The sequence below is a fragment of the Eumetopias jubatus genome, unplaced genomic scaffold, assembly GCF_037043125.1.
Source record: "Eumetopias jubatus isolate StellerSeaLion01/CBP00866 unplaced genomic scaffold, mEumJub1_p1.0 scaffold_13, whole genome shotgun sequence".
Taxonomy (NCBI): Eukaryota; Metazoa; Chordata; class Mammalia; order Carnivora; family Otariidae; genus Eumetopias; species Eumetopias jubatus.
The window spans coordinates 735,549-795,357 of record NW_028274819.1 but is presented as its reverse complement, the minus strand read 5'-3'; the positions used below and the strand labels follow the sequence as shown (position 1 = coordinate 795,357).

General features: G+C 62.7%; 2 protein-coding genes across 4 annotated transcripts in view; one reads left to right on the top strand and one right to left on the bottom strand.

Moving 5' to 3' along the window:
* Window positions 1-4,822, top strand: part of TOLLIP (toll interacting protein) — an 18,556-nt gene extending 13,734 nt beyond the window's left edge. For all 3 annotated transcript variants that reach the window (XM_088017905.1, XM_028094229.2, XM_088017904.1), the window contains one exon: window positions 2,281-4,822. In XM_088017905.1, coding sequence (XP_087874031.1) covers window positions 2,281-2,495 — 215 coding nt within the window. In that variant the 3' untranslated portion in view covers window positions 2,496-4,822. The remainder of the gene's footprint in view (window positions 1-2,280) is intronic.
* An 11,781-nt stretch (window positions 4,823-16,603) lies between these two features.
* MUC5B (mucin 5B, oligomeric mucus/gel-forming) lies at window positions 16,604-45,084 on the bottom strand. Its single transcript, XM_088017975.1, has 49 exons — window positions 45,015-45,084; window positions 42,846-42,917; window positions 42,403-42,453; window positions 41,826-42,087; window positions 41,595-41,709; window positions 41,373-41,463; window positions 41,009-41,115; window positions 40,007-40,208; window positions 39,404-39,529; window positions 39,176-39,293; window positions 38,938-39,076; window positions 38,495-38,605; window positions 38,162-38,231; window positions 37,659-37,796; window positions 37,135-37,299; window positions 36,703-36,797; window positions 35,658-35,784; window positions 35,193-35,448; window positions 34,825-34,880; window positions 34,637-34,737; window positions 34,403-34,554; window positions 33,948-34,086; window positions 33,751-33,864; window positions 32,868-33,047; window positions 31,909-32,148; window positions 31,527-31,683; window positions 31,164-31,292; window positions 30,919-31,063; window positions 30,783-30,826; window positions 30,476-30,700; window positions 23,209-30,264; window positions 22,912-23,096; window positions 22,477-22,648; window positions 21,484-21,749; window positions 21,089-21,275; window positions 20,767-20,992; window positions 20,508-20,686; window positions 20,370-20,439; window positions 20,045-20,145; window positions 19,699-19,730; window positions 19,227-19,407; window positions 18,958-19,062; window positions 18,829-18,866; window positions 18,210-18,326; window positions 17,981-18,067; window positions 17,748-17,870; window positions 17,518-17,563; window positions 17,202-17,310; window positions 16,604-16,808 (listed from the first exon to the last, which is right to left on the bottom strand). Exons 1-49 carry the CDS (start codon window positions 45,082-45,084, stop codon window positions 16,604-16,606), a joined length of 13,482 nt encoding a protein of 4,493 aa, XP_087874101.1.
* Window positions 45,085-59,809: the final 14,725 nt, after the last annotated feature.

Below are 59,809 nucleotides of genomic sequence, written 5' to 3'. Positions count from 1 at the left end.
GCCCTGTAGGACTGTGATCCCCAAGAGAAGGGAGGCGGAGGAGCCCCGGGTCACCGCGGTCTCTGCCCAAGGCGGCATGGTGGTCCCACCGTACGAAAGGGGCTGGACTGGGACAGGACGCTGCGGGGCAGGGGCCATGCTGCCTCAGGGCTGGGGTGCCCCGGGGTTTCCACCCAGCCAGAGAAGAGAGGCCTCATCATTGTGCAGTTGCTGCTGGCACAGGACCAGGGTGTCGCCTTGGGCTGACCTTCACCCCGGAGCCTAGCCACAGCCCCACAAGGAAGGGGGCAGGGCGGGGAGGCTGCACATGCGTCCAGGGTGCCCACAGAGGTTCAGGAAGCGGGGAGAGCCGTAGACTCCGGTTTCCACAGGGCACCGTCCAGCAGACAAGGCGGAGAAAGGGTGAGCCCTGGTTGGGACAGAACCAGTCAATAGGAAGTGGCCTCAGGGACCCAGGAGCTCCAGAGTAACCAGGACTCATTCACAGAATTAAAGAGTGTCTTAACTAAGTGGGAAGAGGGAACCTCGGCAGAGACCCAGAAACTCAGGAAAACCGAGGGGATGTATTTGGCCTGGGAAGCACACTGAGTGGGGGAACACTCCCTCCTGCTGGAGCAGTCCAATGGCTGGGCACCTCCCTTGCCTCAGGGGGGCTCTCCGTGGGGCCTCTCCCTGCCCCTTCCCTGCAGCGGTTTCAGGGTCTGTGTGAGATCGGGGTTTGACCGCCTGCCTTGGAGGTTTGAGCAGGAACAGGCACCTTATGGGTAAAGGTGTGAGTGCCCTGGGGCCACGTAAACCGGAAGGATCGTCTGCTCTCCACTCTGGAGGCCAAAGTCCAGAATCAGGGTGTGGGCCGGGCCGCGGTCCCTAGAGGCAAAGGCGCAGAGCCGGATGAGCTGTACCGCCACAGCCTCGGCCCCCATGGCCCTCACGGTCACAAAGCCCCTCCTGAGGGTCTGTGCCTGTGGCCCAGGCGCCCCTTTGATCAGGACCCTGCTCCAGATGGCCAGGTGAGGTCTTGCTCATACGTCTTCCTGGGCGCACACCTCAGCCACAGCGTCACTGCACCGGACCTGTTTGAGTAACGAAAAGTCCACTTTGTCAGGAGACATGTTTTTCTGGTTCCTTAGCTCTCTTTGTAAATGCCTTTAAATTTTGTCCTAAAACGTTTATTCTGGGAAAGGCAGACTTCTGTATAAATGGAGACTTTGAACTTCTCTTTGGATGCACGTTTGTAAGCTTTGGGACAGTGACTTACTCGGAGGAGGTGGCCAAGGAAAGGAAGGAGCTTTTGCCTGGACCTTGAGGCTGAGCCGCCCACCGGCTCCAGTACGTTTCCTACAAACAGGGACTTGCGCCCACTGCCCGTGGTCGTGTGAGGCTTGTGCTTCAGAGTCTTCTTTGCTGTGAATAATTTACATCCCTAACCTTGTCGAGGTGTGCATATGTGTGCACATGTGTGATCTGCAGTACTGGTGTGTGTGCATACATGTGATGAGTGGTGTGTGTTGTGTGCGTGCACGTGTGTGGTCTGCAGTATTGGTGTGTGCATGCGTGCATGTGCGTGTGTGTACATGGCACGCATGTGCACGTGTGATGTGGGGAGGTGCGTGTGTGTGCAGACCCTGCTCCCGCGGGAGGGGGGCTGCCTGCAGGTGCTGCCCCCCCCACGACAGGTGGGGGTCCCACGGGGGAGTTAACCCTGGGGTGGGGGTGAGAGCCTTTTCGAAGCGTACGGCAAGGTCTGTATGCGCTGACCAGTGCGTGGGCTGCATGGAGGCCGTGCCCACCAGATGGGGGCAGTGCCGCCCAGTGTGGGAAAGCCTTCGCACTGCTGTTCTGCCCCGTGATTTCATCCACCCTGGAGACGGTCAGCTGGAGAGTTGGGCTCTCAGCATCTCACCACCTTGGCCCATGATAGGAAACGCTCCAGGTGTGCACCTTGCTCTCCGGTTTCGCGTGCTTGTTGGCATCAGAGGGACCCACCTGGTGCATGGGCTGCCCCACAGTCGCCAGTTGATGTGGGACCATCGGCCTCCCGTCCCGTGTGCTGTTCCTTCTCTGACAGAGTTTTTTGTGGCCTTCGGTCCATGAACATTGGAGTTTGAAGGGACCGCAGTGCGAGTAGCCTGTCGGGCTCTGAGCTGGGAGCGTGGACAGTGCACCTGCTGCGGGGGAGGGCTGCAGGCGGGGGGGCGCACGTCCTTGACCCCCGGGCCAGCGCTCAGCGTGGGCACTGGTGCCGTCGCATGTTCCCTAAACGGTGTCTTGTGCTTGCAGGTGTGCCTGCAGTGTGCAGCCCTGGTGTGGTGCCCGTGGCCCTGCCCCCAGCAGCCGTGAGCGCCCAGCCCCGCTGCAGCGAGGAGGACCTGAGAGCCATCCAGGACATGTTCCCCAACATGGACCGGGAGGTGATCCGCTCCGTGCTGGAAGCCCAGAGAGGGGACAGGGACGCAGCCATCAACTCCCTGCTCCAGATGGGCGAGGAGTCCTAGAGCCCCGGCCGCCACGTGGCCTCGGCTCTCCCGGTGTGCTGGCCCGGCCCCTCCCCCCCTTCCTGTGAAGGAGCCCTGTGTAGCCTTTTCTCGGGCGTCTGTAGTTCCAGTCCTCACCCTCGTGTGGGATGCATGTGGGTGGTTGGTCCCCGGCCGCTGAGCCCTCCATCGCTCAGGCGTGGGTGTGCGTGGCTCTTCTCCTGGCTTCGTTGGGAGCAGAGTAGGCACGTGGGCCGTGTCCTGTGTACGCACACTCGCCCTCCCGCCACTTGGGGATATGTGTCTTCATGTGCCGTGGGCTCCTTCTCCGCACGCTGTCCCAAGATCACTCTCTGCAAGCACCTGCCAACGCTTTAGAAAGTGTCGCTGTTCTCCAGGTTTGATTAATGGCATGCAGTTTACTTAACCGGAGTAGACCTATTATTTCAGGCACATAGAACATTAACAGCCGATTTGGGTTATTTTTACAACTTTCAACCTTAAAATTCACATCCTTCTGTGGATGTTCCTTGTGTGTGGTTCTGGGCTGCTCACCAGTGTCTTGGGCAGACCGACTTCCATGTTGCCCGCCCAGCGGCAGGGTCTGCACAGATGCAGATCGCACTGGATCCGGGGGGCGCTGAGCCCAGCAGCCCGCCTGTCCCCACCCATGGGCTCTGGAGCAGGGCCGTCCTGGGCCCGGGGACCCTGTGATGCCTTTTCCTGCTGTCTCCTGCCAACTCTGTGGGGTGTGACTCCGAGGGGTTGCCGCTCCATTCTCTGACCAACTCTCGGAACAGAACCTTGAAACTGGGAATAAGAAGTGATAGGTCCAGTACTTTGTATTTGTTTATTAAAGGGTATTTAGGAACCGTTGGCTTACTACTGACGTTAATTTGAGTAAACACTGTGAATTTACTTTGGGTGAGAGAAGCAGCAATCTGGTGAATGTTTTAAGTCTTCCCGGGAGGCCTGAGGTGCGTGTGCCGCGCTGTGGGCTGCGTGGCAGCCGTGGCCACGGGACTGGGACAGGTCGGGGGGCGGGGACACCTCATGAAAATCAGCCGCCTGAGAGGTTTGTCAGGTGCTGCTTGCAGCCTGTGCATGAGACGCTTGCCTTTGGAGAGGGAGTCTTTCTGCCATGGGCACGATGGGCCCCAGCAGCGTGGCCCAGCGAGGGGTCAGCATGAGGGTGGACTCCTGTGTGCCGCCTTCCCCCTGCCTGGGGGAGTTTCCTGTCGGCTGGAGGACGCTGCTTCTGCTGCCACCAGGCGCAGGTCGGTCGGAGACGTGTGCACAGAAGGCTGAAGGAGCGCGAGCTGGCGGCACGGTGACCGCACCAGCCAGGCCCCTCAGTGAAGACGCCGCCAGCCGGTGGACGCCGACCGCTGGCTTGGACGTGTGAGCTCTGCTTTCTCGCGGAGCGCGAGCTCCCTGTTCAGTCAGTTTGGGGCCATGCAGCACGTTTCTCCCCAAACAGAAAAAAGTGTCGGGCAGGCCCGCAGCTCTCCTGTGGGGACAACCTGCACAGACGCGCAGCGCAGGCCCCGGGCTCCCAGAGGCCCCGGTGCCGCTTCCCGCCTCCCCATTGCTGGGATGTCTGGGCGCGTCGGGGACATGCTCCCTGTGGGGACAGGCACGGAACCCGGCAAGCAGCCCAGCGGGCTCACTCGCGGGACCTCAGTTGGCGGGAGAGGGACTCTAAACCCGTCCCTTGTGCTCCCTTCCTCGTGAACACTGTGACATCGGAGAGAGCCCTCACTCTGCAGGGCCTTCCTGGTTGTGTTAGGCTCTCCTTTCCTTGTTCGTGCCCCGCCGTCCTGTCTGTGGGCTCGTGGCCTGTGGCGGCCTGCTGCTCCTGCGGAAGGGGTGGGTCACATTGCAGTTCCCCTGAAGCAGGCCTGGGACGGGCCGATGACATGGCCACAGCGTGGCCACCATGGACTCCCGCGAGCCAGGGCGGCTGCTGGTGTCTGGGGCCCCGTCCCTCGTGGCCCCGCGCACGGCCAGGTGGCAGACCCCGGGGGCCTCTGTGAGCTGGTCGATGGCCTTTCCTCCAGATGCAGCCCCCCCTCCCCCAACGCTGAGGACGGAGCGATGGTGTGTGCCGGGGGTTCCTCCCGCCTGCCCTGCAGCGTTCCTGGAGGCGCCCCTCCCCTTACCGACTCCTCTGGCCGCAGCTCTGTGCGCTGGTGGGAACGATTCTCAGAGCTGTTTCCTGTGCTTCTGTCGGGGTCCAGTGTCCGGAGTTATCTTTGATTGTAAAGTATATTTTTGCTTTTCGGCCTTCTAATTTAATATGTGATATCTATAAAAGTAGAGAATTAAACTTCTCCAATGAAACTTTACCATTTTTGTTCCCGAGTAGTTTTTAATTTAGCTCAGAATACATTCACTCGCTAACAAGCTACACGGATGGTTGTATGAGTACAGGTGAAATTTAATGGCTGAATTCAGAACATTAACCTGAAATATTTATACCCAGCATGAAGTTTTGTTTTTCAATTAAAATATGATGGGGAGAGAGGCGCCTGGCTGGCTCAGTCGGTTAACCCTCTGCGTTCGGCCCAGGTCACGATCCCGGGGTCCGGGGATCGAGCCCCACGTCAGGTCCCTGCTCAGAGGGGAGCCTGCTTCTCCCTCTGCCCTGCCCTGTGCTCTCTGTCGCTATCTCTGTCTCTTTCAAACAAATAAAATCTTTAAAAAAAAATGACAGGGAGAGGTTCAGGGCCGGCAGGGGAGGCAGCTATGTGCCCCCACCCTGTCCCCAAGGTCAGGTGCCGCACAGTGTTTCTTCCATGTAGCTGGCTGCCACTTGCTGTGTGTCGCCATGAATGTCTGGTTTGGTTTTTTTTTTTTTTTTTTTTTAAGATTTTATTTATCTGAGAGGGAGCACGAGCAGGGGGAGGGACAGAGGGAGAAGCAGGCTTCCTGCCAAGCAGAGAACCCGATGTGGGGCTCAATCCCAGGACCCCAGGATCATGACCTGAGCCCAGGGCGGACGCTTAACGACTGAGCCACCCGAGCGCCCTCGCCATGAATCTTTTGCCCAAAGCAGTGGAGGAAAGCGCGTGTGCTCGAGCCCGACATGATGTGAGGAAGCAAGGAGCGCTTCTGTTCTGAAGCTTGGGACAGAGTGCCCAGGATGCCATGGGCAGAGCCAAGCTCTAAGGAGTTCCCCAGGCGGGTGCGGGGGCTGCACGGAGGGTCAGCGCAGTGGGGTGGGGGTCTGTCTGCTTAGCATGTTCCCAAGCATGCACGCGACAGGCGCCCAGGCGTGTTTGGAGGTGCTGAGGTCCTGGGTGTCCGGGCACGAGCCAGCTTGGTTCTGTTCTGAAGCCTCAGGCATGGCTCCTGACAAGGGGCCAGCATCCAGCTTGCTGTGAAGGTGAGCTCGAAGGAAAGTGCCCGCCGCAGAAGGAGGTGACAGGCGATTGCCAGAAGCCCACTGTGGCCCAGGAAGCCCCGGGGGAGAAAGCTGTCTTAGGTTGGTGGAAGCAGAAGCACGTTCTTTCTGGAGGAACGCAGTATTGGTTTGGCCTCTGAGGACTTGAGCGCACACGCGGCCTCGTGTGTGCTTGGGCAGACGGTCCGCACCAGCAGGGAGTAGCCATGAGTGAGGCTCAGCAGAAGAATCCACACAGCCAGACCTCAAGGGCCACAGTGTCAGACTCCACTGAGCGCCACACGGGGACCTAAAATGTGAAAACAGGACAAAACGAAGTGCGAGCAGAGATCGGGAGGCTGCGCACAGGATGGGACAGAGCCCGACAGCTACTGGCAGTGAAGACGCGGCCACTGGAGTGGGCATCTGAACGGACAGATCGGTGGCAGGTTGGGCACTTCCCAGGGGACCGCCGCCCCCGGGGAGCGAAGGACCGGGGTGGGAGGGGGGACGCTTGACTCAGTTCAGGAGTCACAGTGAGCCCCACGGGGCATGGGGCTAAGTGCCCGCCACCTCTGTGACACGCATCTGTACCGACTGGGAAACACTAGTGTGTGACGTGGGGCACACGGGTTCTAGTCCGGGGACGGTGGTGATGTGGAGGGTACAAGACGCAGGCTCGCTCCGTGTGAGTCACGCTGCCTGTTACCATGAACCCACTGGCCCCGTGATCCTGGCAAGCAAGTGCAGGACGTGGCCTGGGGTCAGGGCAGGGGCTACATGGGGCTGTCCTTGCAGGCAGCCCTGCGCTCTGCCAGCCCCCTCCCCCATACCGCGGTTCAGACAGGCGGTTTGGTCTGGGGTTCAGGGCTCCCCCCTAGCTGCACGACCGGTTACTGAACAGTGAAGGGATCGCTGGTGGGTTCTGCTGGCGGTAAGCCTGTCCACCCCAATCACTCATTACAGGCTTGGGGACATGACATCGGGTAGGTCCATGGCCCCATAACCCCCGATTTTATTTTTTATTTATTTTTATTTTGTTAAAGACTTACTTATTTGAGAGAGCGCACACGTGTGTGAGAGAGAGGGAGGGGCAGAGGGAAGGAGCGAGGGAGAGAATCCCCAAGCTGATGCCCCGCTGAGTGCAGAGCCCAACGCGGGGCTCCATCCCAGGGCCCTGAGATCCCAGGACCCAGACGCCCAACTGACTGAGGCACCCAGGTGCCCCCATAAGCCCCCATTTTAGTGGGGCCCTGGTGTCCCATCTGATCCTGGAGCACCTCTGGGAAGGGCCAGGGTCGTCACCCTGTGTTGCTGGTGCAGCGCTGCAGGACCGTCCTCCAGCCGGCAGCTCAGGTCCGGCTGCCGGCCTCCATCGAGGAGACTGTTCTGTGTGCTGTTCCGTGTGAGCGTGCGGCCCCTCCAGCTTGCCCCGGAGCCCTAGGGCCCAAAGCCTGTCCCTGCAGGTTCTCACCACCCTTGCCTCTGCTCTCTGGGGAGCTGGTTTTGTCACGGTGTCTGCGACTCCGAGGTTCCCGGTCCAGGTGCCCTCCTCACATGTGCCACCCTGGAACACGGGCTAAGCCTTCCGGTCCCTTCCTCAGCACCCACAGGGTCGTTAGGGCGGGCCCCCAACTTCCCAGAGCCAAGCCAGCTGCATGCAGTCAAGCTCCAGCCCCGGCCTGGCCGCTCCAGAGCTGTGCCGCAGCCCAGAACACGTCCCCAGGGCTGTTTGGACGCGTGGCGTTCGCTGCTGTCGCTGCTGCTGGCTCGCTGTCTGCCACCTCTCAGCTCTCTGCTCTGGCTTTTGCATCAGCTCTTCTGGGTCTTCTGTGTGCGTGAGGATATCCTCGAAGGTCCGTCCCTGCCACTGTGACGGCGCCCAGGCCCTGGGCACAGAGCACGGACGCTTCCGCTTCCCAGCTCTGGGGGCTGACGTCCCCTCCGTGTCCTCACGTGGCAGAAGGGGCAAGGCGGCTCCCTGGGCCTCTCTACAAGGCACCATCCCATCGTGGGGACTGCACCTGCCCACAGCCCCATGACCAGACACCATCACACCTATGATTTGGTGGACTCGCTCAGTCCCAGGAGATGGCTTTTCGTCTTCCCCGTGCCACACCCCTCCTGCCTTCACACAAGCACAAGATGAGGACTGAGAACAAACCGGTCCCCCTGCCTAGAGGGCCAGAACGAGGCCCGGCCCCTGCGGGTCCACGCCCTGGGGTGGGGGCAGAGATGCCAGAGGAGAGGGTGAGGCAGGGTGGGTGGGAGGGCTCTCCTGCTCGCATTCCGGGGGCCGGGACAGCTCTGACGCAGAATGCGAGCAGTCCCCACAGGTGAGGAGCTGGGGTGGGGACACAGAGCCCGTGATCACAGCCCCCCAGAAGCATTGCCATGTTGGGCACAGCCCGGAGGGCTCAGGGTTCCGGTGGGAGCAGGTGCAGCTGGAGGGACAAGCCAGGAGAGGATGTTTGGGACAGGGGTGGGGACCGAGGATGCAGGGGACTTCGGAGTCCTGCTCCCACCTCTGCACACTCCTGCATCTGCCCTCACATCTGCTCAGGCTGGGTCACATCCTTCATGTGCACAGAGTGCCCAGCAGTCCCGTCCTGCTTGGGTCAAGGCTGGAGCCCTTGCAAGTGCCTCCAGACTTCTCTCCTCCACCCACTTCCCCACCCAGCTGCTGGTGAGCCCTACCCGAGGGCCTTTGCACAGATGCTGGCCTCCCTTTAGCCTCTCCTAAATGTCCCCTCCTTGGGCCGCTTTCCTGGCCACCCTGGCAACTCCCTGCTCCTTCCCACACCTCCTAGACCCTCTGGACTTACACATATTGTCATTTATCTTCTCACTGTCCTTGTGCAGATGCTGGCTTGCTTGGGAACTCGGGGGAGCGGGGTCTGCTGCTCATTTCCCCTGTGCCCACAGAGCAGGTGCCCGGTCCACACGCGGACAAAGGGAGGAAGGGCTCAGGTCCCAGCCCCGTGCGCGCTGCGGCCCTGGAGTAACCAGGTAGGCCATCCAGTCGCCTCCGGGGCGCGAGTGCATGGGGCGTCCTGCGTTTGGGTGTGCAGAGACCCCAGGCCTTCCGGGCTTCTTCCCTGGTGCTGAGGGAGCTGAGTTGTTGTCATGACCTCTTTGATCCAAACACCTTTTGAACTGTTCATTTCTGAAGAGCAGTCTTTGTGGAAGAAAAGCCACAGCCAGGTTTTATGTGAGGCTTGAAGCTCTCAGGTCGTGAGATGTACAAGGACCGCGTCAAGGGCTGTGCTGCTTCCCACTGGGCAAAGCCCCCAGGAGAAAATGCTGGCCCCACCCTGCCATGGGGGTGGGGCGGTGGAGGACGTGTGCTGACGGTCGGTGGACATGGAACAGACCCGTCAGGCGAGGAAGTGCGTGAGCGGGGCTGGGTGTGTGCGTCCGTGGTGACCGGAGCGCAGCCGGTTCCTCAGAGCGTCCGCTCCTGGCTGCTGGCATGCTTGTGGAAACATTAGCCCTGACGGAATGCAAAATACTCTGTGTACTCACTTGTAACGCCCATCGCCGTAAGGTATCCTCCAAATGAAAGCAATGAACCTCGCTTATGACGGTGGAAATGTGAAAGCTAACGGACGTTACGATGCAGGACTCGCTGACTCAGCATGGAATGCCTCCCATTTGTCTCCCCCCTGACGTGTGACCCTGATTTGCCGTCATCCTGTAGGCCTTCGCGTCAGTGTGGGGGAGTAAACGCCACAACGAGGGAAGAACAGAGCGTGTGGCATTCACGCCTAGGCCGGCGGGATGTGTGTAGCCGGACTGAGGGGTGTTGAGGAGGAGGGTCCGGCCTGGGCCCTGGGCTGGGTGGGGCTCTGCCCGCGGAAGATGGACCACCCCTCGGCAGCTGGGCGGCACCCTTGAGATTGTGGGGTGGGAGCTCTGCCCTCAAAGCTGACCCACCATGAAGCTCCATGCCCCCTGCTCCCAGTCCCCCACCTCAGGCCCCAGACAGCTGGGCCGTCGTGGACCTGCGTGGTTTCCATCCGTGGAAGGAGCAGCTTGCAGGGGAGAATGAGGACGCGACCCCCAGGTCACTCAGACTGCGGGGAAGGTCACCATGACATGGGGGTCACACAGCTGTCATGGGTGCCTGCCAGCACCCCTTGTAGGATGAGGCTTGGGATGAGTTGTCAAGTGAAACACACACCAGCAGAGTTCTAGAAACGGCTGCGACCTGCCCCCTGTGCCCTTGGTGCGTCCCATGGGAAGCCCTCGGGGTTTCTCTTGGCCTTGGGCCCCTACCTCCGGCAAGCCTGGCAGTAGAACTGGGTCCACTCAGCAGGGACATGCAGGCCTCAGCCGGCACCCAGGCGGACTGCACTGCCAGGCAAAGCGGTGACGGCGGCAGGGGATGTCTGATGGGTCAGGGGCTCCCCAGGCCCAGGAGGGAGGCACAGCAGCCCCTGCATCCAGGGCTGGCCCGGGGCACTGGCAGTGGGACTAGGAGCGAGCTGAGGGCACAGTGTCTGGGGGCTGGGGCAGCACCCAGGGGTCACAGGGTCTCAGTGGGCACAGTGGGCAGGACCAGCAGCGGATGCCCCACCTCTCAGCCCTCAGTGACTCTGGTTATGGAGACGTTCTTGTCCTTGACCGCAGGGAGAAGTGGGGCAAGGTGGAGTGCCACTTGCCCAGGCAGAGAGTGAGGCCACGTGGAGCACACCCAGACGCTCGGTCCAGAGTGGCCATGAGGAGGAAGTGTCCTCCTTCTGTCTGGCACAGCACTCACTCCTTTCCGAAGGGGCACAGTGGCAGAGTCTCTCTCAGGAGAGCCCGCTGGGGAGTCCCCAGCAAGCCAGGGATGGCCTGTCTGAGCAGACCTGGACCTCCAGGGGGCGGCCCTCGGTGGCTCGCGTGCTGGCTCATAGATGAGGCGCAATATGGCAGCCCCTTTGGGAAGAGGACCGACTAGCCCTTCCTGAGAGGGAACAGGGATACAGCAAGTTAGGTTTGTTGGGAACATCCCCATTGAAAACAGCTCCCAAAATGCTAATCGCTTATGTTTAAAACTTCTTTTTGAAATGTTTGGAAATGTGACAAAGAAAAGGGGGAAACTCAGAGAGATGCTTCCAGCAAGTCTGAGCAGTTCAGACAGCGCCATGGGGCGGAGGGTGGGGGCCACAATAGGTGGAGGGGTGACCAGTGTTCATGGATTAAAGTAGTATGTGCAGATGTTGGTTTCTGTCATATGGTAATTCACTCGACATGACCTCCTTCCCCACAAGTCCTGCTTTTTGTTGTTTGTAAGACTTGGGAAGTTGATGCTAAGCATGTGGAAGTCCAAAAGGCTAAGAAGAGTCAAGGCATTCTTGCAAAAGAAGCACGAAGTGGGAAGTCTTGCTCAGGTAGAAACCGAGACTGTAAGGACTGTTGTCTGCATTAAGATGACAGATGGAGAGTCCAGTGGAACCGGGCAGAGACCAGAGTGCAGGGTGACAGTGGTGCAGTGAGGGACAGTTAGCCAGACCCAAGATAAGTGCAGTCAGGCCCCTGCTTTGTGCCACTTCCAAACATCAGTTCCAGGCAGACTCAAAATGTAAAGGCAGGAAGATTCTGGGAAGGTGGCAGAGGAGGAAGGGCCGTGAGGAGAGAACCGGTCTCCCCACCCGGACAGCTGCATGGGCACGTCCGATGGAACTGTTTTGAAACCTGCAGTCTGTTGAAGGCTTGCAGCTTTCAGGAGGAATGCTTGGGGAGTAAGTTGTCCATTTCGGTCAGCGTTGGCTCTCAGCACAGCAGCTACCCGCCTGACCCCTGGCCCCAGGCAGGCAGTCGCACATGTATCCCTGGAGCTGCCTGCACACAGCTTGTGGGAGCCGGTGGGCCAAAAGGACCCTGCCCTCCAAATGCTAGGGAACTGTGCTCTGATCACAGCGGTGCAAACAGCTAGGTAACCATGTTGCACCCCACCCCTGTTGTCACATGCCCCTCCCCCTTAAGCTGAAGTGACTTCCAGAGGATTGAAAGGGCTAGTGCTCTTCTCTCCCTTCATTTTTCTCTTTTTCCCTTTTTGGGAGCCAGGCGTTAAAGACTAGGACGTTCAAAAACAACTGCAAATAAGGGGAAAGTTAGAACATGATCTTGGGTGCTTGGGAAAAGGCTCAGAAAAGACCTGAGCAGACAGTGTATTTACAGGTCAAGCTGATCCTTGCTGATCCACAGAGATAGTGTACAGCAATAATAAAAATAAAAACAAAAAGCAGCCAGCCCAGGGGAAGGGGGAGAATCAGAATTCCAAAGTTACCACATTATTCAATTCAAATGTCCTGTGTTCAGTAAGAAAATCACAAGGCAGGGGCGCCTGGGAGGCTCAGTCGGTTAAATGTCTGCCTTCAGCTCAGGTCATGATCCCAGGGTCCTGGGATGGAGCCCTGCATCAGGCTCCCCGCTCAGTGGGAAGCCTGCTTCTTCCTCTCACTCTCTCTCTGTGCTTGCTCTTTCTCTACATCTCCCTCAAATAAATGAATTTAAAAAAAAAATCACAAAGCATACAAAGAAACCAGAAAGTATAGTTTATAAAAAGGAAAAAAAAAATTAATGAAATTCTCTCTGAAAAAGACCTGATCGCAGATACACTAGACAAAGACTTTAAAACAACTAAAAGAAGTTGTGGAGAAAGAAAACCATGTATGAACCAAATAAAAATACCAATAAACAGATGGGAAACTTAAAAAGAAATCTGGAGCTCAAAAGTACAATAACTGAAATGAAAAATTCACTAGAGGAGTTCTGAGACAGAATTGCGCAGACAAAAAAAAAAAAAAAGGTGAACTTGAAGAGAGGACAGGGGAAATTATCAAGTCCAAGGAAGACAAAGGAAAAAGTTGGAGGAAAATGGAACAGAGCTTAAGGGGACCTGAGGGACACCAGTAGGCAGACCAATATATGCATTGTGGGAGTCCCAGAAGGGGAAGAGAAAGGGGCAAAGAGAATCCTTGAATAATGCCTGGAGACTTCCCAAATTTGAGGAAAGACATGAATATAAACATCCAGGAAGCTCAACAAACACAAGGAAGATGAACTTAAAGCGACCCAAGCTAAGAAACATTGTAATCAAACTTCCAGACCCAAAGACAAAGAATTTGAAAGCAGCAAGAGAAGGGAATTCTCACGTGCAGGGGTCCTCAATAAATTATCAACAGATTTTTCATGAGAAAACTTTGGAAACCAGAAGGCAGTGGGTTGATACATTCAAATGCTAAAAGAAAAAACCCTGTCAACCAAGAACCCTATGTCCAGCAGTACTCTCCTTCAAGAGTGAGGGATAAATTGAGACGTCCCCAGATAAACAAAAGAGGGAGTTCGTGACCACCAGACCTGCCCTGCAAGAAATACTCAAGTGGGTTCTGTATACTGAAATAAAAGAACGTTAGTAACTTTATATGGAGAAATAAAGATCTCAATAAGGGTAAATACATGGCCTCCTGGGTACAGAGTCTCTGTTTTGTAAAGTTAAAGGGATTGTAGGGATGGATGGGTGGATGGGTGGACGGACAATAGTGTGAGTGCATTTTATACCACTAAGCTGTACACTTAAAAATGGTTAAGATGGTAAATTTTATGTTATGTATGTTTTATACCAGGATAAAAAAAAAAGCTAAGTGGAAGACGAAATTGTCAGGCTTTTAGAAAATAATCCAGAAGACCAAATTTCTTTAGTTTGGTTGGGAAGGTTTTGTGAAATAGGACCAGGAAGCGCTACCTGTGAAGAAAAATACTGATGACTCCAACTCATTAAAGTTATGAACTTCTGTGTGCCATGTGTTGGTTTCTGAGAGGTGACGCCATGTTGCTGATTTCTCTCGCACAGGGTCTTGTGAGATGTCTGTTCTGAGTCCTTGTATGTTGAAAATACCTTTTTTTCATTATCACCCTTTTTTTAAAAAAATATTTTATTTATTTATTTGACAGAGATGGATACAGAGAGAGAGAGGGAACACAAACAGGAGAAGCAGGGAGCCCGATGCGGGGCTCGATCCCAGGACCCTAGGATCATAACCTGAGCCAAAGGCAGACGCTTAACGACTGAGCTACCCAGGCGCCCCTCATTATCACTCTTAAATGATAGTTTACTTGGCTGTGGGATTCAGCGTTCAAGTTCTGTGCCCTCGGCACTGCAGAGGGGCTCTGCCGGAGTCTCCGGGCTCCAGTGCCCGTTCACCCCGGTGCAGGCACATGGTCATGTCTCCCTGGCAGCTCCGAGTTTTTCTCTATCTCGATGCCCTCAGATCTCACCCCCAAGTATTTCTGAATGGATGTACCTCTTTACCTTCCTTGGCACTCGCCGAGTACTTCCGGTCAAGAGCTCATGCCTTCAGTTCTGAGAGGTCATTGTTCTTACATGTGGATCCAAATATTGCCCTGAGGCCACGGCCCCCCCCACTCACCACGGGCGCATCCCCCAAAACCTCCCTTCGTTCAGGATGTCTGTTGGGTTTACAGATCATTCACTTTCTTGTTTTCTGCTCTTCTATTTTAAAATTTCTTTCTATCTTTGTCATGGTGAATTTTGTTCCTGTGGGGGAAGACACTTTTCCATCTGGAAACCAGAAATCCCTTTTTAAAAATACTTGAAGTTTAGTAACTGTTTTGTTTTTATGCACCGTGTTGGTTTTTATAGTTACCTTCTCCAGGGCAACGGGGGAACCTCTGGCTGATAGTGTGGACTCTAGAGCCAGATGGCTGCACTGAGCCTGGCTTTACATCATGGTGTGCCTCAGTTTCCCCATCTGTAAAGTGAGAGGAAATAATGGCACACATTGCATAGAGTGTTGTCAGGATTGAATGAGAGCATCCCCTGGCACACAGCACGTGGTATATGTGAGCCCTAGTGCACGGCACGTGACACCCATATTCCTGGTGCCTTAGGAACATGTTTAAATTTGGCGAGAGGTACATGCGTTTAAGGAAAGAATTGTGCCAGGGAATGACAGGGAGGGGCTTAGGAAAGGCAGTTGTTTTGCACCTGGGTTCACAAAGACTCAGCTGGGGACATGGCCACAGCCCCCAGGAAATCAGACTGTGAGGCTCTGGGTCAGCTTTCCGAAGGCGGCCCCGGGAGGGCCAGCCTCATTTGCAGGCATACCTTGCCAGCCCGGCAGTCATCGCCGTCCAGCCCGGCCGGGTCCCAGAGTGGCCTACCCTGCCCAGACCTTGTGACGTGCGTAGGAAAGGACAGCAGTGGCCTGAAGACAGCCCAGGCCCTCCTCACTGAGTCCCTGCAGCGGCCCACCCTGGGAACCACACTGAGGGCAGAGGCAGGTCATGCGACTCGGGAGGGGAGAAGACCCTCCAACACACACCCCCACCAGCAGCTTCCTTCAGGCATTGTCTTTGCCTCCCCAGGTGGCAGCCCCACCAGAAGCCACCCCTGCCCCTTGGGCCATGTCTCCTCCTTCCTGCCCAGTTAAGCCAGGGTGCCATCTGCGTCTGGGGGCTGTGCATATGGTTCTGGTTGGCACGTCTCCTGTCTGCCACACCCCACACCTGCTCCCCAGCTCTTCCACGTCCCACCACGTGCTCTAGAGCTCTCTGGCGAGAAATCCCCGCCCTTGGGGGAGATGAGAAAAGAAGGCCAGTCCTAGAGCAAGCTGAGGTGGGACAAACACCCTGGAGAAAATTCAGTGAGCTGTGGCAGGCAGGGAGCAGGGACTGCAGCGGCTGGCAGCCCCCCTGGGGCCCGAGCAGCACTGGGCACCCCTCCTTCTGTGCGCCCCCAGCCCACGAGGCCACTGCTTCCTGCACTGACACACCTGGGCCACAGCCATGCCTCCCGCGGGGTTCCCAAACATTCCACATCAGTGAACCAGCTTCCTCATAAATCCCCTGGGTTGGAAATAATGGAGAGGGTCATTTCTGAGCCCCTGGCTCATCCCTGGCCCCAGCCAGTGCCCCACAGCCTGAGACTGACCCTGAGGGCCTCCAGACTCCTCCTCCCACCTGTCCCTCCCAGGGGGCAGGGGCAGCATCAGCCCTGGGGGTGCTATGCAACCTGGCGGAGGAGAAGCCCAGCGGACTCAGTGGGCAGAAAAGACACCAGGACCAAGAAGTGTACACGATGCTCAGTGTTTATTTGCAAGATGGGGGCAGGGTGGGCAGAGGGAGTGCTGGGGAGCACTGACCCCTCCCTGGCCCACCTCCCAGCGGCCGTGGTCACCCCAGGCCTAGGTTCACACGTGGGCGGGCAGCCACCCTGCCTGACACCACTCCCCGGAGGTAGCTGGTGGCCACTGGACAGGCCCCAGCCCACGTCCCACTGCAGGAGGTGGTCAGCAGGAACCTGCTCCATGGGGCTTGGGGAGCAGTGAGGGGCACGCAGGCCCACAGTGGGGGACAGCACGGCAGCTCCAGGGCAGTTTGCTATGGGGCATCCCTCTGACACGAAGAAGGGGGTGAGTCCGGGCAGCACAGGCACTTGTCTCAGATGAGGACCAGGCCCGACGGCCAGGCAAGTGGCCAAGATGTGCTGGAGGGGCTCTGAGGGCAAGGCCCCCTCCCGGAGCCCTCCTCAAGCAGGTCCTCACTGCGCCGTCGCCCTCCAGGGCGACCCCCGAGGCACAGGTCCCACGAGGGCCCAGGCAGCAGGTGTGCCTGGGCTCCTGCAGCAGGCTGGCTGAGCTTTCTGTGGTTGGGTGGTGTGTGTCCTGGCTCCAGATTGGGGTGGGGGGCCTGGCGGGAGGGGGTCAGAATGGCAACAGACAGTGGTGGGGCCCTAGGTCAGGAAGATGGGGGTGCTGTCCTCAGGAGCCTCGGGCGAGCGGGCGCAGGATGAGGTACACCTGCACTTGTCCACGTGGGTGTAGGTGCGCTGGATGGCAGTCCCGTCGGGACACTGCATGGTCACCACCTCCTCATGAACACCTGCGTCCTGGCAGCAGGTGCACTGGTGCTCCATAGCCTGGGCCTCCATGGAGTACCTGCAGACGCAGGGCCGCCCTCAGGACCCACCTTGTCCAGCCCCAGCCCCCGAGCTCCTGGTGTCTCTGGGGTCTGGAGCCAATGGCCCCCACCCACTCCCGGCAGCCCGGGGCTCATCCTCCGAGCACTAGGGGCTTCTCTGACCTGGCCTGGGACAGTGCTCAGGGTCACTGAACTCTGACCTTCCCGTGCCAGGCCCCCTCTTGTCTTGGAACCAGCTCACAGAACTTGCTGACCCGGCCGGACCCTCCCCCCCGGGGGAACCTTCCCTGGGTCTTGAGCCAGCCCTGCACCGGTCCTTCTGCTCTTTAAGCGCACTGCTCACACCTGGCGAAGCCAGGGCAGTGTGGGGTGGGGAGGGGCCTCTCGGGAGGGGCGCAGGCCTCGCTCACTTGGACACTCCGGGGCATGAGCCCCTGCAGAACGTGAGGTTGACCGGGGCCCGGGTGGCACAGTCCTGGTGTGTCAGGATGGTTCTGTTGACGCGGACTTGGCACTTGTCTGGGCAGACGGAGGAAAGACGGTGGAGGTGTGGGAAGGGACCTCTGAGGACCCCGACCTGGGGCCGCTCCCCACACGCCACCCTCCCAAGCCCTGCGCTCAGGGTGGCGCCCTGGGGCCAAGGGCAGCTTGGGGCAGAAATCAACGGATGGAGACTGGTTGGAGACTGGGCGGAGGTGGAGGGCGGGTAGGCGGGCCTTGACTTACCCACTTCCTCACAGGAGTAACAGCAGCCGGTTTTCCTGAGGATGCCCTGAAGGGGGAGGGGGAGAGAGAGGGCCGGCTCGGGGCGGGGCGGGGCCTCCGGGGCGGTGGGGGGCAGGGCCTCCCGGTGGAGACGTGGGCAGGGCCTCCGGGGCGGTGGGGGTCCCGGCCGAGAAGCTGGGCTGGGTCGGGTCAGGCCTCTGCTGTGGGGCAGCCCGAGCCCCAGGACACACCTGGCAGCTGGACACGTCCGGGCAGGGCGTGGGCCTCGCAGTGAGCACGTGGAGCCCGTTCTTGACCTCGCAGCGGTACTCCGTGCAGTTGTCCACGAGGCTGTTGACCCAGGTCTCGTTGGGCTGAAATGCAACGGGGAAGGTGGAGGCTCGCAGGGAATTATCTGGTGAGCTGAGAGGGGCCGAAAGGAAGGGTCTCCCGGCTGGGGGGCTGAGACCAAACCCCCTCGTACCTGCACCAGCCAGCCATGCTCCGTGGGACAAGCTGTCTGCACGCACTCCCCACAGCATTGTCCGGCCACCTTCCAGTACTCGTAGCCCTGAGGGACAGGGGTGGTTCCATGGCTACCCCCAGCCCTCCTGCCCTCCCATCCACACCCTAAGGGCCCAGCGACCTCCTTGGCAACCCGGCCCCCGTGAAGCCATCCCTGCCCAGGGCTGGGTGTGCCCAGGAGGGCTTACCTGGCGACAGGTAGTGTTACAGGTGTCCTCCTCACACTGCACGATTGGGCCCTGGGTGTCCCCGGACAGGCAGGTGCACGTGTGGCAGGGAGTGCCGGATGGGAAGGTTGCACCGATCTGCAGTGGACGGGGTAAGTGGAGGTGACATTGAGGACAGTGGCGGAGGCCCCAGGGCCAGGACCCCTCCCTGCAGCTGGGTGGGCTGGGAGAAGGGGAGACCTACAGAGAGCAGGTTCTTCCTTCTTCAGATGGAATTATGCTTGTGCCCCTGGCTAAGCACAGACCAGGGCAGAGGCAGGACCCCAGGCCGGCTGGAGGGGCTGGGAGGGCACGGTCCCACCCCAAAACTCTTGCCATGAGGAAGCTCCTGGGACGCCCCAAGCCAGCAACGCCCCCAGGCGCTCGACAGACAGGGCTGCCCCCTTGTCCCCCTCGCCCGTGTCCCCACATGGCTCTAAAGGGACCGGAGCCCCCACACTTATCCCCTGTCCTGCAGGAGGGTGCAGGCGGGGCCGGGCATGTGCAGATGAGGGGTGGAGGTCCCATGTGGATGAGCTGAGCCTGGGGCCCCACCCACTGCGACTCATCCCACTCAGCCGCCCAGCGGCTGAGCCCTTACCCCATAGGCGGTGTGATTGTGGTAACACAGCTGAGGTTCTGGAAGGAAAGAGGAGCTGAGCACCTGCCCGACTGGTGGGGAGGAAGGGCTCCGACACTCCCCCGCCGCCGAGCCCCCAGCCCCACTCACGGCAGATGAAGGTGGGGCAGCAATCACCCTCCTCCTGGGTGCGGATCAGCTCCTCTCCCGGCCCACATTTGGGTGGGCTCTGGGGGCAGGTGGTCGTGTCGCAGACTGTGGGAGGGTCGGGGTGCCGTCAGGGGGCCCCTCACTGTACCAGGGCACACCAGAGGTCGGCGGCCTCATTTTCCCACCACACTGGTCCAGCCTCAGCCACTCCTCGGCCCCGCAGCTCCCCCCACCCTGTCACCCTCCGGCCGGTGGGGCACAGGGCTCACCGCACAGCGTCTGCAGACAGCATGAGTTGTTGGCCAGAGGCCTGGTCTCAGCCACAAAGCCCACCCGGCTGCACTGCGGGGGCCGCTCCAGGACCTCGCACTGCACGGGGGTGCACTGCACTGACATGGAGCCCTCGTGGCACTTGCAGTCCTGGCAGTTGCTGACCCACCGCTCCCCAGGCTGGAACAGAGCAGTTAGGGTCCCTGGAGACTCCTGGACAGGGCCCTGGCCTCTTGGGCTGCCTCCAGCAGCAGGGAAGGCCCCACCCTCAGTGTGGCCAGCTCAGCCCTCAGCCTCCCACTCAAGCTGCCATCTCTGGAGCACCCATGGGACAGGGGTGTGTCTCACACCGGGGTGCCCCATGCCAGCACTCCGCAGGGGCTGCCCCGGCAGAGCAGGCTGCCCTGAGACGGGGCCCTCCCTCCCTCTGCTCAAGCCAGGGGGCAGGTAGCTGGGGGGCAGAACACTCACGGATTTGGGAAACCCATCTGGTCCCACACAGGCTGGAAGGGAAGAAGAAAGGGGATTCAGTTGGCGTGCGGGGTCCCGGACCCAGTGGGCAGAGACCACAGGCCCTAGGACATGTCCTTGCAGGCCTGGCCACCCCACCCCCAGCCGGGGCTCTTCTTCCTGCTGGGGACAGAAGCCCCCGGAGGACTCGGTGTCATGGCCACACTGCACCTTCAGGGTGGGCACTGGGCTAGGAGAGCGAGCACCCGGGAGGGATGGTCTCCCGCTAGAGGGTCTTCCCACCCCAGGCCCTCGGCCTCTGGCTCTGCAGCAGCTCCGGGATCAGGGCCACTGGGGCCATGCTCACCGCACTCGCGCACGCAGACATTCGTGTGTGTGTTGAAGAGGGTGTGTCCGTCGGGGCAGAAGCAGCCTTCTACCAGCCCGCTGCCCACTCTGCTCTGGCTCCTGCAAGCAAGGAGGGCATCCCTGGGACCCTCGAGCCATGGAAGTGGCAGTCCGGGGGCGGGAAGGGCAGAAGGCATGGCAGAGAGCTGTGTTGACCAGCCGCCCAGGGCCTGGAGTCGGGGGTCAGAGGTCGGCGTACAGGGAAGGAAGCCCCAGGGACCTGAGGCTTGGGGGGGAGTCGCAGACCCTCCCGGCACGCCACATACCCTTCAGGCAGGCTTTACCTGGAGTCGCAGGACGTGGGCTGTGCAGGGCCACAGGGCTGGTACACCTTGTCGGGCGGGCAGGTGAAGTCTGGGGTCACAGAGACAGGAGTCAGGTGGGCCGAGGGGGCCGGAGCGCCCGGGGCCGCCCTGACTCACCGCACAGCCCGCTGGTGGCGTTCCGCCAGTTGGGGCAGGCGCCCCGGGTGCGGCAGAGCGCTGCGTAGGCCTCCAGGCTCCCGCAGGGCGCCCCGGGGCGGTCGGCCTGGCAGCCGTCCCTGACGCAGGAGCTGACGAACGGGTCCGGTGGGATGAGGGCGTGGCACTCTGCGAAGAGCCTGCGGGAAGGGGCGGTCAGAGGCCGGGGCGGGGAGCAGCCCGCCGCCCCACAACCACCAGACCCACAGGAGCGACTCACGGGCTCCGTAGCAGTTCGCAGAGGGGCGCGGGGGGGCACGGGGAGGAGGCGGGCGTGCTGGGTGCTGAGGGCGCGGGGCCAGCCGTCGGGGGCGGGCGGGTAGGTGCCCAGCAGGCCTCCCGGCCTCTCTCCGGGACCAGCCAGCGGTGGGCCATGTCTTGGCAGGTGGGGGCCATGGTGCCGTCGGGCTGGCGGCAGTCGTCCGTCTGGCTGTTGGTGCAGGTGCCTGGGGCGGTGGGGCAGCAAGGTCAAGCTCTCCCCCCTCCCCTCTCCCCACCCGTGCTGAGTGGCTGTGGCCGGGGCGCCCCTGGCCCCCACGCACCGCACTGGCCCTCGGTGTTGTGGCTGAAGCGGTTGTAGGACAGCTGGATGTGGAAGATGTGCCCGTTGAAGGTGATGTTCACACCAATGGCAGGGATGTCGATGCCCATCATGGTCGTCCCCATCACCGACACACTCACGCCATTCTTGCTGAAGCCCAAGCTCACTGGGATTTGGTCGAACAGGATCTGGGGATGTGTCGGGGGGATCCATGACTGGGTGTTGGGGCAGCAGGGCCTGCCTTCAGGGCTCGGCCTCACACCCCGAAGTGCAGATGCTCCCCTTGGGACCTGGGGTCCCCGTCGGCCATGCTCGGGTCCCTGCCCCAGGCGCCTCTGGGAGCTGACCTCCGGGCCCGCGGGCCTTCCCTGGTGATGCCGGGGCACGGCCACTCACCAGGCTCTGCTCCTGCCCGCGTGTGCCGGTGCTGGTGGTGAGGATGACCTCCATGGACTTGTAGTGGATGCTGAGGGCACGGGGACAGTGGGCGGAGGCCGTGGTGGCCCTGGTGGGCCCGCAGTAGTAGTTGTTCATGTAGATGCTGAGGTTCCCATAGCGTGGGGTGATTTCCTTCATGAGCACGTGGGTGCAGTTGTCCCGAAAGGAGTAGGAAGTGCCATCGAAGGTGGTGTAGTACGAGTCCCCCCAGCCACTGCAGGAGCCTGTGGGGCATGGACGGTCCCCTCACCCAGCGCCACTCCAAAATGGCCACCTTAGGGGAGCCCCCTGGGCCCCAGCTGCCCTTTTTTATAAAAGGGGGTGGAGTGGGTTGCATGGTGGCCCCAAAGGCGCATCCCCATGTCCAACCAGACCCTGAGAATGTGCCCTCAACTGGGAAAAGATCTTTGTGTCTGTGATTAAGGACCCCGAGATGACACCAGCCAGGATCACCCAGATGGCCCTAACCCAGTGACAAGTGTCCTTGCAGGAGAGAGAGGAGCGGCCACGGGAAGAGGCCGTGGCTGGAGGCTCACAGCCACAAGTCCCGGACGCCTGGAGCCCCCAAAGCTGAGAAGGCAGGAAGGGCCCTCCCTGCAGCCTCCAGAGAGAGTTGGTCATTGCTGATGTTTTGACCCCCGTGTGTGGCTCTCACTTCCTCCTGGAACCTGACACCCATACCATCCAGGGGCCAGGCTAGAAGCTCTCCCCGCAGGAAGCTCCAGGAGGGACGCTCAGGAATCCCTGGGATAACAGCCCCCCGAGCCCGGGCCCCCTTCCAGCCACAGAGGCTGCCGTGCGGGTGGGCTCAGCAAACCTGGGCCTTCCCCCTGCTGTGGAGGCGTGTCACCCTCTCTGGCCGGCACCATGTGCCGCGGCCCTGGCTCCCGCGTGCCCCCCCACCGATGCCCTCTGCCCAGAGCGGCCGCCCCTCACCCCGCCACCACTTACACTCGCACTCAAAGTGGAAGTCACATGGCTCGCTCTCCTGCGACACTTTGACCGGAGGGTGTCCGTTCACGCAGTGGATGCTGGCCACTGGCTTCCGCCCCAGCAGGACCATACGGTTGTGGCCCTCACACCGAGCCACCGTGCAGTCCGACAGGGTCCAGGACTCGTTCACCTGGGGGAGAGTGGGCGAGATGCTCACCAACTAGGACCACGAGACCTGCCCCCACCGCCCTGCCACAGCCTCAGGTCCCGCCTTCCTGGGGCAGAGCTGCCCTGTGTCCTGGCCACTCCCGGTGCCATCCCATCCTGAACCCCGAGTGCCTTCCTCCAGCCAGAGCTGCCGTGGAGGGCTCAAGGGGGCCACAGCGACCCCGGGCCGGGCTGGGCCCACCATCGGTGCCCCAACCAGGCACACAGCACAGGCAGGAGGTGCACCTTTCGGGGAGGGACGATGAGGTTGCAGCCCTGAGACTGGGAGGGTGAGGTCATGGGGGCCGAAGAGGACTCTGGGGGCGAAGAGGTGGGGCAGGTGTCCTGGAAGCGGTCAATGTCGCAGTGCTGGTTGCAGATGGCATAGAAGGAGCAGCCCGCACCGTCTGTCTTATTGTAGACCACGTCCCCTGTGAAGAGAGAATCACCAAGTCAGACATGGCAGCGTCAGCTCCGGAGAGGTCGGGAGGCACAGTGCGCAAGGTGGACACTGGGCAGGGAATGATGGGCTCCTCCACTCACCAGGTGAGAAGAGCTGCCCGAACGCCCGGCAGAGGCAGCGGGTGGTGAAGTTCCAGCTGGGGGACACGGGGGTCCCCGTGGTGCTGAAGACAGATGTGGACACCGTGGTCACTGTCACTGGTGGCAAGGTGTGGGTGGCCGTGGCCCTGGAGATGGCCGTGGAGAGGCCCAAGGTGGTGCCGGGCGGAGAGCTGGTGGCCGCGGGCGTGGGGGGTGATAGGGAGGCTCTAGGGCTGGGCCCTGTGCTGGAGGTGGCCAGGACTGTGCTGGGCACGGCACTGGGGGGTCCAGGCGAGGTCTTGGGGTGCCAGGATGTGGACGCACTGCTGTGGGGGCTGAGTGTGGAGGCCGTGGAGACCTGGATGATGGGCATGGAGTGGAATGGCGTGGTGGCCCCCGTGGTGGGTGTTGCTGGGGATGGCGTGGTGGCCCCCATGGTGGGCGTTCCAGGGGACGGCGTGGTGGCCCCCGTGGTGGGCGTCTCTGGGGACGGCGTGGTGACCCCCGTGGTGGGCGTCGCTGGGGACGGCGTGGTGGCCCCCGTGGTGGGCGTGCCTGGGGATGGCGTGGTGGTCCCCGTGGTGGACGTCGCTGGGGATGGTGTAGTAGCTCCCGTGGCCGTGGTGCTGGTGCAGTGGCCAGCGTCCTCACAGCAGAGCACGCGCACGTGGTAGTTGTGGCAGTAGGGCAGGGGCCCCGGCTGCTCACGGTTGCGGCACACCAGCCCGAAGCTCACGTTGCACTGGACCACCTGGCCCAAGTCCTCCAGACGCGCGTCCGGCGCCTTTTCCGATCGGCACTGGATGTCCCGGGGGCGCTGGCAGAAGTCGTGCCCCGCTGAGCGGAAAACCGAGAAGGTCTCGAAGTCCCCGCCATCCAGGCCCGGTATGGGGTAGTCCTCGTCGAACCAGTCTGTCCACGTGCACCGTGGGCTGCAGCCCGTGGAGGACGAGGTGGCCAGGGAGTGCGTGGTGGAGCTGGGCGGCGGGACCGTGGAGACCAGCGTGGTCCCGAGGGTGGCCGTGCTGGGCGTGGACCCTGGGGGGATCCACGTGCTAGAGGTCACCACAGGGACTGTGGTGGGTGCACTGGGTGAGGAGGGCTTGGTGGTGGCCATCGGGGTCCTCATGGAGGCAGAGGGACTGGGGCTGGAGACCCTCTCTGTGGTCCTGGCAGGGGAAGCAAGCGTCTGGGTGGTGGAGACAGGGACCCCCTGGGTGGTCCCAGGGGAGGGGGGTCCTGTCTGGGAGGTGGGGCTAGTGATCCTCAGCGTGGTCCCAGGGGAGGAGGGGCCTGTCTGGGAGGTGGGGCTAGTGACCCTCAGGGTGGTCCCAGGGGAGGAGGGGCCTGTCTGGGAGGTGGGGCTAGTGACCCTCAGGGTGGTCCCAGGGGAGGAGGGTCCTGGCTGGGAGGTGGGGCTAGTGACCCTCAGGGTGGTCCCGGGGGAGGAGGGGCCTGTCTGGGAGGTGGGGCTCGTGACCCTCAGGGTGGTCCCGGGGGAGGAGGGTCCTGTCTGGGAGGTGGGGCTAGTGACCCTCAGGGTGGTCCTCGGGGAGGAGGGTCCTGGCTGGGAGGTGGGGCTAGTGACCCCCAGGGTGGTCCCGGGGGAGGAGCGTCCTGTCTGGGAGGTGGGGCTCGTGACCCTCAGGGTGGTCCCGGGGGAGGAGGGTCCTGTCTGGGAGGTGGGGCTGGTGACCCCCAGGGTGGTCCCCGGGGAAGAGGGTCCTGTCTGGGAGGTGGGGCTCGTGACCCTCAGGGTGGTCCCGGGGGAGGAGCGTCCTGTCTGGGAGGTGGGGCTCGTGACCCTCAGGGTGGTCCCGGGGGAGGAGGGTCCTGGCTGGGGGGTGGGGCTAGTGACCCCCAGGGTGGTCCCGGGGGAGGAGGGGCCTGTCTGGGAGGTGGGGCTGGTGACGCTCAGGGTGGTCCCCGGGGAAGAGGGTCCTGTCTGGGAGGTGGGGCTCATGACCCTCAGGGTGGTTCTGGGGGAAGAGGGTCCTGGCTGGGAGGTGGGGCTGGTGACCCTCAGGGTGGTCCCGGGGGAGGAGGGTCCTGTCTGGGAGGTGAGGCTGGTGACCCTCAGGGTGGTCCCGGGGGAGGAGGGTCCTGTCTGGGAGGTGAGGCTGGTGACCCCCAGGGTGGTCCCGGGGGAGGAGGGGCCTGTCTGGGAGGTGGGGCTGGTGACCCTCAGGGTGGTCCCGGGGGAGGAGGGGCCTGTCTGGGAGGTGGGGCTGGTGACCCTCAGGGTGGTCCCAGAGGAGGAGGGTCCTGTCTGGGAGGTGGGGCTAGTGACCCCCAGGGTGGTCCCGGGGGAGGAGGGGCCTGTCTGGGAGGTGAGGCTAGTGACCCCCAGGGTGGTCCCAGGGGAGGAGGGTCCTGTCTGGGAGGTGAGGCTGGTGACGCTCAGGGTGGTCCCAGGGGAGGAGGGGCCTGTCTGGGAGGTGGGGCTAGTGTCCCCCAGGGTGGTCCCGGGGGAGGAGGGGTGGGTGGTCGTGGCCTGCAGCCCAGTGACCCCCGATGACCTTTGTCGAGTGCTGGTGCTGGTGGGCTCCGTGGCCGGGGAACTGGTACAGGGGCTCTTGTCCTCACAGCAGAGCACGCGGATGTGGTAGTTGAGGCAGGTGCGGCCCCCCTTCTGCCAGTTGTTCCTACAGATGAGCCCGTAGTTCACGTCACACCTCACGTCCTGGCCCAGCCGCCCCACGGGCACGTTCGGGTAGAGCACAGCCTGGCACTCGATGGCCTCGGGCTCCGCACAGAGCTGGCTGCCAGCATCCTGGATGTGGTAGTAGGTCTCGATGTCACCCCCGTAGCGGCCGGGCAGGGGCTGGTCACTGTCCAGCCAGGTGGTCCAGTGGCAGGTGGGCTGGCACGTGGAGGTGGCCGCAGTCTGGCCAGTGCTGGGGGCCGTAGAACTGGAGGCCATTGTGCTGGTGGCCGGCATGAGGGTCAGACCCGGGCTGGTGCCCTGCGAGCTGACCACCGTGGTGGCCAGGGTGCTGGGGCAGTGGCTGTAGTCCTCACAGCAGAGCACGCGGATGTGGTAGTTGAGGCACATCTTGAACAGGCCAGCCTGGTCCTGATTGCGGCACACCAGGCCATCCTCTAGGCTGCAGCGCACCACCTGGCCCAGCTCCTGCAGAGGCGTCTCTGGCCGCCCCTCTGCCCGGCACTGCAGCTCCAGCGGCTGCTTGCAGATGGCTTTGCCCATGGCCCGGAGGTTGGCGTAGGTCTCGAAGTCCCCACCAGAGGCCCCCGGCACCGGGTAGCTCTCGTCTAGCCAGTCTGTCCAGGCACAGCGGGGCTCACAGGCCGTGGACCCGGCCACGGGGGACGTGGGGGCCTGTGTCTGGCTGGAGGTCACAGGCAGGGAGGTCTTGATCTTGCCTGTGGGTTCCATGGCCCTGGAGGTGGTCGTAAAGAGACCCAAGGTGGTGCCGGGCGGAGAGCTGGTGGCCGCGGGCGTGGGGGGTGATAGGGAGGCTCTGGGGCTGGGCCCTGTGCTGGAGGTGGCCAGGACTGTGCTGGGCACGGCACTGGGGGGTCCAGGCGAGGTCTTGGGGTGCCAGGATGTGGACGCACTGCTGTGGGGGCTGAGTGTGGAGGCCGTGGAGACCTGGATGATGGGCACGGAGTGGAATGGTGTGGTGGCCCTAGTGGTGGGCGTGCCTGGGGACGGCGTGTTGGCCTGCTTGGTGGACGTCGCTGGGGACGGCGTGGTGGCCCCCGTGGTGGGTGTCGCTGGGGACGGCATGGTGGCCCCCGTGGTGGGTGTCGCTGGGGACGGCATGGTGGCCCCCGTGGTGGGCGTAGCTGGGGACAGTGTGGTGGCCCCCATGGTGGGCATCACTGGGGACGGCGTGGTGGCCCCCGTGGTGGGCGTGCCTGGGGATGGCGTGTTGGCCCGCTTGGTGGGTGTCACTGGGGATGGCATGGTGGCCCCTGTGGTGGGCGTGCCTGGGGACAGCATGGTGGCCCCCGTGGTGGACGTCGCTGAGGACGGCGTGGTGGCCCCCGTGGTGGGCGTGCCTGGGGACGGAGTGGTGGCCCCCGTGGTGGGCGTCGCTGGGGACGGCGTGGTGGCCCCCGTGGTGGGCGTGCCTGGGGATGGCGTGTTGGCCCGCTTGGTGGGTGTCACTGGGGATGGCATGGTGGCCCCTGTGGTGGGCGTGCCTGGGGACAGCATGGTGGCCCCCGTGGTGGACGTCGCTGAGGACGGCGTGGTGGCCCCCGTGGTGGGCGTGCCTGGGGACGGAGTGGTGGCCCCCGTGGTGGGCGTCACTGGGGACGGCGTGGTGGCCCCCGTGGTGGGCGTCGCTGGGGACGGCGTGGTGGCCCCCGTGGTGGGCGTCGCTGGGGACGGCGTGGTGGCCCCCGTGGTGGGTGTCGCTGGGGACGGCGTGGTGGCCCCCGTGGTGGGCGTGCCTGGGGACGGCATGGTGGCCCCCGTGGTGGGTGTCACTGGGGACGGCGTAGTGGCCCCCGTGGTGGGTGTGCCTGGGGATGGCGTGTTGGCCCGCTCGGTGGGTGTCACTGGGGATGGCATGGTGGCCCCCGTGGTGGGCGTGACTGGGGACGGCATGGTGGCCCCCGTGGTGGGCGTCGCTGGGGACGGCGTGGTGGCCCCCGTGGTGGGCGTGCCTGGGGACGGCGTGGTGGCCCCCGTGGTGGGCGTCACTGGGGACGGCGTGGTGGCCCCCCTGGTGGGTGTCACTGGGGACGGCGTGGTGGCCCCCATGGTGGGCGTGCCTGGGGACGGCATGGTGGCCCCCGTGGTGGGCGTCGCTGGGGACGACGTGGTGGCCCCCGTGGTGGGCGTGCCTGGGGACAGCGTGGTGGCCCCCGTGGTGGGCGTGCCTTGGGACGGCGTGGTGGCCCCCGTGGTGGGTGTCGCTGGGGATGGCGTGGTGGCCCCCGTGGTGGGCGTCCCTGGGGATGGCATGGTGGCCCCCGTGGTGGGCGTCTCTGGGGACAGCGTGGTGACCCCCGTGGTGGGCGTCGCTGGGGATGGCGTGGTGGCCCCCGTGGTGGGCATGCCTGGGGACGGCGTGGTGGCCCCCGTGGTGGACGTCGCTGGGGATGGCGTGGTGGCCCCCGTGGCCGTGGTGCTGGTGCAGTGGCCAGCGTCCTCACAGCAGAGCACGCGCACGTGGTAGTTGTGGCAGTAGGGCAGGGGCCCCGGCTGCTCACGGTTGCGGCACACCAGCCCGAAGCTCACGTTGCACTGGACCACCTGGCCCAAGTCCTCCAGACGCGCGTCCGGTGCCTTTTCCGATCGGCACTGGATGTCCCGGGGGCGCTGGCAGAAGTCGTGCCCCGCTGAGCGGAGAACCGAGAAGGTCTCGAAGTCCCCGCCATCCAGGCCCGGTATGGGGTAGTCCTCGTCGAACCAGTCTGTCCACGTGCACCGTGGGCTGCAGCCCGTGGAGGACGAGGTGGCCAGGGAGTGCGTGGTGGAGCTGGGCGGCGGGACCGTGGAGACCAGCGTGGTCCCGAGGGTGGCCGTGCTGGGCGTGGACCCTGGGGGGATCCACGTGCTGGAGGTCACCACGGGGACCGTGGTGGGTGCACTGGATGAGGTGGGTTTGGTGGTGGCCGTTGGGGTCCTCAGGGAGGCAGAGGGACTGGGGCTGGAGACCCTCTCTGTGGTCCTGGCAGGGGTCGCAAGCATCTGGGTGGTGGAGACAGGGAACTCCTGGGTGGTCCCAGGGGAGGAGGCATGGGTCTGGCCAGATGCTGTGGTTGGCGACGTGGGGCCCCCAGTGCTGGGGCAGTGTGGGGTTGGGTGGCAGCAGAACACACGGACGTTGTAGTTGAAGCACATGTTGAAAGGCCCCTTCTGGTCCTGGTTCTTGCACACCAGCCCCACGTGCAGGCTGCAGCTCAGCACCTGTCCGATCTGGTCGATGCTGACCTCAGGGTAGTTCTCTGCGCGGCACTCGATCTTCTGGGGCTCCTCGCACAGCATGCCCCCGGCAGCCCTGATGTTGTCAAAGGTCTCCAGGTCCCCGCCCTCGACCCCTGAGGTTGGGAAGTCCACGTCAAACCAGTCTGTCCACTCGCACTGGGGCTGACAGCCTGTTGTGCCCTGCGTGGTGGTTCTCAGGGCTTGCAGCGATGTCCTTGCTGTGGTCGTGCGTGTCTCTCTGGGTGGGGTGGACGGGGGGCTGGTGGCCACAGTGCCTGTTGTGGCTCCCATCACTGTGGAAGTCGTATGGATAGGTAGGGTCTCCCTGGAGGGGCCCCCTGTGGTTCTCTGCACGGTGGTCTGCGTCCGTGGCCCGGTGGTGGGCTCCGTGCAGTGGTCATGGCTGCAGCAGAGCACGCGGATCCTGTAGTTGTAGCACATCCTGAACAGGCCCACCTGCTCCTCGTTCCTGCACACCAGGCCGAAGCTGGCGTCACAGAGCACACGCTGGCCCAGCTCTGCAGGGCTCCTGCCGGGGAAGTTCTCAGCCTGGCACTCTATGTCCAGAGGCTGCTCGCACATGGCCCCTCCCGCGCTCCTGATCTTGTCGTACGACTCGATGTCCCCCCCAGCCTCCTCAGACTTAGGGTAGTCCTCGTCGAACCACTCTGTCCACTGACACCGGGGCCGGCAGGAGGTTGTGGTCAAGGCCGGGGAGCTGCTTGGCGCCAGGCTTCCTGTCGTGGTGGGCTCTGCCGGCGGGGTCTGCGTGGCGGGGGTGGACAGGGACCTGGCCGGTGGCTGCCAGGTGGTGGCCCCAGGGGAGGTGCCGCAGGGCAGGTAGTCACAGCAGAGGACCCGCAGCTCATAGTTGTGACAGAGCGGGGGGTTCTGCTCTCTGTTGAGGCAGGTCAGCCCCCGGGCCACATCGCACTTCACCTTCTGGCCCAGCTGCTGCAGCGGGGTGTCGGGGAGCTTCTGTGCCCGGCACTCGATGCTCGCCGGGGCCAGGCACACCTGGTAGCCCCTCTGCCTCAGGTCCACAAATGTCTCGAAGTCCCCACCTGCCATGCCAGGCTCTGGGGGGCCGCCGTCGAACCAGTCGGACCAGAGGCAGAGCTCATGCACACACACGGTGGAGACGGTGGGGACTGAGCCCACGGTGGAGACGGTGGGGACTGAGCCTGGGGGCAGAGGGCGGGGACCTCATCAGCGTGCTCTGCACCCCTGCCAGCCATGCCCAGGATCAGCGGTGACCTGGGGCCGTCGGTCGTGGGTCGCGCCGAGGACGCCCACTCTGACCTCCTCCCGCTCCGCCCAGACTGTTGCCTGGGGTTGGGGCTCAGGAGGAAGGGGCAGGACCAGCAGGGCGTCTGTCAGGCTCACCTGTCGAGGAGAGCGGGGCCACGGTGGTGGTGAAGGTGAAGGGCGGGTTTATGGATGGGGTTCCAGGACATTCCACAGCCCTGCGCAGGATCGTCCCATTGTGTCCGCAGGTGGCTACCAAGCAGGCGCCGAGCCCGTCGGTTGTGTTGTAGATGACGTCCTCGTAATGGTAGGTCCTGCCCTTGTAGACGCAGGTGCAGGCTGGGAGACAGGGCCGGCACAGGGCTCACTTGCAGCCCCCAGCCCCCAGCCCCCAGCCCTGTGTGGCGCCCCTCAGCCTTACCTGCAAGGCTGTGCATGCACTGGAGGCCGCCAGCACTGCATTCACTGCGGAGGAGGAGAGGAGAGTGCTGAGGGCCTGCCGGCCACACGAGCACCCCTCCGAGGTGCCCCAGCCCACTCACCGCCCGCCCACTCACCAGCTCTGGCAGTTCTCTGCCGTGGGGACCCTCGTACCCACATCGTGGTAGTTCCCGTCCTCATCATAGCACCCGCACTGGGCCACGCACTTCATCTGGGCCTCACTGAAGAACGGCTCGCTGGGCGGGCACTTCGGGTAGCAGCCTGGGCGGGCACAGCGCGGAGAAGACTCACCCTCGTGGCCAGGTGCTGGGTGCTGCCCGGGGTGGTCACCCCACCACCTGTGCCCTTCCCTGCCCCTCACCTTCCAGGCCCGGCAGGTCATGCAGACAGCGGCCGCTCGGGTTCCGGCAGGTCCTCATGCAGGGCGCCCCGCATGGCTGGTAGTGCCACTCACACCGGCCCTCGGGGTTGTAGTAGTCACAGAACACGGCTAAGCGCAGAGGGGAGAGGCTGAGGGTGCACCCCTTGCTTCCTGCCCCGCCCTCAGAAGGCCGGTCCCTCACAGGCCCTCCTGTCCGGCGGCGGCCTGCCTGGCCGGTCCGTAAGCACACAGACGTGGGCACGCCCATGGGCACCTGGGCGCCAGGGGTCTCTTGCTCACCATGTGTGGGTCAGGCCCCACCCCTGCATCTGCCCTTCCCCACCGCGGCAGAGCCCCACTCACGGCAGATGTCCGGGGTCCGCCAGGACACGCACACGCCCATGTCATGGCAGGCCTGGGCGTAGGCGGCCACCGCCGTGCAGAAACACTCACAATCACCCCCCGAGTCACAGGCGCACGCGTCACCTACACAGGCCTCATAGTACTTGGCGGGGTCGACCTTGGGGGGAGGGGGAAGAGCCTTCGGATTCGGGGTCTGGGGCTCCTGGGGGTCAGGCCTGCAGTATGGCCCAACCTGGGCCGGTTCCCCCTCAGAGCCGGGGAAAGCAGACGCGTGGGCCCCCGGGGCTGACCACAGGCTGGTCTAAAGGGTGGACAGTGACGCGGGCCCCCCGACTTCTGCCCGCCCCTTCCTTCCCGGGCGCCCCGGGGAACGGCCGCATACGTGGGCGTGGCAGGTGGCGAAGGTGGCGCTGTTGATGATACTGCACTGCTTCTGGGCCCAGGACTTGCGGTACGGGTTGGCGGTGCAGGGGTCCCTGGGGGCCGGGGCGTCAGGGCAGGATGGGGAGAACTTCCAGCTGTTGCCGAACTCCAGGGCGCTGCTCACCACGGACTGGCTCCGCGTGGTGAAGTCATTGACGGCGTTGTCGTCAAAGTTCCCACACAGCCCGCAGACCCGGCCCTGCAGTCCAGGGACGGCGGCACGGGGGGCTCAGGGTGTGTGCAGGAGTGGCCAGAGCCCAGCCCAGCCCGGCAGGGGGCACTCCAGGGCAGTGCCCTATGAACTTGCAGGACAGGGCACACAGTGGGTCCTATGGTCAGCAGGCAGGCAGGTGGGCAGGTGAGCAGCGGGCAGGCAGGCAGGTGGACATGTCAGGGGATAGGCAGGTAGGTGGACGGGTGAACAGGGGGCAGGCAGGCAGCTGGACAGGTGAACAGGGGGCAGGCAGGCAGGTGGACGGGTGAACAGGGGGCAGGCAGGCAGGTGGACGGGTGAACAGGGGGCAGGTAGGGAGGTGGACGGGTGAACAGGGGGCAGGTAGGGAGGTGGACAGGTGAACAGGGGGCAGGCAGGCAGGTGGACAGGTGAGCAGGGGACAGGCAGGCAAGTGGACGGGTGAGCAGCGGGCAGGCAGGCAGGTGGGCAGATGGGGGGGTGGACAGGCGGGCAAGCAGGCCCAGTGGGCATGGGGACACCAGGGAGCAAGAACAGTGTTCTAAGCAGGACTCTGCCTATTGGTCAGTTTGGTCTCAACACAGCCCTTTCAGAAGTCGGCGTTGTGAGTGGACTCGCCCCGGCCCTCAGTGGAGTGTCAGCTGCCCGACGGGCCCCTGGGAGCCGGAGCTAGGAGTAGGGGCTCTGACCCTGCCTGAAGGGGTCCGCGGCCCGCCCGTTCTCACCTTGTAGTCCTGCTGCAGTCGGATGAACAGGCTTGTCTTCCGGTCCCAGGACAGCACCAGGCCACTGTGAGTCTCCACGGTCAGGTAGATGCCCATGTATCGGACCTTATAGGGCAGGTCCCCGCCTGGGCCCCGCTGCACCACCTTGTAGGTGCCCTCATGCAAGACCAGCTCATAGTTCTGCAGAGGGCACACGGAGGTAGTGGCTGCAGGGACTAGAGGGGCCGGCTTGGGGGCCGGAGCCCACTGACCTATGGTAGTCAGGGGCCCAAGGCACAGGACTGGGGTCAAGGATGAGCTGGCTCCTGACACTGTCAGCGAACAGGAGGCCAGAGGCCAAGCAGGGTGTGCTGGGAGCCCGGGGAGGTCACGTGGAAGGTTGGGGCCACAGGCCAGTGGGGCTGATGCCCCCAGCCAACAGTGTGGCTCCCTGCCTGGTGAATTCTGACGTCCCTCTGCTGGAATTGGGTACCCCACTGTGGTGGGCTGAATGCAGGCCCCCCAAAAGGTGTGTCCACATCCCAGCCCCTAGAACCTGTGAATGCGACCTTGTTTGGAAAAAGGGTCTCTGCAGGGGTCAGTGAGGGATGAGCTCCTCCCGAATTAGGGTGGGCCTCAGTCCAAACACAGGTGTCCCTGTGACAGGAGAGAGGGGACGGGCCTGCGGGGGAGGGGCCGATGGAGCGCCGGGGCTGGGGGAGGCAGGAGGGAGCCCCCCTGGAAGCTGGCGGGGGGCGGCTCGGCCCTGGGACACCTGCTGCTCAGAACTGAGAGAGAATGCATTTCTCTGGCTTCAGGTCCCCCTGTGGCCATTTGTCCAGGCGGCCCCAGGACATCCAGCCGGAGGGCAGAGGGAGGGACAGGGCTCCTGGTGACCCCTCACCTCCAGGAACAGCTTGATGGCCTTGGAGCAAGTGACGCCCGTGGTCCCGCAGGGGACGTTCTCGGTGACCACGCGGAAGGTGCCATTGGCGGTGCCGTTGCCCTCACAGTAGTCCTGGGTCAGGGAGGGTCAGGCTGAGCTCAGGGCTGCGGGAGCGGCGGGCCGAGGAGGGAAGCGCGGAGGGGGCCCCTGCGTACCTGGGCCAGCGTGTACTCACAGCTCCCCTCGAAGCTGTACCGCTCCCCATCGAAGGTGATGAAGTGGCCGTCCCCGTAGGCCACGCAGGTGCCCAGGCAGGGCTTGCGGCCACACTCCCACCTGCGGTTCCTGCACGTGCTGTGAGGACAGGGGACAGCCTGCTTGCCCGCTGCCCAGGACCAGCCCCGCCGCGCCTCACAGCCGCACCCTCCGGAGGGCTGAGTGAAGGGGTGAGCGCGGGCACTGGCCCGCCGCCTGCCCAGCTCTGGCTTCCCGGCTCTTGGTGCCTGCGGTGAGGCGGGGCTGCGGGCCCTGGCGGCAACTCTGAAGGCCTGGCCCTGGGGGACCTTCCGAGGACAGAGGGGACCGTCCAGGGCTTCTCCAGGGCTGGGGGCGATGCCAGGCCCCAGCTGCCCCCTGCCTCCCTGCCTCCCTCCAGGAAGCCCCAACTCACCAGGTGTTACAGTCAACCCTGATGGTGTCCCCGGGCTTGTAGGTGGCCTCATTGTGCAGACAGGGGCAGTCCTCCGCGGCCACGCAGCCCCCGCTCCCGTCCGACACCAGCCCCGGGGGGCAGACGCAGCCAGACACGCAGTGGGTGCTGAACTGTGGGTGGGCACGGCGTCAGTGCTCGTCACCCCCGTGCCCAGGGACACTGGGGGGCAGCACGCCCTCCCCGGCCACTCACACAGTCCACGTCCAGCGTGTGGCAGCTCCTGAGACACTCGGCCCCGGGCATGCCCGCCGAGGCGTTGTTGCAGTCCAGGTACACCATGGGGGCCGCACACCCTGCAGAGGGAGGCAGCTGGGCTGGGAGGGGCCCCAGCCCAGGCCCACGGAAGCCCCTGCCCCCCGGGGGCGGGTGGGAGGCCCTACCTGAGCTCTTCTGCTCTGCCGCTCCCAGGCAACTCAGCTTCCCACCCGCACACGAGCTGTGAGAGACAGACCACCCTGCCTGGGCCCACGGCCCACCCACCACCCCGCAGACCCCACCCAGAGCTCTGCCCAGAGCCCAACACACACACCCTCCTGGGCGCCGGACCCTCGGAACCCTCTCCCCGGCCAGGGGAGGGGTCCCTCCTTACTGCACGGCTGGGGGGGTGGGAGCCCCCTCCCCAGGGAGACCCTCTGTGTTCCACAATCCTCCGGGGAGGCCCAGGCATCTTTCGGTGTGACACGGGGGGTGAGACTGTTGCAGGCCCAGGACGGGGGGCGGGGGGTCACGGGCCCAGCTGGCTGCTTACCAGACCACGCCGTTGTCATGCACCACGTCCCCCGGAGCCACCACAGAGCCATGGAAGTAGCAGGGGCAGGCGTCGGCGGACACACAGGAGTCCGAGTCGTCCAGGAAGGTACCCGAGGGGCAGATGCATCCGTCCACCGGCACGAAGGAGATGCCGCAGGTGACGTCCACCTGGCTCAGAGCGCGGCAGGAGGGCTGGCAGCCGTGTGCCACATAGCTGTAGTGCTGGGACTTGGGGCAGCTACTCACATACTTGGCTGGGGGCAGGGGCAGCGCTCCAGTCAGTGGCTGGAGGGCCCCTCCAGGCTGAGGCTCACACAGCCCGAGACTCAGTTTCCCCTCTGACACCAGGTCCTTGGCTGGCCCAGACGAGGAAGCGTGAAGCTCTGGCTGAGAACGTGGGAGTGGGGGTCCCCAGCCCCCCTGCCCCTCCCCCAGTGCCGCCAGGCTGACCGGGGACACTCACTGCACACGCCGTCCCTCCAGCCGCTGAGCAGCACCCCCTTGGCAGCGCAGGTGTGCACATAGGAGGATAGGGCCGCGCACAGACAGTCCTCGCTCTTCTCACAGTTACACGTGTCGAACATGCAGTTCTGGGGACGGGGCCGCGGGGAGCCGTCAGGGACCCCAGCCCGCTGAGGCCCCTCCTCTCCCCGTGCGTCCTTCCTGGGACCCCCGCCCGGGCTGGCCGTGCCACCGCAAGCAGGGCCCTCGGCACCCACAGATTGGTGGAGGCCCCCAGGAGGGGCAGCTTGTGCCCTAAGTGACCGCACAGGCCAGGTCGGGGAGGAGGCAGCAAGGAAGCATGAGGCCGGGCTAAGGTCAGCGTCAGCAGGGGCCTCTGCGGGACCAGGGCCAGGTCCGACTGCATTCCACAGACATCACCGCTTGTGCTGCCTGTGGGGAGCACATGGGGTGAAGAGGGTGGAGCTGTGCCACCCCCAACATGGGCAGAGGTGGGCCGGGGCTTGCACCTGTAGACACACACTCCTGGGGGTGCATTCGTGTGCACTGTAGGCCTTTGAGCTTCTGGAAAAGTGGCCTACGAGCCAACTGTTGTGGGTTGGGTTGGTCCCCCCAAAAGATATGCAGAAGCCATAACCTCCAGGGCCTAAGAAAATGACCTTATTGGAAATAGGGTCTTTGCAGATGTGATTAAGATAAGGTCATCGGGATGGGCCCTGAATTTGGACACACACAGGGGAGGGGCACGGAGGCAGAGGCTGGGGTGATGTGGCCACAAGCCCAGGAGTACCTGGGGCCTCGAGAGGCTAGGAGACGCAGGAGGGCCTGTAGCCATAGGAGGGAGCGTGGCCCTGCCCACCCCTTGCTTGTGGACTTCTGTCCTCCAGGACTGGGACCAGAAGCAATTTCTCTAGTTTTTAGCGACCTGGTTTGTGCTCCTCGGTGACACCAACAGCCACACCCACGGTGGCCCAAGGGAGGACTGCCTGACCCGCGCACGTGCTGTGCGTTGAGCCAGGGAAGCAGCGGGGAGCTGGGGGTCTCACCGAGTAGAAGGGCTCGGGGTTGAGGACAGAGTGGCAGCGGGAGAAGGCTCCGGCCGGGTCAGTCAGCAGGGAGCACCAGTGCTGGGCGTAGTTCTCTGGGGCAGGGAAGGCAAGCCGGCTGGCTGGCCGCCACCTGCACCGCTCCTCTCCCACGCCCGCCCGCCCCGGCAGCCTCGGCTCCTGCACCCAGGCCCCCGGGCCCCTACCGCCCCGGGAGAGCTGAGCTGGAATGTGGGGCTGACCCATCACGCTAGTGGGACAGCAGGGTGCTCGTCCCAGAGACGGGCCCCAGGCCCTGCTGCCGGCATGCATGCATGCATCCCGGATATCGGGGTCCCCCAGCCCCACCCACCCCAGGGCCTGGTGAGATGGGAAGCTTCAGCTCCTAGGCCCGGCCCAGGTAAACGGAGGGCTCCCAAGGGGTGGGAGTACCGTTCTCCACGCTGAGGGAGCAGGGGTCCTCGAAGCTGTTCTTGACGTTGGGGCACGCGGCCTGGGTCTTCCAGGTGTTGGCGAAGGCGGCGGCCGTGCCCTCCACCACGCCGCTGAGTGTCCGGAAGTCATCGGCCTGGTTCTGGTTGAAGTTCCCGCACAGGCCTGGGGGCCGGGGCCCAGGGATGGAGCATTAGTGGGGCGTCCAGCCTGGCCCTGCAGTCCCTCTAGAAACCATCGCAAGGAGCCCAGCCAGAGAGATCCATCCCAGGATTTTGGTTCCAGAGCCATCTGCAGATAAGCCCTGGTAGGGGTCAGCCCCTGTGCAAAGCCTGCCCAGTAAGGACAGCATGGCTCACTGTCCACCCGCCATCCCAGGTCACCTCCCGGGGGCCGCAGGTCAGATGCGGGGTGCCCTGGGAGCAGCTCCCTCCCAATTCCCACTTCCTGCCAGACTCTAATGCATCCCGCTTGCTGCTAAGTCCAGGGACCAGCGGCCCCTGAGCCCACGCAGCCGGCCTCACCGCACATTTGTCCGTGGTAGGAGGGCTCCAGCCTGAGGAACAGCTGCATGAGTGGTACCAGCTGCACCTGCAGCTGCAGCCCGAGGCCCGTGTGCACCAGGATGAAGAAGGAGGTGGGCCTGAAGATCGTGATATTGGCTGCAGGGATGGGGACCAAGTCAGAGTCTGGCCCGACAGAACTGCCTTGCTCCTGGGGACAGCCCGGGGGGCTGGCCGGGTCTTCTGGGGATGGGCTGGGAGGAGACAGGTGTCTGGTGGGCCCTGGGAGTGGGCAGTGCTGGGCGTGACAGGTCCTGGTGCCCAGGAGGCTGGGCACCAAGCGTGCTCCACACCGGGTCCCCACAGATCGGACCAAACCCGCTTGCAGACAGCAAACCAACCACAGGATATTCCAGAACTGCCCCAGGCCGTGGGGAACTAGCAAGGGACCTCGCTGGCTGTGTGCAGGCTCTGGGGGGCAGGCCGCCTCGCCGCAGCCTGGCGCAGCTGTCCTGAGCCCATACCTGCTGACATAGGCAGCTGGGTGTAGATGGAGTTCAGAAACACTCCGCCGTTGGCCTGGATCTGGATGATCTGGGGAGGGGAAGCAGCCAGGTCGGTGCGGGGAGGAGGCCGCCTGCCGGGGGGGGGGGGGGGCCCAGGGAGCGGTCCCCAGGGGACAGCCCGGCAGAGCCGGGTGCGGAGCTCTGGCCTCGAGCCTCCAGCTCCGTGGGACCCTTAGGACCAGGGGCCGGGCTGGGGGCTGTGGCATTCAAGGAGGGCCGGGGTCCGCGTCCTCGGGGCCTGTGTGTCTTGCCAGCTTCCCTGTGTCCACCCCTCCCCTGCTGGAGCCTCACCGTGTCCCCGCCGTTCATGCTGAGCGCCACTGATTTGAGGCAGTTCTCGTTGTCCGTCAGGCCACACCTGCGCAGCTCGGCCAGCACGCTGAATCTGTTCCCTGCACACGTCTGACGGGGCGAAGCCACCAGCGCATTAGGGGACAGCCGCTCCCCAGCACAGGCAGGGTGGCCTGTTCCCAGCATTGCCCATATGTCGGTGCAGATGGATGGTGGCTCACCGTGGCCTGGGGCACCGGCGGCCACCTCCAGGCAGCTTGTCTCAGGACCTGGGAGCCCCTGGCCCCGTGAGTGTGAGCCCAGGGGCTTCCCTTTGGGGATGGGACCCCAGGAGAAGATCCAGGGGGCCTCACCCCCTCTGATGGCCATCATGGGACCCTGCTCAGGGGCAGAGGGGGCCCGAGAGTGCCCGGACAGGCCCGCAAAGCCCACCGGGGCCGTACCTTGGACAGGACATAGCTGCAGTCTCCGTGCATGTCGTAGAGCCTCTCGTCATAGGTGGAGATGTGGGACCCGCCCTGGACAGAGCAGGTGCCAGGGCACGGAAGGTTCCGGCACTGCCACAGCCCCGCGGAGCAGGTGCTGGGAAGGGAGGCCGTGAGCAGAGGGGGCGTGATGTGCAGGAGGCAGACCCCATCCCATGCACCCCACCCCCCAGGGCGGGGCAGCCGGGAGGCCTACCAGGCGCTGCAGATGGTGGTGAAGGAGGCCCCCGGGGCATAGGTATGGCCGCCATGGGTGCAGGGGCACTGTTCCAGGGGCAGGCAGCCCCTGTGGGTGACGTCATCCAGCACCGTGCCTGGGGACAGCAGGGGGGTCATAAGTGGGCCGGGGCGGGTGTTGGAACCTCAGTGACCGGGGGCAGCCAGAGGGAGTGGGGGCCAATCCCCGAGGGCCAGGAGGACCTGCCTGGGGGGCAGAAGCAGCCGTCCATGCAGTGGTCCTCGCAGAGCTGGGAGCGCTGGGGGTTGGAGCAGGTGTCTGCGCAGGGCGAGCCGCACTCGCGGTGCTGCATGTTGAGGGGGCAGGTCTGGGCTGCAGGGGGGAGGCAGCACTTGGGCCCCAGGAAGCCGCCCAGGCGTGGGGTGCACAGGCAGGCCACCTCTGCTCCCAGCCTTCCACGTGCCATCAGGGGTCCCCCAAAGCTACAGCCGGGCTCAGGGAGCCCCTCGCCTTGGGAAGCTGGGCCCCGCCTGTCCTGGCCCCCAGCTGTCTTCTGGGTGAGGCGGCAGGTGAGGGAGCCTGGGGCGCAACGCCTCCCGGACAGCCCCTCTGGGCCCGCCTGGCTTCTGGGGTGAGCTCAGCTCGCGGCACCCAGGCCGGGTCCTCCCTCTGAGCGCCCCAGGGCCCCTTTCTGTTCTCCTGGCCACCCTCCCTACTGACCATCCAGGGCCCCCAGCCAGATGCCAGGTGTCCTGCCCAGGGGTCTTGTTCCCCCCCCCCCCCCGTCCCCAGGGACCGACCCGGAAGGGGTGTAGGGCCTGGGGCTGGCCCTGGCCAGGGGCCACTCACGGCAGAGGCCCGGGGCCCTCCAGTTCTGGGGCTGTCCCCCCGCGTGGGCGCACTGGCGGGAGTACTCTGCAAAGGTGGCGCAAGGGCAGGTGGGGCAGCGACACAGGTCCTGGGTGCAGGCGGCCACGTACGCGGCAGGGTCCACCAGCTTGTTGCACCCCGCAAAGGCCCGGCCGAACAGGGTGCGGCGGCAGATGCCCTCCTGGGGAGCACAGAAGACTGGCACCGTCCACCCTCGGTGCCTGTGGGGGGACCCTGGGCCCTGCAGACTTTTCCAGGCCAGGGACCCCCTTCCCCCCCTTGAGGTTCTTTTCATCCCTCCATCCGTCTGTCCTCTGTCCGCCCAGCCAGACGGCCAGCCGTCCACCCTCCCTTCCTTCCCCTCAACCACCGTGGACTTGCCACCACTGGGTGCAGAGTTCTGCTTGGCTCTGGGGACTGAGCCACGACTGTGGACTCCACCGACCCCCCAGGGCTCCACGACGCACCTGCGCATGGTGTGAGCCCCCAGGAAAGGTGCCCCCCACCCCCAGAGGCCAGTCAGAGAAGAGGGAGGCCCTCAGGCAGCCCCAGCAGAGCCGAAGCCAGCCCACCGATGAACCCTTCCTCCTTCCCCGGCACCCCGCCCCCTGCCCCCAACCAGCTGGGGGTGGACTGCAGCTCCACATCCTGATTTAAGGCTCATGGATAGATTCTAGAGGTGAGGTCCTCCCAGCTCCCTTGTGGGGCTCCTTCACCTGGGCTCCCAAGTGCCCTACCATGGGCAGGACTGTGTATGTGCAGACACATATTTGCACACACACGTGCATTGCCCACACTCTCAGAACAGGTGTGCGGTCGGGGGAGGTGAGTAGGTGAGAGAGGATGTGTCTCCAGAGTGGTGGCCATGTCCTCCGCCACCGAGGGCTAGGGGACCCTCTCTGCCTGGACACCCCAGGTCCCGGCCCAGGAATCCTGAGCCCGCCCTCCTGGCTGGCCCTTGCCCAGGGAGGGGGAGCTCACCCCGTCTGTGCAGTTGCTGCCCGGGGAAGGCAGGGGGTCCCGGCACTGCTCTGTGGGCCCGTCCAGCTTCTGTAGATTCCCGAACTGCAGAGGGGTCAGCCTGGCGTCTGTGGACAGGAGATGCTGGTGTAGAGCGTGCTGAGGGCCCCTGGGGGCAGTGCGGGCCATGGCTGCCAGGGGGGCCCCTGCCCATGCCCGGGGCACCCGAAACTTCTCCTGGGGCGTCACTAGCTTGAGTGTTGTCCAGTGCCCAGGCTGCCCCCTCCCCGCCTCCTCGGGAGCATCCGGCGCCCCCCGGGGCAGAACCCACAGGCTTGGCTTCCGGCCGTTCCCTGACCCTGCCCCGACCCCAGGTGGCACTCACTATGGGAGTAGAACTCTTGGACCGCCGGGAGCCCGTTGAAGTCCCCGCACAGACCACACGTCTGGTTGGTGTACTTGGGGTCCAGCTCCAGCTGGGAGTAGAGGGGGGCAGCTCCAGCCTCAGCCGGCCAAGCCCTCAGCCCTGCCACCCCTGCCGCCCTCGCCCCCGGGGCTGGGAGGCTGTCCTGGATGGGCAGGGAGGGGCGTGGGGGGGTGCCCTCACCAGGGCACTGCCCTCTCTGTTCCACATGAAAGTCAGCATCAGCCGGACAGTGACCTTGATGTAGATGCTGCTCTGCTCCACCAGCAGGCCCGCGCGGCTGTAGGGCAGTTCCCCCCTGGGGTAGAAAGTTCCGGTCGCCCTGCGGCCAGGGTGTCCAGCAGGGCCCTCCCCCCGAGCCCCGAGCCACGAGCCCCAGAGTCCCGGCCCCTCCCCAGCCCGCGCCAGGCGCACCGCTGCCCATTGATGAGGATGGAGCCGTTGGAGGCCTCCAGCACCAGCCCCTGCGTCTTGAGGCTGATGTGGGTGATGGTGGGCCTGGAGCCGGCCAGGCCGCGGCGCAGCTGGATGTTGAAGTCCTCGTAGGCGGTGCCGCAGTGCGCCGAGAAGACGTAGTTGCACAAGCCCGGAAAGCGGAAGACATCGCCGTCGAAGGTCTTGTAGTGGAAGTCGCCCCAGGTGCTACACACGCGCCCATTGTGCGTGGGGTTCCAGGCTGTGGGGAGAGCGTGCTGGGGCCCCGGCAGATGCCACCAGCCTCGCCCAGCCACCCGTGGGCAGCCGTCCCTGGATTTGGGGTGGGGAGCCAGGAGGGCAGCCGCTCGCCCGTCTCGCTGCCCTGAGCCACCCTGATGCGCCCTGAGAGCCCCGATCCTACCCCAGCGCCCAGGGTCAGCCCCCAGGAGAGCTGGCCCCAGGGAAGGGTCCCGGCCGGGACCAAGGCCATTCAGCCGCCACAGAGTACCAGCCTTACCCCCCAGATCTGTGAGCCCCCACCCCCACCCGTCAGCAGTGGGCAGCATCCACTCACAGCTTATGGTGGGCGAGATGGTGATGGGCGGGACGGCGGTCATGCTCCAAGCTGCAGAGGAGAATGGGTCACACTAGAAATGTGGCCAGGCGGGGGACCCCCCATCCTCCTCACTGGTTGCCCTGGGGCAACAGAGAGGTGCAGGCCGCCCTGACCCAGCCCAGTGAGCCCCAGGACTAAGGCTGCCCCTCCCCGGCCCTCCCCATCTGCCCAACACACACTGCTGCCCTGAGTGTGCGTGTGTGAGTACATGTGAGCATTTCAGCCTTTCTGCTCTGTGCCTTAGCTTTCTGGGACCCATGCCCCCTGCCGTCCCTTCTTATGGGCAGGTGGGATCCAGGAGGGTCTCTGTGTGACATGCAGCTGTTGTGGAAATCCGATGTCCAGATCCCCGGCCCTCTGGGAGCCCAGCCCCTCCTGCCTGCAGAGCCTGGGCCACATACCGACGTTCGCCCTCCAACTGTGCATGGCAGCCTCTGTGCTGGCCTGGCTGGGCTCCACGCTGCCCTGGGTCTCTGCGGGGAAAGGGGACGGGAGTCCGTGAGAAGCCGGACATTCGCCCTCCTTCCTGGGCAGGCTTCAGGCGGGCGGCCCCGTGAACACTCGACTTGGTGGAAAGCAAGGCTCCGCCGGGATGGGAGGCCTCTGCAGGGAGCCGCAGCTACCCGGTGGCCTTGCGCTGACCCCCACCCACCCCATCCACAGATTCGGGGTGGTGCCTCGTCTCCGGGATAGGGGCAGCTGGTGCTGCTGGCTCCGGGCGGGAGAATGGAATCAGGAAAAGGCACTGGCCCCGTTGACCCTGGCCACCCCAGAAGAGGGTTCGGCCCCATCCCAGGCAACCCTTGGAGAAGGACAAACACCGGCTTTGTTGGGGGAGAAAGCCTCAGGCAGCTGGGGAGGCTTCTGGGCGTGACTTAGCAGAAACCCAAGACCAGAGCCAGACTGGAGTTAGAACCGTCCGTCGTGGCGGTGGGAGGCCTGGGGGCCCTGGTGCTGGGGTGGCTGCACCCGGGGGCCTGCGCGCCCACCGCCTCCAGGCAGGGCCTCCTCCGCCAGGCTGACTCCCCCGGTGGCCGGGCCCCCACGAGCCCCTCGCTGCCTTGGTGGGCACAGGGAGCCCTCCCAGGCCCCTCTGCCGAGCTCAGGCTGCGGCGCCCCTTCACATGGCCCTGACCTCCTTCCTGCAGTCTGCCAGGAGTCTCCACGCTCAGCCCAAATCTGAGCTTCCTGGGGAGTGGGAGGTGGGGCCCCCATGTCCCCATGTCCCTGGTTCAACCAGCTTGGTGAGGGGAACGGTGAGGCCTCTATTCCAGCGGGGACCTCGCACACAGAAACCACAGGGACTGGCCCGGCATTAAACTTTCCTTCCAAGGGCCCTAGGTGACTGTGTTTCCCACAGGCACAGCTGCTCCCTCAGTCCGCCCCTGACCCCAGAGCTGCAGCCCTTCCCGCGTGAGCCTGGCTAGGGCCAGCCACTGGCCGCACCCCACAGTCAGAAGCCAGAGGGTGTCCCAGGGGCAGTTTGCGCCCCACACCGCCTCCCCATCCAGGCCCGGTTTCCACAAGAACTGGCTCAACTTGGGGCCCTCCTCAGGCGGGGTCACTCGCCCAGCGAGACCTGGTCTCCATCACCGGGCCTGAGAAATGCCCGCTCCCGACTGCGCCTTCACATCGCGGCTGATAGCGGCCACCCTCCCCGACGCGGGGTCCTCCTCTCAGACGGCCTTCACCCACCCCAACGGGATTTGCCCCCCAGAGAGAAGCAGGTGGAGGATGAGGGGGCTCGCTGGCGAGACCCACTCATCAGGCACATGGGCTGAGGCTGGCATGACCCAGAGGAGCCTGGAAGAGTTGGGCGGAGTGGGGGCTGGCTGCGCAAACCAGCAGACGGGCACCTGAATCGCACAGCAGGCTGGGGGGCCTGGCACCCCCGCTGGGAGTCACTCTGGGGAAGTCCCCCCACTTCTGAGCCCTGCTCAACCCCCAGGAAAGGCGGCTTGGGGCAGGGGCTCTGGGAGACGACTGATGGAGAGAGCCGTGGGCCAGTGTCCACCTGCCCAGGCCCCTGAGGCTGGGCGAGGTACCTCGCTCGGGGAGGCCTCAGGGGAGCAGCGCTCAGGGCCGGGACCTGGCAGGGTGGCCTGCAGTGGCCAGGACTCCAGGCCAGCCCTGCTGGGTGTCACCCAGGCAGCTCCTGAGGCCGTGTCTTTCATGTTGACAGGAGGTATTAGGGCCAGTGGTGCCTCCCCTAGACGCTAAGTGCCACAGGGCGGCCGGGGAGGCGCGGAGGGCTGGGTGGCGGCCTCAGATGGAGCTCCCCTGCTGCTGGATCACCCGTCAGCTGTCCCAACCCTAATCTGAGGAGGAATTTTGGAGCCGCTGTGGGGGCTCCAGGGACCAGAGAGACGCCCAGCCTCAGCTCCCACCCCAACACCCTCTCGGCGGTTCTCCCAGGGGAACCAGCTTCTCTGGGTGCAGGCTGAGAGCCTGGGGGCCGCACTGGGGACGCACGGGCAGGGTCCTGCCTGCCGTTCCCAGCAGGAGAACCCCCAGCGAGCGGCCTGCTGGGCCCCTTGCTGCAGAGACAGAGCCGGGGTCTTCGTCCTCACCTGTCTTCTGCACGAGGAGCAGGGCGGCGAGGACCCAGGCCAGCACCAGGCACCCGCTTGGGGCACCCATCCTGGGGGCTGGCACGGCAGCGGGCGGGTGGCTGGGAGGGAGTGGGCCCCAGTGCTCACTCCCTGGGGGCCCTGGGGCTTATATAGCAAGAAGCCTTGGCCCCGTGCCCGGCTCCTGGGCCACGCAGGGCTCTGTCCTTTCCCCCGAGGCAGCCACGTGTGTTTGCTCTCGGGGAGGGGCCGCGGCAGGAAAGACGCCTGGAGGAGGAAGGATTTGCAGCTGTGGGCCCCAGATTCACAGGACCCCTGCCCCCACTCTCCCCCCCCACCCCTCTGCAGCTTCTGAGAATCAGAGGGAGAGGGGCAGCCACCTGGTGCCCAGAGGGTGGTGCCGGCAGCCCATCCTGGGTGGCAAAGCCCCTGCATGCGGCCACCTGGGCTGCCCTGGGCCACCCTGGTCGTGTCTCGCTCACTCAGTAGGGAGGTGGTCGGCACGACCCCACACTCAGCCCGCATGTCAAGCCCCTCCCAGGAACCTGGCCAAGGCCTCAGCCATTGGGCAGCCTTGGGCGCTGGCCAGGGGCACTCACTCCTGGTCCCTGGAGTTTCTGCGCAGCTAGGGGGTGGTCAGCCATGTGGCGGGCGGGGTACCTGGGCTGCATGGCTTGTGGGGGTCCTGGGAGGAGGCTCCATGCCCTGAGACCTTAGCCATGCTGACCAGTGCCCCTGCGGATCTCTGGGCTCCTCTCTGTCACCAAGTTCAGATTTGAGGGGAAACTGAGGCCCTGGGAGTGGATACCCAGGCTGGCCCTTGTCCATCGCCTGCCCTGGCCAAGGCCGGACCAGGAGCTCCCAGCATGGCGGGTTTGACCCTCACCTCGCTCCTTAGCTGGCTAGATGACCCGAGGCCGGGTAGCCCAGAGGAACCTGCAGCTCCTCATGGTCTCTGAGCCACCAGGGTCCTCGGCTGACAGCAGGCCATGCAGGGGCCGATGTCTACACGGTGATGTGCTCCTGGGGGCTCCCGGCAGGGCTGACTGGGTCACCTCGGGGGCCTGGGGGTCTCTCAACCCCAGTCCTGCCCTGAGTGCGAGCCACGAAGTCCCAGCTCCCCGGCTGGCATGGCCCGGTTGCGAGGATCACACGGTAACCTTTTCCAGGTCAGTGACCAGCTCAGCCTCACCGGCTGCCCCCTTCTGACTCACACTCCGGGCATCTTATTCTCTGGCTCTGGCAACAACGCTGGGCACCCTCACCCCAGGCTGAAGGTGTCCGAGAGTGGCCCCTGGGGCGGACCCCAGCTGGGAGGCGCGGGACCCCCCCGGGCAGCTTCGTCATTGCTGGCGCACACACCTGGGATCGCCCTGCCTTTGTCTCTCCGGGGATTAATTCACAGAAGTGGAATTGCTGCGGCAATGGGAAAACCATCTCCAAAGCTTCCACGAAGCGTTTCGCCGCGGTCACACCTCTGCTTGGCTGACGGGCCCTCAGGCCATGCGTGTCTGCAGGCCCGGGGTCCGCTGGCTCCTGGCGTCTTTAGAGCAGGGTGCCCCCACCCGGGAGCCGGGCCCTGCTCCCTGGCATCGGAGCTCCCACAGACGGGCCTGAAGTGCTGCCCACTTGCATCCACGGCCCTGCAAACCTCCAGGCCTCCCTCGCTGCTTCCCTGAGGGCTCCGATTCTCGGTCCGTGCCCCACTGGGCGCCCAGCCACGCCCAGGCACCTGCCCCGCTGGCCCATCCCTCAGCCGCCCGACTCAGCAAGCACCCTGCAGCCTTCAGAGGGCCCCACCAGCCGCCCCCCAACCCCTGCACACGTGAGCCTTGGACTCAGGACCTGAATGGAAGTTACTCGGGGCTTCGAGTTGGCCGTCTATCCCTCCCCGCCCCCACCTCGGAAGGAGAGCTTCATGCGGGTAGGGGCCTTGCCCACAGTCCACAGCTTACACACAGTAAGCACTCAAGGGACCTGGTGTGGCCTAGTGCCTGCCGTGGCCCCTCCCCGTGAGCACTGTCCTCTGGGCAGAGACAGGTGGAGGGCCTGCGGGGCACAGCTATTGAGACATCCCGGATGCGGCTCAGGAGCCTGTTTGCTCAGCCAGTTTACCGCTTCACACTTGACGGAGCTGAGGACGGAGATGAAGGGAAGGAAGGAGAGCAGGCTGCCGGGAAGGGGCCGCCTCCTGGAGCTCGGGAGGGCTCCGCCAGGGACTGTGCCAGGAGCCTGTCGCGCCCTGGGTCCACCCCCCTCCTCACTCAGCCCGCAGACCCAGGGGCTGCACGGAGCCCAGAGGCAGACCGCCCCCGCCCCTGAAGGGCTTGGTGGGTGTGCAGGGGTCTTCAGCAACCCCGGGGCCCTTCTGAGCTCACCCCTCCCCGCATTCCTGCCTCCCAGCAGGAGGATGCGCAGACCGACGAGGACCAGGCTCCCAGGATGCACCAGGACTCAGGCCTTTATTGAGTGTGGCTGGTCTGCCCAGCTTCACCTCGGGCACCATGGAGGGTGCAGGAGGGTTGGGGTGCGGCCCTGGGGGGCACAGGCATGGCTGGCTCTGGGTCTGCTCAGAATGCACCCCAGACCATCACGGGGATGGTGCTTTTCACACCTGCTGCCTTCTGCCCCCCGGATGGCTGATCCTGGCAGCCCTGGTCTACACCCTGGGGCTCATGCTCCCCATGGCCAAGAGGCCCAGTCGTGTGACTGAGGCTAGCCTGACAGGGCAGGCCAGGTGACCCCGGTGGGGAGGGTGGTCCAGGCAGGGAAGCATCCCGGGTGACATGTGGGTGACAGGCCAATTTCTCCTGGCTTTGGGATGGCAGGGCTTCGTTCCTGCCCCTAACCCAGTCAGGGTGTTTCCAGCGTGACTCAGGGGACAAGCCTGGTCCAAAAGAAACAGGTGGAGGATGCACTGGGACATCATGGCCCCTGAGGCCCCCAGCTTGTCCACCGACAGACATTCCTGAGCACCTCTGCCCCATGCCGGGCATTTGGGATGCAGAGAGGGGTCCTTGACCACCCCCCTGGAGGGGGCAAGTCACCCTGGGGGGCGGTGCATGAGGCTGTGTTGGGGGCTGGGCCCAGGAGCCACCCCCACTGTGAGAAGGGCCATGCCCACTCCTCCCACCCTGCCCCCCGGGCTGTAAGCGTGTAGAGAGCCTCCCAGGACACCCCGTGCCCCAGGTGGAGACCACGAGTCCCCCCAACCTCTTGTACTTTTTCCTGCTCTTCACACAGATCCGTTTCCTTGCCTTTGTCCTCTGTCCCTGCGTCCCTCCTTCCTTCTAGCAAATTCTGAGCCCCAGGGTGGGGCTGCCCTGGGCCCTGGGAATGCAACTTGGACAAGGAGAGTGAGGGTCCTGCCCCATGGAGCTCACAATACGCAGGGCCATCTGGGGCCGCAAGAGGAGCTTTGGAGGGACGGAGAGAGTGATAGCTCTGCGGGGGGCATGGGGGGTTTGCAACCTTCACCACCGTCCGTCCGGATCACCTTTAATCTTTCCAAAAAGAGACTCCATCCACTAGAGACTCCTTGGGCCCTGGTGCCCACCCTCCCCTCTCCGTCTCCAGACTGGATGGCCCCAGGGACCATAGGAGCGGGGTCATGCAGTGCCTACCCCTCAGGTCTGGCTTATCTGCTCAGCATCAGTCTGTGAGGTGTGGCGGCAGGTGTCAGAATGCCCTCCCTTTCTTAGGCTCAGGGGTATCTCACTGGGTGACTACACCAGATCTTGTTTCCCGTGTCACCTGTTGATGGACGCGGGGTTGTTTCCAGCCGTTGGCTGCCGTGAACACGGGAGTGCAAGTATCTGCCCGAGTCCCTGCTTGCAGTTTCTTTGGGGATGGACCCAGGAGTGGACTTGCTGAATCACATCCTAATTCTGTGCTTAACTTTCTAGGGAATTCCACAATAGGGGCAGCATTTTACATTCCCACCAGAAGGGCACCAAGGGCAGGGCTCCGGTGAAGAACACTCTCCCCTGGGGCGCAGACTGCCAACTTCTTGCAAAACCGACAAGGGGTCAGGGGCCTCTGCAGGGGCTCTTTCCCGATGGCACTGACCCCATCTGTGCGGGCCCCACCCTCATGACCCAGTGACCTCCCAGAGCCCCCATCACCTCTTGTGGTGAGGACTTCAACATATGGATTTGGGGAGATCATATTCAGACCACAGGAAGCTTAGAGTTTTCTAAACCTAAGACTAAACTCTAAACACTCTAAACAGTATTTAGAGTTTTCTACACCTAAGACCATGTCATCTGTGACATCCTTTCCAACCCAGGCCGTGGTACCTTGTATTTCTTTTACTTGCCTGATTGCTTTGGCCTGAATTTCCAGCACTCTGCTGAATAGGAGTGTTGAGAGTGGGTGTCATTGTCTTATTCCCCATCTTAGAGGAATAAGAGGAAAAGCTCTCATCTTTCACCGCCGGGGACAACATCAGGAGTGGGCTTGTCATATGTCACTTTTACTATGACGGAGTGTCCTTCTAATCCTAGCTGGTTGGCTGTTTTTATCATGAAAGGGTGTTGAATTCTGGCAGATTCTATTTCTGCCTCCATTGAGACGGCCATGTGCCCCCCCAGTCTATTAATGGGGTGACTGTTTGATTCGTGTGTGCGGAGCTGTTCCCGCGCTCTAGGAGTACGACCCACTTGGTCGTGGTGTATAATTTTCTCATGAGCTTCTGAGTTGGTTTGCTGGTATTTTGTTGAGGACTGCCGCACCCGTGTTCATGGCAGATATGGGTCTTATGTGCGGCTCCGGTGTCGGGGGATCGCTGGCCTCACAGAGCCAGGCAGGAGCAGGTCCGTCCTCTGCGGTGTTTTGGAGGACTTTGGGAAGTTTCAGTGCTGGTTCTTCTCTAAACATGCGGTAGACCGCACCCGTGAGGCCTTCTTGTCCCGAGATTTTCTTTGTGGGGAGGGCTGTGACTGCCAATCCCCCTCCACGCTAGCGGCACATCTGTCTGGTTCATTGATCTCTTCCAGTTTATCAAACCTGATAAAATTGTTCGCGGGACTCTTTAAGATCACATTTATTTCTGATCAGTAGCAACATCCCTTCTGTTTTCAACTTGGGCGCTGAGTCTTTCCTCTTGTTGCCGCGGCCTGTCAGTTCTGTTCGTCTTTGCAGAGACACAACTTTCGGATTTGCTCGTTCTCTCTGCAGCTTTCTGCCCTGTTTTCTTTATCCCTGCTCTGACGGTCACGAGCGCCTTCCTCCCCGGAGCTCCGGGTTCAGTCCTCGCTTCTCTCGCTGCTGCCTTGGGGAGTGCCGTGTGGCTGCCGATGTGCACCCCTTCCTCATGTTGGTGCTCACAGCCAAGCATCTCCCCTCAGCATTCCCCTTGCTGAGCCTTCTAGGCTTTGGCATGTCGTGTTTCACTGTTTTCACTGATCTTTAAGTATTCCCTAATCTCTTCTTCACCTGTTGTTGGTTAAGACTGTGTTGTTGAGGGACGCCTGGGTGGCTCAGTTGGTGAAGCATCTGCCTTCGGCTCAGGTCATGATCAGGGTCCTGGGATCAAGTCCCACATCGGGCTCCCTGCTCAGTGGGAAGTCTGCTTCTCCCTCTGTCTCTTTCCCCCCTGTTTGTGTTCCCTCTCTCACTTACTCGCTCAAATAAATAAACAGAATCTTTTTAAAAAATACCGTGTTCTTTAATTTTCACATATCTGTGAATGTCACGCTTTTTCTTTTATTTTTTTTAAGATTTATTTATTTACTTTAGAGAGTGGGAGCAGGGGGTGGAGCAAAGGGAGAGAGACAGAGAATCTCAAACAGACTCCCCGCGGAGCGTGGAACCCCAACGCGGGGCTCGATCCCAGGACCCAGAGATCATGACCTCAGCTGGAACCAAGAGTTGGACGCTCAACCCACAGCGACACCCAGGCGCCGCCATGCTTCTCCTTCTACTATTGATCTGCAGCTTCATCCCTTTGTAGTCAGGAAAAATGCTTCGTATGATTTTGACATTTTAAAACGTATTAAAACCTGTTTTGGAGCATAACACATAGTTTATCCCGGAGAATGTTCCATGTGCACATTCTCGGGTCTTCTACTGTTGAGGGTGTTCTGTTTGTCTGCAGGTATGACAGGTTTATGGCATGTGCAAGTCCTCCGTTTCCTTATTAGCCTGGTCGGGTTGTCCTGCCCATCACTGAGCACATGGGACTGTAGCCTCTCCCCTCCACGATGTCCTTTGCATGTCATATTGTTGCATCTGTGTGGCGTGGGGTGTGTGACTTTATAATTGCAGTATGTTCTTGTGGAATTGACTTTTTATCGATACAGAATATCCTTCTCTCTCTCTCCTAATTGTTTGGAATTGAAGGTCTACTTTATGTGGTATTGATGTGGCCACCCTGCCTCTCTTTTGGTTACTATTTGCCTGGAATATATTTTTCTAAGCTTTCGCTTTGTAACCTTAGTTCTAACACGAGTGTCTTGCAGACGGTGTGGAGTTGGGTTGTGTTTTTTGAATCAATCCCGCCAATGTCTGTACATTTGCAGGAATGACTGATAAGGACGGACTGGCCTCCACCTGGTTACTGTTTGTCTTTCGTGTGTCTTCTGGCTTTTTGTTCTCCATGTGCTTGGTTAGTTCTGTAGTGATGAATTCTTATTCTCTTCTCATTTCCTTTTGTGTCTGTTGTGCAGACCCTCTCTGTGTGCTGGCCGTGGGGTCACAGTCTACTCGGACTTGGTGCTGGCTGAGCTCCTGCTGTTCATGCCCCTGTGTGGCCCCACCCTCCTTGTGTTGTTGTGACAGATCACACCTGCTTTGGGGGGCACAACACAGATTTATGGTTGTTTTTGTGCATCTGTGTTTTAAATCCCATACGAAATTAAGAGTGGAGTGACAAACAGAAATTACAGCAATGTTGATTTCTATATTTGCCCACATGCTTAGCTTGATGGCAGACCTTTCCTTCCACATACAGCTTTGACTGACCGTCTGGTGTCCTTCCTTTCAGCCTGAGGGGCTCCTTTCAGTACCCCTTGTAGAAGAGGGCTTGTCCTGAAGCACTCCCCCAGCATTTGTTTACCTGGAAATGGCTTAATTGCTCCCTCGTTTTTGAACGACAGTTCTGCCAGATACCGAATCCATGGCTGACCGTGGCTTCTTTGAGGACGTCAAGCTCTACCGTCCACGGCCTTCTGTCTTCCGAGAGCTCCGCCGCCAAGTCAGCTAACAGTGTCATTGCAGGTGACGAGCCGCCTGTCTCAAGGTGCCTTCAGGATCCCTGCGATGTCTGCCAGCAGTCTGATTATACAGGGTCGGTGTCGATCTCTCTGAGTTTATCCTACTTGGAGTTTCTTGAGCTTCTTGGAAGTTTTCACTTTGATTTCTTCAAACAACACCTCTGCCCCTTTCTCTTCTCTTCCGGGACCCTGGTCATGCCTGTGTCAGCCCACGTGATGGTGTCCTACCTGCTCACATCCCCTCATTCCTGTCTCTGAGCAAATTTCCTGCTTCGGTTGTAGTGCATTTCAGCTCTAGAATTCCTGTTTGGTTTTTTTCATACTCGTTTTTATCTGTTTGTTGACATTCTCGTTTTGTGCGTGCATCGATGTTCTGATTGCCTTTGGTCCCATCTGGGCTTTGCTCTGGCCCTCGGGACACACCTAACCCAGTTGTTGCAAAGTCCTTGTCTAGTAATTCTGACACCTGGACTTCCTTGGGGATGATGTCTGTCAGTTTATTTTGTTCCCTTTAATAGCCATGCTTTCTTCTTTCTTTGTGAGCCCCTTGATTTTTGTTGAAAATTGGGGATTTGGCTATGATAATATGGTAGCTCTGGAAGTTAGATTCTCACCCTTCTCTGGTGTTTGCTGTTTTGTTCTTTTCTTTTCTTTTCTTTTCCTCCTTCCTTTTGTTGTTGTCAAAGGCTGAAGTGTCCCTTTGTTTTGAGAGTTTTCCAAACGATGTTGATCACTTCAGGGATCACCTGGTATGACCACTGAAGTCTCTGCTCCTTTAGCTCATGTCCAGCTAATGCTCTGGCAGAGTTTCCTTGACTCTCCAGAGCTCTCCCGTCTTGCAGCCTGCCTCTGTGCTGGGACGGTCCACAGCACTCGGGTAGGCTTGCTCTGAGCCTGGGGATCTTGCCTGAGCATGGTCGTGGCTTTCCAAATCCCCATGTGCACGTACCTGCTTTCAGATGTCCTAATTTCCCAAAAGCCCTACCTCAACCCATGCAGGCTGAAGGGGAAATACTGTGTGTCCCCACCTGTGGTTGCTTGCTCCAGGAGTCTGTGGGTCTGTAGTCACCTAGCAACTTGTGAGAGTGGTGCCTGCTGCTTCAGCCACCTGAGTGCCAAGGTAAAGCAAAACAGAGGTGAGCACCTTGTGTCAGCCCTCCGGGTACCCACCCACCACACAGCTTAGAGCAGACGAGCACAGCAACCTGCAGACATGATATTCTCTGCTCCTTCTGGTTTGGGGGGAGGAATGGGGACCAGGCTGCCAATCCAAGGACAAAGCCATCACTGCACTGGGGTTGGGGTGGGGGCAAGGATGAGAAAAAACTGCCACAGGAATTTCTGACCATTTTGAAGACGGCCTTTTCTTGCTTGGACATTAGTTTGGTTTCTGTGAACTTTGACTGTGTATAGAGCTCCCACAAAGTTGGCTCAGACCACTTGTCCTTGTTTTTTTCAGTGTTTCTGTGGTGGACAAACACTTAGAGCTACCTGCTCCACTAGTTTCCTGATTGGTTTATATTTTTAAAAAGATTTGTACTGAAAACAGAAGTTCATGAGCTTGTTCTGATATAAATGAATAAATTAAAAATAAGTAAATGGGAAAGAAGAGAGAGCTCTTCCTGCAGAAGAATGCCAACCAAGAAGAGTGGACGGGACTAGAAAGGCATCGGTCATGGTGACAGCCTGAGGGGCGAGGCACCTGCAGGCCCCAAACATCTCCCATCAGACCCTTCTTGGTTCTGAGGGGGAGATGGTTAGTTTCCAGTGGAGCAACCTGCCAGACACACCCTGAGTGATGCAGGTGGACATCCATCCTGGCAATGGGTCCAGTAGACGTTGGGTGCCTCCAGGTGCGAAGTACAGAGAAGCACACGTTTGCTCTGTGGTATTCTTCCCGCCTAAGGTGAGGAAGCTGCACACAGACCCAGATTTGAGTGTGCTGCACAACCTAACCAGCCTGCACCCCTTGAAAATGTCATGGTCAAGGAACACAGTAAAAGGCTGAGGACAGATCCCAGACTAAAGGAGAAGAGGGATGGTGCTCATGGGACATGGGGTCCTGGATCAGATCCTGGTCTGGGAGAATGTGTGGCTATGACAATCAAGATCGGATCAGGATGACTGAGGACTGTGGTTTAGAGGGTGCTGTGTGTCACTCCTGACTCCACTGAGCGTGATACCTGTCCTGTTTCTAGGAGGCACACACCCACCTATGTTGGAGTGAAGGGGCATACCTCTTAAACCCACGTGGCTCGGAAAAAGAACACGTGGATACAGAGGGCGGGCAGGTGCACGCACACACATGAGAGCAAACAGCAAAGTGAAGGGAGCAAGATGCAAACATCCGTGTATCTGAATAAAGGGCAGACAGGAGCTCTTTATACTATCTCAGCAACTTACCCATAAACTTGAAACCACATCACAATAAAAGGTTCTCCAGAAAGCTCCCTTCTGGCTGCCATCTGGGGAATGGACTTGAGGGAGGCCAGCACGCGGCGAGCAGTGGAGGGGAGAAGACAAGGCCAGGAGTGGAGGAGGAACTAGGGGGCGGGCAGCCACTCCATCTTACGGGCAGAGCCAGCCCGAGGAAGCGGCAGACGTGCACACACAAGGGGATCCTGCACCTCCAGGGGCCCCGCCCTGTGGCTGGTCCTAAGGCAGGTGCACCAGGTGCCTCCTCCTCCCCCCTCCCCAGCCCTGGTGAATCTCCAGGAGAAGCAGCACCCCCATGCATGGTCTTGGGAAGTCTGGGAGCCTGGTTGAAGGGGCAGGCATGGCCCAGCATGGGCAGGACCTGTGTGGACAGAAGAGAAGGTCAGAGGCAAGCCATTGAGTCTGGTTTGCTCAGGATTAACACAGTAGAGGGAGAGCAAACAGCAGGAGGGGCAGCAGCGTCCTAGTGGAAGGCAGAGATTACCAAGTGTCAACCGGCAAACAGACCCTCCCTTTCCTCCAGGAACCCCATGTTGACTCAGCACCCACAAGATTGGCAGAGGGGCCCACTTCCCCCACTTCATGCAGAGAGAAGCGTCAATGCCGGTGGCCGGGGCACCAGGGCATCCGCACCCAGGCCCGCCCACCAACTCTCCCGCTGGCCCACCCCACCAGTCCCAGGGCCCCAGCAGTGACCAGTGACCTGAAGAAGGGATGGTGGGGGGACACACCCGCATCCTGCATGCCAGCCATGTCCTGGCTTAGGCCCCACAGTTGGGGAGGCTGAGCAGCAGAGCACCGTCCCTCTGTGGGGCCCGGCCAATCATCTCTGGAAGCCGCCGACTTCACCCTCTTACATTTTCTTGGGGAGGCTGTCAGGGGACCCCTGGTGCCTGGATGTCTTCTTACTTGTGTTCTATCAGGGCCCCTGGCTGCATCCCAAAGTCGGGGACGTGGCCAATGCGCTCAGTAAGTAGGTGTGGAGCATGCAGAGCTAAGAGACTAGACATGAGCGTGTCCATGCTGCTCCTGTGGGGACGCAAGATTACATCCCCAGGCTCGGGTCGTGAAGCCATAGGCTGGGGCTAGAGCCGCCCCCAGGTCAGTGGTCAGTGAATTTAACTCTGAACTGTTAACCCAGCTCATGGGGTTCGCGGGGCAGCGCCTAGCAAGGTCTGGGTGGTCAGGAAAGGCTGCTGGGGGCATGCATGGTGAGCTGGACTTTGTGTGTGGGGGGAGGTGTAGGGGGGGTGAGGGTCAGAGCCAGGCCCCTCTGCCCAGCAACGGCCTCTCTGGAGGAGAGGCTCCTGCTGTTCCTGGGGCTCTGGTGCCCCCCACCTGTGTCCACACCTGCACATCACGCCAGGACCGTGTGTGATACGCACACCCACATGCAGATGGAGGAGCAGCTCTGTTTCTCCAGAAACAGGGACTCAGTTTGCCCGATGGCCGGAGTTGGAGGTGTGGACACTGCCCAGGGACAGTGGTCTGTGATGACCATGGGCGTGGAGGTAGAGTCCCCGCAAGAACTCAGTGGGCTTCATGAGCCAAGCAAGCTCCCACTACAGCAGATGAGGTGCTGGGCTCCGGGGCAGATCCTGACCCATCGTGGGGTACGGCCCCCACCAGGGCTGCTCTCCACAGGGCTCAGCTTCTTGTTGGTTTCCACAAAGTGCTAGCACTGACTGGTCCTCTCGCGGACCCGTGGAAGCTTAGGAGCCATCGGTTGAGGACAGAGCAAGGCCTCTGGACAACCGGACCCTTGTCTGGGCTGGGGCTATCAGGGAATGTGCCCCCCAACCCCCCCCCCACGGAGGAGCCGCAGGCCCCGGCTTCCTGCTGAGATCAGGTTAGGCAGCTTCCTGGGGCCAGGGCCAATGGCTGTGGGGGTGGAGTGCAGGAAGGAGCCCCCCACCCCTGGGCTCTACTTGGGACCAACCAAGATGCAAGGCAGGGCTACTGCTTAGGGGTCCTGGCTCCGTGCTCAGCTGGGGTGCTCCTGGGGCTGCTTCCCCTGGGAGGAGGAGGGGCTGGGGCCAAGGCAGGAGTTTCTGGGTCCCCCTGCTCAGACGGAGCCCCTGAAGTGGGCTGGGTCCCCCCTCCCCCCCTCCCTGGAGGGCACCCGACCTGCTCTGTCACTGCATGGGGGATGGGCTGTGGTGCTTACACAGGGACAGGTGGCCCCGGGCTTGGCAGGGGCACTGATGGAGTGGGAAGTGAGGCACGTGTCCCCCGAGCCCACTGGGGGGCCACCCAAGCTGTTTGCCTTGGAGAAGTGGCGGGTCCTCGTTGGGAGGCCTCAGATCCGACCTGGACTGAGCACCCTTCCCGGAACCCCGCTTCCAGCCCCACCAGGCGACCCCTGCTCAGGCCCCTGAGACCCTGGGGCGGGCACTGGGCAGCCCAGGGTCCTGGGCCCAGAACAGGGCGCTTAGGAACCCCAGGTCATCAAAGTGTTTTCCCAAGCTGTTGGGCACAGCTGGTATTTTCAGTCTCGTCCAAGGGATCTCTCCCCACGTCGACGTCTTCCCCTCCAGGGTCCTCAGTCTGGGAGTACAGCGAGGAGACCCACCCTCCCCTCCCCTCCCCACCATCACCTCCAGCGTGGCCCTGGAGCTCCGGCCTCCCAGCCCCTCCTGCCCGCTGTCCATTGGCTGGCCTACCACCTTTACCCCTGACCCCTCCTCACTCCCCACCTGCCCTGAGCCCAGCCTCCCAGCTGGTCTCCCGCTCCTTCCATCACCCCCTCTGTCCATCTTCAACCAGCAGTGGGCGTCTGAAGGACAAGGCAGGGCTGGACCACCTCTGCCCGGACCCCCAGGGCCCCCTCACTAAGGCCCCCCAGGACTACACCCTGGTCCTCGCTGACCCTTGCGCCCCGCTCAACCACCCAGCCACCTTTCTCTTGGCCCACCTCGGAGGCACCCACAGCCTGTACAGCCTGGGGCCCCTGCCCCCACCCACAGGCCCCAGAACCCCCCCATCTCAACCTCTTGCCCTTTTCTGCCTTACTGCCCTGCGGCCTTCCTCCGAGTAATCCGTGTGCTCTCCCCACCATTGCCCAGCTCAGCCAGGCCCGGGAGCAGGAGGGTCTCCCTCAGGGCGGCAGGCCCCTGGCCAGTGGGGGCTGCCGTGCTCCAGCGTGCACCCCTGGCTCTGACCCCCCTGTGCTTTGTCACAGCAGACCGGATGTGTGAGGGCCTCTGACGCAATGCATTTGCCAACTTCCTCCCCAGACCTCACCGCGGCGGCTCCGCCTGGCGCCACGCGGGGCAGCCGTCTCGGGCGCACACTCCTCTCGGCTCCTTCTTCCGGTCCTGCTCTGTGTCTACATGTCCCCAGTCCAAGGCGCGGCCATTCCCCGCCCCCACCCCCACCCCCCACTGGGCAGTAGTTCACAGCACGGTTCTGACACTACGGACGTTTCCAGAGGGGCCGAGGGTCATGGGTCTGGCCACCAAGTCAGACTGTCGTTGCTTCTGGGGGCTTCTGCTGATTCCGCTGGGTTTTCTCTTGCAGGTGCACGCTTCGTGTGTTGCTTCTTGCCCACAGAGTGTGTCACTGGGCTGAGGTGCACCCAGGTCTTCCAGGGGCCGGCCCACTGCTGGCACTCCGTGTCCCTCGTTACCTTGCCCATCTGGAAGGGGGCACCCCGAGGGCAGCAGCCGTGTGTCCAGCGTCCAGCAGGAGCTGTGCCCACCAGCTGCCCTCCTGCCTCAGCCCCAAGCCCAGAAGTCCTCACTCTGTCCCCCAAATCATCATTCTTTTGTCTCTGCTCTCAAAGCTTAGGTGGCCGCCCCAGAGGCCTCTGTGTCCATCACCCAAGCCCCCTGGGCTCTCTACGAAGCCAACCCAGGACCCAGGGCCCAGGTCTGTGGCCAAAGAGGTCAGAGTTGTAGTCCCCATGCACCCAGGACCAGGCCAGCCCCCGGGGCCTTTGGGGCTCTGGCTCTGGAGGCAGCTGCAACCCACCCACATGATCACAGGCTCCCCAGCATCCTGTGTCCAACTCTGAGAGCACTTGGCATCCCTGGTTTGGGCAGAAGCTGCCTCCCCATCTGGACTCTCCGAGCATATGAGTGCAGAACAGCCCTTCCCTGTCAGAGCCACCAGCATCCCACCCAGCCCTGGAAGGCTCTCCGGGCCAGACTCCGACAAGGCTGCGGGAGGTGGGGTCTGAAGCTGCCCAGGACAGCCAGGCCCACAGGGGCCACTTCTGGTCACTTATCCCCACCCCAGAGATGACAACTCATCCCCACAGCCTCCTGGAGTCCAAGAGGGGTGGTGGTCCCAGGCTGCAGCCTGGGCAGCCTCCCCTGTGGGAAGAGCCTCCTGGGGGCCTTGGTGGCCACACCCGGCTTGTAGCTCTTTCCAGAAACAACTTGCATAATCTGGCCAGGGCTGCTGGGGCTGGGGCTGGCGGGCAGGGACCCGCTCTCCAGTTACTTCCGGCCGCCAGCCCCAGATCCAGGCAGGGGGTTGGGCTGTCCCCGGGGGGTAGGGGATTAGTCACTGCACCCTGCACCCCGAGGAAGAGGCGGCTCCCTCTGACACCCGAGCCGCTCAGGGGGGTCAGTGGCACTGACGTGGGTGCCGCCCACAGCCGTGGGGTCAAGCGGTCAGTGGAAGAGCAGCTCCCGCAGCCAGAGGCCTGAGAATGTGCGGCTCCCAAGGAGGGCGTCCCGTGGGGCCAGCGGCCTGTTCCCTGTCCCTGTGTGGCCGTGGCCGTCCACCTCAAACTCAGGTGGTCTCCTGAGCCCGAGGGAACCCCTCCGGCACCAGCTGGTCACTCACAGGAGGGGTCAAGCCCCAAGATTGGTCCCCCTTGCCGTGTGGCTGCAGCGACAGCTGGGGCGGGCAGGGCTAGGGACTGGACCAGGGGTGAGGGCAACACCGTCCAGGTGGGTGCACTACAGAAACTATAAAGGGTGGTGCCCACCCCACGCAGGGCTGCTCTGGCCAGGTCTTGGGAGCAAGGCGAGCCCTGTCCATACTCCCGGGGCTGCTGTGGGGCTGGTCCAGCCTGAGGCCAGCATGTTGCTGGGGGTGTGGTCTGGGGCCTCCCCTGGGGCCTCCAAGGAAGGGGTTGAGGAACGTGGCGGTTCTCAGGGCAGAGTTGGGGTCCCAGGGAGGATGAGGGGAGGG

Excerpts from the sequence above, each read along its gene's own strand:
- MUC5B (XM_088017975.1), bottom strand. The coding sequence starts at position 45,084 with ATGGGTGCCCCAAGCGGGTGCCTGGTGCTGGCCTGGGTCCTCGCCGCC. Across the intron at positions 40,209-41,008 it reads GCAGCAACTGCACAGACGGG|GAGGGCATCTGCCGCCGCAC; the intron begins GTGAGCTCCCCC and ends TGTGCTCCCCAG. Across the intron at positions 21,750-22,476 it reads CTTCCACTTTGAGTGCGAGT|GCTCCTGCAGTGGCTGGGGG; the intron begins GTAAGTGGTGGC and ends CATGCCCCACAG.